Source organism: Aedes albopictus, chromosome 2 (genome assembly GCF_035046485.1).
Source record: "Aedes albopictus strain Foshan chromosome 2, AalbF5, whole genome shotgun sequence".
NCBI classification, from domain to species: domain Eukaryota; kingdom Metazoa; phylum Arthropoda; class Insecta; order Diptera; family Culicidae; genus Aedes; species Aedes albopictus.
In genome coordinates this window covers 114,064,537-114,125,484 of record NC_085137.1, presented here as the reverse complement: position 1 = coordinate 114,125,484, position 60,948 = coordinate 114,064,537, and the positions used below count along the sequence as shown (strand labels likewise).

Genomic DNA, 60,948 nt, shown 5'->3' with positions numbered 1-60,948 from the left:
AGCGTAGAAGCGGATGCTTAATTAATCGAAGATCAATATCACCGAGCAAAAAAATAAAACGATCAAAAACCAATAAATGATAGTTATTTATGTAACGAGTTGCAAAAAGTTGATTTTTTCAGCACTAGCCGGATAAATACAAAGAGTGCTGAAAAAATTCCATACACAATTTTATGCAATGATGTTTTCATAATGCAACTCATTTGTGTTGCATAATGTTCATAATGCAACTCAAATGAGTTGCATTATGAGCATTATACAACTATTTTTCATTATGCAACTCATTTCAGTTGCATAATGAACTAGTTCCGAAAAAATGACCATTATGATACCAAAATCAAATGCAAAAAACATAAATTATGATACTGAATTGCATAAAGGTGTTTTCCAAACTTTTCAAACAGTCTATATTCGAAAGCTCCAATAATGATAACTTACTGTAACATCCCACCACGCACGATAATCAGATTAATCAGCCCTGACATGGTGACCTTACGAGAAAGCCCAGACACTGCCATCGCCGTCAGCTTCTGCCAGCCATGTAAATTATAACAATTGCACTAAACGCCTGCGATTTACCGTGCAATGCATCGATGGGCGGTCCATTTGTATGCTCATCTGCCCGATCGATCGAAGAACCTCGCAGCCGCCATGCCGTCACGCCGCCTGCCTTCGCCAATGATTCAAGGAAAGCTGCCGCTAGCTAGCAGTTACCGATCAAAATATCACCTTTATCGAACAAATATGGCCATTCAGTGTGCGATGTCCACTTGGTTCAAGCCATCCGGTCGGCGCAGCGTCGGGAGGGGCTATAAATTTGTGAATCTGACCTTTAGCCGGCGTAGAAGATGACCAAGCATGTTCGCCAAGTTCTTCACCGAGCTGCTGCGCTTTGAACAGAGTTCTTCTCTGTGTAAAATCCGGACTTGGGCGTGAGTCACATGGCACCTAAAGCGAAACATCGCCTATCAAAACAATCATAATTTGTCGGATATTCGTTCAATCGTTCACTGACTCACTTGTGTTGATCAAAATGTTTTGTTTGCGGTACATGCTGTGGTTAACATTTCGTAATTGACCATTTTTTCTAGTGTCTAGCGAGTGGGGTTACAGGAAACTCGTTGACACTGACCTGCCTTTAGGGCAGCAGTCATCGGTCAGGAAACGTTTAGGATGACAGACAAGTACCCATAGTGTATTATCTTTTCCATCTGATAAACTCTGCTGGTAGTATTCCGTCTAAACTTGGTGTAATTGATGATGGTAGCAGCAAAATTTGACAGCAATGGTGTAACGATTAAGGTATGCATTTGTTAAATCTGCCTCATATTGAGTAACTCTCGCTGAAACCAGCCCACTATTTACAGCTAGATTTATACCTTGTCTTTAGAAATGTTTTGGGTGGCAATTTTCCCTTTTTTTGAAACGGCAGATGATAGGAGAAAAATACATCTCTAATTTTTTGATGTATTGTGTATAAATTTCATAGCTTTCAATTGATGCAAAAATTTGGAAATCGGTGGTTGCCAACATGGTGAAAAAAAGTTTTGGAATATTAATTCAAGATAACGGCCTAAACCAATATGGCCGTCTTAACTTTTTATAACTGAAAAAAAAATTATTTCTATCTTTCCTCTTTTCAACAACATTCCATTTTAAGGTGGTTTCTGCAGAAACATTCGATTCATTATTTGAGTAACCGAATGCATTTTCCTTACTTTTTTAAGAAGGACTTTCAGAAAATTGCCACCTTAAGCATTTTTAGAGACACAAGGATTGGTATTACCGAAAATTTGCACTTTGAGTGAGTCGTAATCATACATTATTTGTACAATTATCTTATTGTATTTAGGTTTCCATATTAATCGCAAAAACTCTACATCTAATGATTTTTTTTTTCATTTTTTGCACTGATTGCAAAAACAGTTATCAATTTGCTATCACTGATGGCAGAAGCTGTTTTCAACTTGCTGTTACGGGAACATTTTTCAGCTCATATTTGATGTTTTAAACGTTAAAACGACATAAACGACAACAACCTGCGTTATCAAAATTTGCAAAATCACAACATCAAAACAAGTTTTCAATTTGCTATCAGACTTTGCTCGGGTATCATCCTTACTTGGTAAAATAAATTTAAGCTATTATCAATACTAATTAATAACCTGTTACATTTCATTTGCTGTAGCAGTTAAGATTTTTTGCAGACTTTAGAGGCAATAAAAGACTGCCACGGTTTTTGACGAAAGTTTGCAATGATTTTAGTTGACATCTGTTACAATGTTTTAATATTAGATATTTGATGCAACTCATTAGTGCTAAGTATACCAGGGAGGCAACTTCAAAATCATTTTCAAATTTTTATTTTGAATCCTCTGAAGTTGCTTCTTTCTTATTTATTTTTGCTACAAAGGTTTGATTTTCTATTAATAAGTGGGTATAAACGCTTGATGATATTACACTTAGTTTGAATACTTTCTATGTGGTTTTTAAAAGTAAAGTTTTTGTCTAGTAAGAGTCCTAGATGTTTAACTTCGTCCGACCAATTTATTCGAGTTCCCCTCATAGTGATAGCATGTCTACTTGAGGGGTTCAAATAAAGGGCTCTTCCCGAGCAGAAGGGCATACCTTGCAAATACCATGCGAAGAGCAACATGTGCTCTAATATCTTAAATTGTTATTGAGAACATCACAATACCAGTTGGATATATTTGAGCAGAGTTTGGTATTGATGTAGTATTTGTTGGTGTAGCAGTTGAAATAACCGAAGAACAAGATTTGCTATTCATTCATGAAGTCATCGAACAAATCAAACATTTAATAACAAGAAATGTTATTAGTTTGTTATTCAGTAACTTTGGGATAACAAATACAGCTCTTGAAATTCTAGGTACTCGAGCAGAGAAAATAGCTAAAGAATAACAAACTCAGGTATGGAAAACAGTATACCTACAACCTGAATGAGGTATTAATAAGCCCTGCATATAAGGGTACGCGGTATGGGATTTTTTCAAGGCGAAACGAAACGATACGATATATAAAATTTCTGATACGATGCGGTACGAGACGAAACGATATTCAAAAATGTTTCGTGAGGTCGATACGAAATCCGAATTCACTCGATATTTTTCGAAACGAAACGAAATTTCCGAAAAAGTTCCGCGGAATTTTGCAGTTACATAAATTTTGTGCGAATTGATATTGCGTGTTTGCAGTGAAATGAATTGCATTTCCATTAAGACTCTCATCCCTTAGCTTCTTTTACAGCAGTGCCATTTATATTTTTTTTTCAATTTTTCGCGACCTATATTGAAAATTTGAATAATTACACCAATAATTTAATAACACAGAGAAACAGACGTAACACTTGGAACAAATCACATTAAAAACATCGTCACGAAAGCGTAACCACCCAATGCTGAACGTATTACGGTTGGCCGGGGCACCACGAGGTGGGAGTAGTGAGCAAACGTCAAACAGGAGTAAAAACGATGCCATCGCCGCGAGTGGTCAATTGACCAACTACCGAAAATTTGGATCAATCGTTAAAAAGGTGATCGATGGGAAGCGGTTTATCTGTGCTAATAAAATTGCTCCAATGACTTTATAAGAGCACACCAATAATACGTTACATTATTGCGGCTATGCCATAAGATACTCTCATGCCGATTGTTTATCAGAAACCTGAAACAATGATATGAATACATCAGCGAAATGTTTACCAATCAAGCTCCGTTGAATAGCGTACCTTCTGGAAAGCCTAAAATCTAAACCTAAAATTGATACATGATTGAATTTATCAGAAAATACCCAGTTAAAATGCGCACATTAAATATAAAGGCATCCGCAAACTTGAAATTCGTACAATATATCACAATCATCTCTAGGTTATGAGGTTAAAAATTCTACCAGATAGATCTGGACTATAGTGGACCTGGTGTGATGGTTCTTTTTCGCCAAGGACCTGGGCTCGAATACCTCTCCCAAAAAATTTGCAAAATGTGAGTTATACCTTCGGGTCTTTCGATTCGAGACTGTGGGTCCCAAAATCAACTAACCTAGGGCTAAACATACTGTTACAACAGTTGAAGAAAAAACAAAATAAAATAAAAAGGATTTTTCAGAACTTATGTATGTATACTTGAAAAAAAAAAATCTCACCTAGTATCACCATAATCTGATGAAATCCAGCTAACAAACATTTTCAATTCACTTTCTAGGTTTAATCACCGCATGACTTTATGATATTTGAATTTTATTGGCTTTTCTCGGTAAACTTAATACTGCTCAAAGAAGGAGGGAGTAGCGAAAGTAATGAAAGAAGCGATGGATTGAATCGCAAGTGTGCGACGAGAGAAATTGAATAGAAGTTGAAAATTAACAAAGGGCCATAATTGAAACACACAATCACAACGATGACCCATTTGCCTATCTTTCTGGTTTTGAACGGCTAGGTACTAGTTAGGTCAAAAGTTTTTCAAAGATCGTTCTCCTCTCTCTCTCTCCTCTTCTTGGCGTAACGTCCTCACTGGGACAAAGCCTGCTTCTCAGCTTAGTGTTCAATGAGCACTTCCACAGTTTTTAACTGAGAGCTTCCTCTGCCAATGACCATTTTGCATGTGTATATCGTGTGGCATGCACGAAGATACTCTATGCCCAAGGAAGTCAAGGAAATTTCCTTTACGAAAAGATCCTGGACCGACCGGGAATCGAACCCGTCACCCTCAGCATGGTCATGCTGAATACCCGTGCGTTTACCGCCTCGGCTATATGGCCCTGCTGATCGTTCTATAAATCATAAATGGCCAAAACTTCATTGAATACGGTTCATTGAATCCAGAGATATAGCAGCTCAAAGTTGGCTATTGGATAATTTTACCATTTTCTAGAATTTTAATAACTTCATGCAGAATAGCCCGATATTTTCCAAATTTTGACAACTGATGCACCACTAGTTGATCAACTCACAGAAAAAAATTGAGAGTATTCTGTGCATTTTTCGAAAAGATACAGCTAATTGAAAAATTTTTGAGAAGTGAAAATTTTGCCTATTCCGGTCATTTTGTCTATCCCCTGTATATCATCCTATCTTAATATTCTCCATAACTCTGCTAAAAATTCCTGCTGGGGATCTAAACTGACGACAAAAACTTAACTCGCGTTTTTTGCATTTGGTTCAATCAGGAAATTTAACCAAAATATTAGGAATGGACCCGCATATCGCAAATGTTGAGTATACCTAGAAGTATATTAAAAATTGTTTCTGTCTTTATTATAGAACCTGGGAGTGGTTTGTCTCTCGCTATTCGAAATGTTTTTTTTTAACACTTTTGAGTAACTTGAGATTGGCAAGATCTTCGCAAGATGATGTGGACATTTACACTATTTTTTTGTTTTCGGAATTTACCAGACATTCCGCGGAATTTCGTTTTATTTCGTCAAAATTTATTTTTTGGAAACGAAATTTTTAGAATTTGGCGAAACGAAACGAAATTTAAAATCATAAATTTCGCCTAGGTGAATTCCGTGGAATTCCGCGAAATTTCGTTTCGAGGTGTATTTGGCGAAATATTTCGGTATACCGCATACCCTTACCTGCATAAGAGGTAAAATACCTAAAATAATAACTGGTGTGTATTCTATGAATACCATGTGAATAATGACATCAGGTATTGTAATACCTAAATAATAATCGATCGTTTTTCCATATAAATAGTGATTTTTTCCATAATTGAATAATATCTCAAGCAGTCCTCAATACCAAACCAATAGCGTTGAAGTATTTTTTGTCGGTGACTCAATACCTACAAAATACCAAAATAAGTTATTTTCAAAACCAGACTAACCGATCAATACCTTGTTCAGGTATGATATCTGACTTAGTTATGCTGCAGTTATGAGTCAATTATTTGTTCCTGCTCGGGTATGCATTCATTATTGAAATAACAAGACCTGTTATTTTCTAGGTGTTATTAATACAAAATCATTGGTATTCATTTTTGTTATTTTGCCTCTTATTACCACCTAATGAAGGGCATATCAAGGTATGGTAGTATTTAAGATAAATACCTTGATATGTTATTCTCTTGTTATTTTCTTCTGCTCGGGTTGGCTTATGTGGAAATATGTTAAGTTGAGTTTTGGTAGTATTTGGAGAAATCTTCCATTTTTGCAAATAAGAAGAAAAAAACTCTAAACTATTTTGCAATCTATTACGAATGATACGTAAACTACGCCCCTTGGCTGAGATACCTGTGTCATCTGCAAATAACGATTTTTGACATCCCTGTGGCAATTCAGGTAAGTCGGAGGCTGCAGGACGATGTTAATGAGCTGAACCTGTGGTGTATAGAAAATGGTATGGAATTAAATGTAAAGAAATGGAAGTCTGCTATGTTCTCACGCTGACATTTTCGTATTGAATTCGACTATTCCGTCAGATCGGAGCTCCTGGAACTAGTAGAGTCAATCCGTGATCTCGGAGCTATTATCAATAATTAACTTCGGTTTGATAAACACATTTACATTACTATTGCGTTATTACTACGAAGGCGTTTACAGCCCTAGGATTTGTTCAACGAAATACCAGCTTCTTCAAGGACATCTATGATCTCAAATCATTATATTGTGCATTAGGTCGCAGCGTCCTTGAATATACAGTGTGTGTCGGGGACCATGCATCATGCAACGCAGATCATTCGGATAGAAGGAGTCCAGCGCTTCGTCTATTGCCTTGGTCGAATCCAGCCAACTTGCCTGAGTTGAGTATGCAGCCTGTCGCAGACTCATCGCTCTGAAAAAAAACTGGCAACCCGGCGCGATAGTTTGCGGAGGCCTTTCATATAAGATTTGATTATCGGAAATTTTGACTGTTTTCGTAGAGGACTGCTGGAGTACAGTGAAAGCAGCCATCAACGACGCAGCCGAGAGCACCATCGGGTACGTGGAACGGAATCGACGAAAAGAATGGTTCGACGAAGAGTGCAGAACGGTTTTGGAGGAGAAGAACGCAGCGAGGGCGGTAATGCTGCAGCAAGGGACTCGACAGAACATGGAACGTTACAAACAGAAGCGGAAACAGCAGACCCGCCTCTTTCGGGAGAAAAAGCGCCGCCTGGAAGAAGCGGAGTGTGAAGAAATGGAACTGCTGTGCCGTTCCCAAGAATCACGGAAGTTCTATCAGAAACTCAACGCATCCCGCAACGGCTTCGTGCCGCGAGCCGAAATATGCAGGGATAAAGACGGAGGCCTCTTGACGGACGGACGTGAGGTGATCGAAAGGTGGAAGCAGCACTTCGATCAGCACCTGAACGGCGTGGAGAGCGTAGGCACGGGAGCCCACGGCAACGGAGGAAATGACGACGACGCCAATGCAGCGGAGGACGGAAATGAACCAACTCCCACGCTGAGGGAAGTTAAGGATGCCATTCACCAGCTCAAAACCAACAAAGCAGCTGGTAAGGATGGTATCGCAGCTGAACTCATCAAGATGGGCCCAGAAAAGTTGGCCACCTGTCTGCATCGGCTGATAGTCAGGATCTGGGAAACCGAACAGCTACCGGAGGAGTGGAAGGAAGGGGTAATCTGCCCCATTCACAAGAAAGGCGACCATTTGGAATGTGAGAACTTCAGGGCGATCACTATTTTGAATGCTGCCTACAAAATTCTATCCCAGATCATCTTCCGTCGTCTGTCACCTAAAACAAATGAGTTCGTGGGAAGTTATCAAGCCGGCTTCATCGACGGCCGGTCGACAACGGACCAGATCTTTACCGTACGGCAAATCCTCCAGAAATGCCGTGAATACCAGGTCCCAACGCACCACCTGTTCATCGACTTCAAAGCGGCATACGATAGTATCGACCGCGCAGAGCTATGGAGAATCATGGACGAAAACGGCTTTCCTGGGAAGCTGACTAGACTGATTAAAGCAACGATGAACGGTGTGCAAAACTGCGTAAGGGTTTCGGGTGAACTATCCAGTTCATTCGTATCTCGCCGGGGACTGCGACAAGGTGACGGACTCTCATGTCTACTTTTCAACATCGCGCTGGAAGGTGTGATGCGACGAGCCGGGCTCAACAGCCGGGGAACGATTTTCACAAAATCCGGTCAATTTGTGTGCTTTGCGGACGACATGGACATTATCGCTAGAACATTTGGAACGGTGGCAGAACTGTACACCCGCCTGAAACGCGAAGCAGCAAAGGTCGGACTGGTGGTGAATGCCTCAAAAACAAAGTACATGCTGGTAGGCGGAACCGAAAACGACCGGATCCGTCTGGGTAGTAATGTTACGATAGACGGGGATACTTTCGAGGTGGTGGAGGAATTCGTCTACCTCGGATCCTTACTGACGGCTGACAACAACGTGAGCCGTGAAATTCGGAGGCGCATCATCAGCGGAAGTCGGGCCTACTACGGGCTCCAGAAGAAACTGCGGTCGAAAAAGATTCACCCACGCACCAAATGCACCATGTACAAAACGCTAATAAGACCGGTGATCCTATACGGGCACGAGACATGGACCATACTCGAGGAGGACCTACAAGCACTCGGAGTTTTCGAGCGACGCGTGCTAAGAACGATCTTCGGCGGTGTGCAGGAGAACGGTGTGTGGTGAAGAAGAATGAACCACGAGCTCGCTGCACTTTACGGCGAACCCAGCATCCAGAAGGTGGCCAAAGCCGGAAGGATACGATGGGCAGGGCATGTTGCAAGAATGCCGGACAACAACCCTGCAAATCTGGTGTCTGCAACGGATCCGGTTGGCACAAGAAGGCGTGGAGCGCAGAGAGCACGATGGGTGGACCAGGTGGAGCGTGACTTGGCGAGCATTGGGCGTGACCGAGGATGGAGAGCGGCAGCCACAAACCGAGTATTGTGGCGTACTATTGTTGATTATGTCTTGTCTTAATGATGTGGAACAAATAAATGTATGTATGTACATGTTTTCGTTTGTTCAATAGTAAGAGTGATCTGTTCGACTTTAATGTTTCAAAATATATGTTCAAAATATAATTAAGATTTTAGCATAAGATGGTATGAGGAATTTACTTTTAATTCAAGGCGGTGAAATATTTAAATAAATAAAAATAAATAAATAAGAGAAACTCCTCATAACGCCCTCTAAAGGCTCGTGAGACTCCTTCCTATTAAAACCTCTTCAAAAGTATCTTATACGCCTTGAAACCCCCTATTTTAAACTCTCTGAGATTTTCCTAGAGACCTTATTGGTCTCATCTCAAATACCCAGGTGCATAACCTGTTCTCGCTAACTAAGTTTATTCATTAACGACCTGACTTAACTTTTGTACAAAATTCCCTCTTTTTATGCACTTTTTTAATTTATGCACCCCCAACCCATGGCCTAAAAGGAGGTTTCAGTATACGTTCCGCTCTGGTCAAACTTCCAGCTTAATTCGTAAACATTTGGGCGATGCTCTACTCATTTGGAATTTGCGTGGGAACTTACATATATCGGAAAATATCGTGTTTTTGCAATTTCATCAAATTAACCGTAGTAAGATGTTGGGGTGAATACGACCCAGACAGGCTCGCTGAACGTTCACAACGTCATCGTAGTGCGGCTAGTGTAATATCCTAGGAGAGTTAAAGTTAGCACCGTATGCAACTTTGTTCAACAATACTGAAATTATGAGCAACAATTATACAATCTAGCTGGCATTCAGCCGTGTGAAGTTCACATCCTCGTTGCTCGATTAGTCATGATTTACTATCGATGGACACGCAGAACCTTATACCCATATCATTCCACTACCGGCAAAGATGGTTGCCTACTGCGCGGATAGGCCACCATAGAATCCCCACCGATCATGTTTATCATTCCCAACCCGCCCCAAAATGTCATCTCCCCGGAGACTCTTGGCTGGGTTGGTTTCAGGTTGGGTGTTGCTGTCGGCATCGGGTCTCTCCTTGGTCTCTTCTTGGTACGGACCGGTTGGTAGTCGCAGTCGGTCCAACCAAAATCGTTGTCGTACGGTGATGCTGTATGAAGGTAATGGTAATTACAAGCGGACACTATCGACTACCCAAGTAACACACTTGTCACCGAAGAGTCACGGCGGCGCAGGTTTATGTTGCGCAGAAGTCACTGTGACTTACTTCTAACAAATAAACCCTTACTTGCTAGAAGTAAGTCACAGTGACTTCTGCACAACAAAAACCTGCGCCGCCGTGACTCTTCGGTAACAAGTGTGTTACTTGGGTATAAACTTAACCTCGTTTGTGAATGAATCCAATCGCACTCGGGTATGCTGCCAAGGAGATCTTCTGCTATTCTCGGTACGCAATGGTACAGAATGTGAGAATTTGCGAGGATGAGTCCATATAGCCGAAGCGCTGAAACAAGAGTTTAGTAAGATTTTGCTTTCTTTTGGCATATAATATCTTCGTGCCTGCCACAGGATATACAAATGCAAATTGGTCCTTGACAGATTAAAGGTACACCAACTTGTGGCATATCTATCGAGAACAACATTGTAAGTTACCATTTTCAGTCATTTATTCTCATCGGAAGTTCCACCATCAAAATTGAACCACTGTGCTCCGATACGGTCTCCTATTATTAACCTACTGGAGCGCGACACAAACGTGCAAGAAAGTTCAAGTGGCTAACGTGCGAGCAGCGGTGATGAGCCTGTGCTAGCAGTTGGTATAGTAATGTAGGTTCAACCCCGTCCGTCGTACATAGTACCGTAGTCCAAAAGGGTGGGATGGACAATTGATGATACTCACTCTTGTCGTCGGCGCTAAGGAAGACCCCACAAACAGTGTTGTTTTCGGTTGCACACCGACCACATCGAGGATTTGCATATAAATATCCACTTGCACGTAATGACACTTCCAGTTGGGGAATAGTTTTAAAGGGTGGATCACTTCCACACTAGCCCGATCGGAGGGACTCTTCAAGCACTAAAGTGATAATTGTACTGTTTGATAATTTTAAGAAGAATTGTTAAGTGCTAGATAAAGATGAAATCTATAGTGAGTGTGAATATTCAATGAACTGGTTAAGGCTAATTGATGAATAAAAATGATGAGTGTAATTTTTCCTGCAGATTATAATAAGTGTATTGTTGGTGGTGTGTGCCTATGGCGCTCCTCAAATACCAGAAACGGAACCGATCCCCATTATTCGACAGGAGCAAGAGGTGAACCCCGACGGCACGTATCGATGGAACTATGAAACCGGGAATGGTATCACGGCAGAAGAGCAAGGTTTTTTGAAGAATGCCGGTTCAGAGCAGGAGGCACAGGTTCGTATGATATGTGAAGATTTTGATCTTGGAAACAGTGATGTTAAATGTCATGAATTCGACGTAACTCTGGCAAATGAATATTGGTTATATCACGGTTGGCAATTCTTTATTTTTTGGATGAGTACACTCAGCGAAAAAACTAGCGAAATCCATCGAAATACCTTATGAAAATTTGCTATAACTAATTCTTATGGATGCCATAAGTATACCTTATGAAAATTGATCGTGCTTGCTATGACAAATCTCATAAGATAGACATAAGAAAAAAACAAAAAAAAATCTTAAAATGATGCAAACTAGATTCGATCCATGAACGTTGGGATCACCGAGCCCGTGTTTTATCCACACGGCTACCGTCGCTTGAGAATATCATGTTGCTAAACATGAATAAAAGCCAAGCTGTGAGATGATTTTACGTCATAGAGTGACCTTATGAAATTCACCCGAATTTTTATGAATTATTTAGAGGCCGTATCATAAGTTGAGCCTTATGGAAATCTGAAGGTTATTTGTCTGAGTGTATTCCAGAACGTCAGCCTTTAGTTGATTCCCAGACAATCAATTTGCACGCTTAATGAAGTTTATGTTCATGTTATACGTTCTTTTTTTTTGCGTGAAAGTTATATCGCATAGGATGCAGCAAAAGTGCCTTATGCGTAAAAAAAGTGGAGGCGCTATACTTGCATTGACGGAACAATAATAACGCTATATGACTTGAAGCGATATCTATGTACCGTGTGTATGTACTATTGCGACGTAATTCAGCATCTTATGCGACTTAATAATAATAATCAAAAACCAATTCTTGTCAGCTCGATATCGAACTAATGACCTCTGGATTGTCGACCCACACATCACATACAACACCAATCGCTACCTATGAAACAAGCTGATTAATTATCATGATATTCTAACTCACCACAGTGTTTGTTGGAATGCACTTGGTTCACTTGCACTGTGCGTGATTGGCAGGCTAAAAACGACGAAGCACCATTTCCCGCACAGTTTTCACTGCCACTCTCTGGATAGCGCTTCCCATTGTTAATTATCAGGCCAACAAAACAAATAATGATGACTTTGTAACCATTTTTATGGCTGTTCGCTTTCTTGCAGCTTTTTGGCACTGCATCCACGGTCCAACAGAAACTCTTTAATTATTATCACATATCAAATCGCATTATGTCAACATAAACGCTTCTCGCTTATGCGAGTTTGTATGCACACTTCAACGAGTTTATTTGTACTTTTATTCGATTTCATCCATACATCAATGCAAAGTAAACTGACACAACAAGAAAAGTACCAAGCGAAGTCGTATAATCATCGCAGTACGCAATTGTGCGAATTCATTTGACACTTTGCGAGTTCGCTCGCACGCTTTTGCGAATAGGTAAATAAGTAAATTGCCAGTCAGCCGTACATATATGCGATAGTGACTTAAAATAGTACTTTAAACGATGTACAGCGTGATTTCTTATGCGACTCCTGGTTGTCTGGGTTGCTTATAAAAATCTAGTCTTTATACCCACCAAGTTTCATTCGATTCTGAGAGAGTGTTGCCAACCGCTGGTCGAGTTGGTGTGATAACGTCAAGTAGGTAGCAATTATTCTTCTTCTTTATGGCTCGACGTCCCCACTGGGACTTTATTCTGCCACGCTTCAACTTACTGTTCTTTGAGCACTTCCACAGTTATTAATTGAAGGGCTTTCTTTGCCTGCCATTGCATGAAATTTGATATTGTGAGGCAAGTACAATGATACACTATGCCCATTGCCCAGGGAGTCGAGAAAACTTTCCCGACCGGAACGGGAATCGAACCCGCCGTCTTCGGATTGGCGATCCATAGGATGCGTCACGTAGTCAGCCGATTTGAGACCATTTTGGTGTCAATCGGAAACCAGTCGCTGATTGGTCGAAAATTATATCCGTTTGCTACGATCAGATCGTTTTGTTATTGGTTTGGCCGTGTTGCTAGTTTGCAGGTTTAGCATGTGATACCAATATTCAACATTATTGTATTTTTCTATTCAAGTTTTATCGACTTAAAAATGTCAGCATTCAACTGTAAATCAACCTAAACTGACTCTTATGTCTAAACATTGGTAACTATCATCGATTTGGTACAAAATCAATTGTTTGTTCGATATATTTCACTATAAATGAAATAACCTTTCGTTTGAAATCAATTTTACTTGCAGTTAATGCTATTCTAATCGCAATTAACGATTTACGGTGCGAAATATGTATCCAAATATCAATCGTTAAATTTAAATCGTTTGAAAGATTTGGAATTACACTCAAACCTCCAATTAGGTAGGATCCATTTAGGTAAAATCTATTTAGGTCCCTCCATTTAGGTAACGTTACCTAAATGGAATTTGATTGTGTTCAGATCAGTTGGAGTACTTAAGATTAGGTATAAGGTTGGTTTATGGGAAAGAAGTAGTGAGTGGTGTTAAGGGGATATGGGGGGAGGGGAGGGGTGCCCCCTGACCCCCCCCCCCCCCCTTCCATACAGTGTTGAAAAGTGTCAGTATCCAGCGTTATTTACAGCTGGTATTGAGATAAGCAACCCTCCTTCCATCATTCAATTGATATCAGCTACAGCATTGATGACGTCAAACCCGACATCAACCTATCATTCACCTGTTTTTATTTTGGCCACCACCCAACATAGACGATAAAAATTGACCCGACATTCAATAATTTTTTAATTTGGCGGAATTTTGCAGTGTATTTCGTGTTTCGTGCCCAGCTAGTCATTTGAATGATAATTCTGATCTAAGACCCTCCAAAACCCCCGAAAACGTCCCTGAAATCCCTCCCCTCCTGAAACCCATCCCTTCCTGAAACTCCTTGAAAGCCATCTGAAACTCCGCATGACCTCCTTCAAATCTCCCTTCTTAAACTTCTTTGCAACCTTGTACTCCATTTAGGTAATAAACTGAATCCATTTAGGTAATGAATCCATTTTGGTTTAATTCTATTTAGGCAGTCCCGACTCATTACCTAAATAGAGGTTTTGGTGTAAAAAAAAGGCAGCGCTGAATTGCCATCGTCGACGAAATCCAACGAAAAAATAGCAAGGCAGGCGAATTTCTGTTGTCACATCCTATCCTAGGTAGCAATAAATAATTATATATCCCACCCCTACAAAGACAAGGCTTACACTTTTTACTGATCACAACTAATTTGCTGAATCGGAACTACATGAAACTGTAAAATCACAGTTAAAGGAAAGTATTATTAAATTTGCTTGAGCCAGAGTATGATTATCACGGAATCCGGTTGATATGTGTGCTTTGCGGACGAAATGGACATACGTCTATCTCAGATCCTTACTGACGGCTGCATGTCGTGAAATTCGAAGGCATAGCATCAGTGAAAGATCATACCTACTACTTGCTGGGGTTACCTGGCGCCCAAAATTCTTAGAGCTCTCCCCAAGAAACAATTATCAGTTTAAGAAATTTTTCTCAAAACAGCGTTGTTAAGCTTTAAGTCGAACTACAGGGGATACTCAAAATAACTGGGACAGGTAAAATTTTCACTTTTCAAAAAATGTTCAACTCGCTGTAACTTTTCGAAAAGGGCATCAAATATGCTCAAATTTTTACTGTAAGTTCATCAACTAGTTGTGTATCAGCCATTCTACACGAAGTTCTAGAAAAAGGTATAATTATCCGATAGCCAACTGTGAGCTGTTATATCTCCGGTTTCAATGAACCGAATGCAATGAAATTTTGATCATTTATGACTCAGATAATGAACTTTGAAAAACAGTTTACTTAATTTGAAATTATTAATAAGAAAAAAAGTTATGACGGTTTCATTTATTCTATGTTTTTTTAGTAAATTTTTCTATTTTTCATATGCATCCCATTACTTTTTCAATTTAATGCCGGTTATTTTGTTACTTCCTTTCAAAACATATTCATATTGAAGTCAATTAGAGGGAATTCAAATGAACTATAATTACTATCTCAAATTTTGAAACGATGATGCAGTTTTGGATAAATTAATGGTATATTAGAAACATAATCCAATCGTAATAATTTTCTTTCGTGTAAAGAATTTTAAGTTTAGTCAAAAGTTTTTGATAGCTCATTATGTAAGTCATAAATGATCAAAATTTCATTGCATTCGGTTCATTGAACCCGGAGATATAACAGCTCAAAGTTGGCTATCGGATAATTAAACCTTTTTCTAGAACCTTTATAACTTCGTGTAGAATGGCTCGACCTTTTCCAAATTTTGACCACTGATACACAACTAGTTGATGAACTTACAGTAAAAATTTGAGAATATTTTATGCCCTTTTCGAAAAGTTACAGCGAGTTGAACATCTTTTGAAAAGTTAAAATTTTACCTATCCCAGTTATTTGAGTATCCCCTGTATATTGGGTTTAGTTGAGATGGAACAGTTGTTCAACTCTTGTTAGCCTAGAAATGGTGAACTTGTTCAACAACAGCCGCTCTATAAGCATTGTGGATATTATGTCTATTCAATGATCGTGCCATCGTTCAACATCTGTTATTCAACGTTCAAACCTTTTACTATTTACAAATATATCAGAAACTTTTCTTCAACGTTAGTTAAACCAAGTTGTATGATGTCTTTTGTATAATCGTCTTATAAAGATTTTAGAAACAATTATAGCAAATTAGCTGCTGGGTTCATAATAACAAGATTTCTACGACGATTATTCCAACACAATGCAATCAAAATATGGCAATCATTTCAATGTTTACATTTGGTTGAACATATGCTGTCAAAAAGTTTCTTGAACGTTTCTTCAAAATAGTTGTATGAATGAAAGCAAACATTTTTTATGCCTTTGACATATTTTTTATATGTGAATAATTTGAAAGAACTAATTATGGATATATTTACCTATATTAACGCATTTCAATCACATTTTTACTCACATCGATGACAAGACTCGAACTTGAGACCTACTGCTTCACTGCCGTCTGCATCTGCTCTTCTCCAATCAGGACTACATGAATTGAAAGATTTGAAACAGTATTTAAACATTGATCCGAATACGCTGCCGTTCATGCGTTGCTTAAACATCGCTTAAGTTTTGTTATTCGACTAATTATTTACATCAACACTGAAGCTGATCAATGTTTGATTAATCATGTCCGCAACGTTTATTCTTATATTAAAGTTTTCAGTCAGCTTTGATCATCAGCAGCGCTACTGGAGCCTAATAGTAGCTGTATGGTCACTTAGCTACGGCGTGGTGTTGTTTTGCAAGTTTGTTGACTTTTCAAACAAATTTTCATTTCTCCCACCCAATAAAGTTATTCGTTCTTTGTGTTTGGAACTTCAATTTCGTGTACGGAGGAAAATATGTTATCTCCTTGTGAATCTTTTGAAAAAAGTGGATCCTGAACCCGGTCGAGATTGATAGGCTTATGCCGTGTCACGATGAAGGATTTAATCCTTCAGAAGGAACCATCAGGGGGAAAACTTCTCGACGCTACTAGTTAGAGGAGCCAGCTGCCGTTTTCAAGCTCGGTAGTTTTGCTGCCGTTGGTCAGTGTAGTGTTAAAGGTGAGTCGTGATATTTTTTGAAAAGTGATTTAATGATTCAAAGGTGTTGCAAGGCTCTTGTTTGCTGTCAAATAATATGTAGCCGCAGATGATCTTATTAGGCTCCTAATCAACAACCATGTTTACAAATGGGAACATGGCGAACAATGGTAATTAAGTGATATTATTACACTGCTATACAGCAGCTGAACAAAACGATTAAGACAGTATTCTTAAACTATGTTTAAGCTACTTGTTCCACTGTGAATAATATGTGGAATAACAGCATCTGATGTGTCGGAAACAGCTTGTCTTCGTACATTATTACAATACTCTTTGACTATTGATGGAAATTCCTTAACAACTTTCTTTAAACTTCTGTTCGATTAGTTGTTCAATTAACAAAAATATAACGAACAAAAGTGCTGTTTTCGCTGTATGAACTATTTATTCGACACTTTTTTCAACATATACTCTTGTTCAACTGTCGGCGGTATGACCCGTAACGTGGGTAGATCACCTTGGAATGGTGCGTTACGGTGTAAGATCTACCATTTCAAGTTTTGATCTTGCTATTTTCCAGCCTGGTTTATTTAAATGCAGGAACATTCCAGGATCAAGATTTGGTGTACTTTTTTACACTATTTATTTATTAATTTATTTATTTATTCTATTTATTTTTTATTCTATTTATTTTTTACTGCTAATACATATACCGTTTGTTTCAGAGGGATGGAGGTAAATTTAACCTATAACAATTTACAAAAATATAACAGTGGAGAACGTATCACTATTTAATACTTTTTTCTATTTCAGATTTACAAGCAGGCAATCAGCGATCAAAACGGCGAAGTATCTCTTTCTTTAGAAAGGTCAAGATTACCGTACGATACAGTGACAAGTAGATCACGTTTTCCGCGTCGATTTATTCGTGCCGAGTTCCATAATTTCGATTTCCTTTTCGAACATTTACGATAATGTATTTTTGTTCATCACACCTTCAACTTATATTACGCGTTGCGAACATTCGCGGATAATAAATATGTACAACGGTTTTATTATCCGCAATCTTATTAACACGGGAACGCGAAAAAAAAAATACAAGGATGATACAAGATGAAACTCAAAAGCAACGATTCTAGTTGTTTAGTTGTCCAGTTTTCTCGTAAAGCTACGGCGCGGGTTTCGGTTTTACAGCATTGGTAGTAACACTAAACGGAATTGCATACAGTTTATTTTCTGACTGAGAAACGATAAGCTTAAAACGTGCGTTATTACGAGTTGATCCGACATAAGCGTGGTTTAAAAATTATTCATACCCGGTATATAATTAAATTTAATACACAAACATACAATAAAATTATTGTATTCTTCCGATAGCCGGCTGGCGGAAGACTAAATCATATCAAGGGTTGCATAGCTCACATCACTTACCAATGTGAAACCAGATCTATGTAACTTTCTATCCCTTCCCTTCCCACTAACAAACTTCCTTCCTGTGACAACGTGGAGATGCGGAGGTACACACGGTCTCTAGTAGCAGCGGATGTCACACCAACATTCCTTCCCTTCCCCGATGACCGTAAGGACGTGGCCGGCGCCGGTACTGACAATTTAAAGTTTTGAACTTTCAAAATTGCACATTGAGGATGGAAAGCTACTCCCAGGCTCCATCCATTTGGTTCCCTGTGCAATGTTGACTGTTCTGGTCAGTAACGGAGTAGCAACTACGAATTGTACGGTCATCTCATGCTCATGCTCATGCTCATGCTCATGCTCATATACTCTTGTTCAACTGTCGGCGCTTTTATAAAACACTTGTAAAAATGGCATGCTTATTAGTGATTCTGAATTGTTACTTGGGTCTAGTATCAGCATCCTGGAGGATGGTTCATTAGCGTGGTTCAAAAAATTGTTTTTGCTCCACACCGCTTATTCGATTCGTAACCAGATTCTATGCCTTCTCCCAAAATTTGAGCTCATTTGGTTGAAAATTGAGACTGCACAAGCCCTTCAAAGTTTGTATGGGAATTACTATGGGAAAACGATGTTTTTTATTCAATCGACCGTAGTATTTTCCCAAGTTTCCTAGAGCGTTAGTTGACCCTTGATACTTCTAGGCTATGGCGTCATATGCAGCAATGTTGCTTGCTGGGAAACTGGAGGATCATTGCTAAAGTTTGTCCAGTTGGATATAACTTACCTTACTTACCGGTCAGGCTAAGGCCGGGGTGGCCTCTGCTGTACATAGTAACCGCCTCCATTCCACTCGGTCCATGGCTGTTTGTCTCCAGTTCCGCACTCTGCGTAGGATCCGCAGATCGTCCTCCACTTGTTCGACCTACCTAGCTCGCTGCGCTCCACGTCTTCTTGTTCCGGTCGGATAGCTCTCGAGAACCATTTTAGTCGGGTTGCTATCCGACATCCTGATGACGTGACCCGCCCACCGTAGCCTCCCGATTTTCGCGGTATGGACGATGGTTGGTTCTCCCAGCAGCTGATGCAGCTCGTGGTTCATTCGCCTTCTCCAAGTCCCGTCTTCCATCTGCACTCCGCCGTAGATGATACGCAACACCTTCCGTTCGAAAACTCCAAGGGCGCGTTGGTCCTCTGCACGTAGGGTCCGTGTTTCGTGCCCATAGAGGACGACCGGTCTATTCAACGTTTTGTAGATGGCTAACTTCGTGTTACGGCGAACTTTATTCGATCGTAGAGTTCTGCGGAGTCCAAAGTAGGCACGATTTCCTGCCACAATGCGCCTCTGAATTTCTCTGCTGGTGTCGTTGTCGTCGGTCACCAGTGAGCCCAAGTACACGAATTCTTCAACCGCCTCGATTTCATCACCGTCGATATGAATTCGGGGTGGCGGGCGCGGTGATTCCTCCCTGGAGCCCTTTGCCATCATGTACTTTGTCTTCGACACATTAATGACTAATCCGATTCGCCTGGCTTCACTCTTTAGTCGGATGTACGTTTCCGCCATCGTCTCAAATTTACGAGCAATAATATCAATATCATCGGCGAAACCAAGCAGCTGAACGGACTTCGTGAAAATCGTCCCACTCGTGTTTATCCCCGCTCTTCTCATTACACCCTCTAACGCAATGTTGAACAGCAAGCACGAAAGACCATCACCTTGCCGTAACCCTCTGCGAGATTCGAAGGTACTCGAGAGTGTCCCTGATACTCGAACTACGCACATCACTCGATCCATCGTCGCCTTGATCAACCGTAACAGTTTATCCGGGAATCCGTATTCGTGCATAATCTGCCATAGCTGTTCTCGATCGATTGTATCATACGCCGATCTGAAATCGATGAACAAGTGATGTGTGGGCACGTTGTATTCGCGGCATTTCTGCAACACCTGGCGGATGGCGAACATCTGGTCCGTTGTAGCGCGTTCACCCATAAATCCAGCCTGATATTGCCCCACGAACTCTCTTGCAATCGGTGATAGACGGCGGCATAAAATTTGAGAGAGTATCTTGTAGGCAGCGCTCAGTAGTGTGATCGCGCGGTAGTTCCCGCAATCCAACTTGTCGCCCTTTTTGTAGATGGGACACACGATACCTTCCATCCATTCCTCCGGTAATACTTCCTCCTCCCAAATCTTGGTAATGACCCAGTGTAGTGCTCTCACCAGTGCTTCTCCACCGTATTTTAGAAGCTCGCTTGGTAGTTGATCTGCTCCAGCGGCTTTGTTGTTTTTCAACCGGCCAACCTCCTCCTCAATCTCTTGAAGGTCAGGGGCCGGAAGTCTTTCGTCCTGTGCACATACTCCTAGATCTGTTACCACGCCACCTTCGGTACTTGCAACGTCGCAATTGAGGTGCTCATCGTAATGCTGCCGCCAGTTGGATATAAATCAATAACTAATTAATGAGGCATCCGATTTGAACGCAGTCTTTGGCAAAGTTGTAGCTGATAGAGTAGCCTAGGAGTACCAAGGGCCAACTAACGTTCTAGGGCATTTGGGGAAATACTACGGTCGATTGAATGAAAAACATGGTTTTCGCATAGTAATTCCTATACAAACTTTGAAGGGCTTGTGCAGTCTCAATTTTCAACCAAATGAGCTCAAATTTCGGGAGAATGTATAGAATCTGTTTACGAATCGAATAAGTGTTGTGGAGCAAAAACGATTTTTTGAACCACGCTAGTATACAAAAACGATCGATCAAATCTGACTATACATGTCAATGGTTGCTCCTCCGTGATTGATCTGAACTGGTACCAGTTGCACTGTGATCCAACTGAATAAGGGGCTGGGACATTCCACTTATTCTCAAAGTGCAATTTTAGCAGCTCATGCATATTTGATCAATAACGGCGCCGGCCAAGTCCTTATAGTCAGCTGGGAAGGGAAAGGAATGTTAGAGTGTGCTGGTTGTTGCTACTAGAGACCGAGAGCACTCTGCGTCCCACAACCCGCACGGACTGGGGTATTTGTTAGACGGAAAGGATGGGAGATTTGGGAGTCACCGTTGGGTCGGTGATGCGATCCATGGATAGGGGTTTATTTATAGTGTTCGTGATAGATTGTGTGGTGAATAAGGTGAATAAGGTCAAGCGGCACAGCACGCTTTGGTTGCATAACTTGTAGGCGTTATATATACACTGTACTGTGAGTGGAAGTTGGAAGGGAGGGAAACGACTTTTTTCAAATTCGTTTCTGGTTCTAGCGATGGCTATGAACATATGAATATACATGGTAGAGACGAACCAGCCAAGGGCTGAAAGTCTCTTTAATAAAGACAAATCAATCAATCATCAATATACATGAGTTGTATATGTAGAGAAGAGAGAGAGCTAGAGGATGTGGATAGAAAGATGCAAAGTAGAATGAAAGGGACGGGCCAGGGATTAAACCCATGACCTTCTGCATACGAATCAGAAGCGGTAGCCACTAGACCACCAAGCCCGTCATTTTTTGAACCACGCTAGTATACAGCTCTGAAACCGTTCCAAGTGTTCTGGCGATAATGTCCATGTCGTCCGCAAGGCACATAGGGGAACAGAGCCCAAAATGCCAAAATGGGGTAAGATGCTCCAACTCATAAAATCATTCCTGAGTGGGACTTGATCGTTACTATAAGTAAATGGTGTCAAGATATGTTTGCATTAAATATTCTTCTAGAAGCTAGGAAAATATTATGATTTTCCAATCAAAATTGGCAACTTCCGGTTTTCGTGCTTGCAATTAATATTTTAGGGTGATTTTATTACCAGCCATGTGTTTCCAAGGAGATCGAAGCACATATGGAGGCGCATGGTTATTGATATCTACGATACCCATGTTAGGGGTCATTCAAATATGACGACCGTCGTTTAGTGGAGAGAAGCGACACTCCATGTATTGATTATACGAAAAAAGCTTGACGGAGAGGTGGAAGTGAGGCGAAAAAGCCCGAAAACTGATGGACGTAATTTTTGAATGTTTTCATGAAGTGGCATCTTACCCCATGGCAGATGGCGTTTTTGCACCACTTCCGTTTTACGAACCAGTTTTTAAAATCGCTAAAAATCGATGAAAATGCAATAGTTCGTGTATATTTTTGCTGAAGCATCGAGCAAATATTGTCTTGTTGCTGTAACCACTTTGAAAGCGATGAAAGTTTGAAAATGGGAATCTTACTCCACTTTCCCCTAAATTGATCAGATTTCGTGGAAATCGTACCTCGGCTCAAGCATATTTTCTTTTACTTTCTTTTTTGTATTCAAAATCACAGTTTCGTTTCATGTAATTTTGCTGGAGCTTATTAGATTGACCGGGAGTCTCCGTGGCATCGCGATTTTTCATCAAATCATTTGTGCAAAGCAAACAAGGCAACATCTTCACTCATTTTGTGTGCATCATTATGACCCGTAAAGAGCCCAATAAATCCAAACGTTTTATTTGTTCATATACCATGTGTGGTACCATACCAATCGCCTTCACAGTTTAGCATTTTGAATTAAAATTTACTCTCCACACCAAATCAATACGTACTGAACCGAAGACATTTCGCAACCACTTGAACTCTATCTTCGTCTACATCTCATTGCGGAGGGTTAAGGTTTCGTACCACATGTCCGTCCACGCGGTCTGCACAGATCTCACCGGCGGGTAAGATGAATTATTAAATTTACCTTCACGAAGGGGCTGCGGCTTCGAGTTCAGCACAGTTTGATCGCAAACGCCATCGCCCCTAGTGGGTACCCTAACCAATCGCGTTGATATGGGTCCACCGAAAAGGCCAACCGGTCGTCGTCGTCGGTATGTGGTAGGTGGTGCATCTTCGCATCGTACCAGAAGGTACCGACGATGACGACGCGACGCCGACCGGATCGATTGCAAAAGAAATGTTTATTTGCTCTTTAGCCTCTGACAGTGCAGTGTGCGGTCTGTTTTCGGTTGGACCTGGTCTCATCTCCGCCCGGCAGCGGCGGCGGCTCCAACGCCAAGTGTCGTTGTTCGCTATGGTTGATCATCGATTCTAGGCTAAAGTGCGTCCGTTGATGCGTGCCGGTTTTGGTGCCGGTGTGACTGCTGCACGATGGCTATAATTAATCGAGTCCTACTGTGGCGATGTGCCGGTCGTAGGGGATGGCAGTAGGGGAAGGTGCGTAAATAAGTTGGCTGACCCATGAACTCCCACCGCTGCGGCAAGCCCAAAAGATGGGAAACAAGTTTTTTGCTTTCATGCCGATTATGGCTTTGGGCGAATCCGAGCGGGACCATTTCATTAAGGTGGAATTCTTTTGAGAAAGGTCAAGATTGTCATCTGTTTTCGCTGTACGATGATAGATGGGCCGAGCAGTGCCAGTGGATTGCATTTTCAAAATAAATACGTATGGATTTCGATGCTATTTTTGGATTTGAAAAATTGTTTATTCTAAACATATCAGCGTTTTATCCTTGAGAGCTGACACTGCATACACTTCTCCTTTTTTTGAGCGTTGTTGCGTTCCAAAAAAGACAGAGCCTGGTTCGTACACTCAACCAAATAAACTTATAGCATGACAAAAAGGCACAATCACAAAAAATAGATTAAACACGAACAATACAACGATAATTTAAATAAGTTTTGTGTGTAACGACTGTTAGCAGTAATTTACTATTTCGGATTTCCCTAAAACCAAAGACTGCCTAAGCCGAAATCCAAAATAGTAAATTTAAATAAGTGTTTTTTTTTTCTCCCCTGTTGGGGAAATTAAGCCAATGCGTCCAATAAGCTGAACTTTTATGGCATAAATAAGTGTAAGAAAGGTTCTGATCACCATAGGTGGATTAAATCTGATTTTATTCATAACACACAGAAAAATAAATTGTAAAAAACAATTAAATTATAGTTCACATCAACCAATTTTTCAGTTTGTTATAGCGACAAACTGATTTCTAGTTTAAACTGAACTGTTCCATTGTTTGATAATACAAATATTTTCATTTGCCGAAATTTTTGACAGTTTGTTAGAACAAACAGATATTTGGTAGTTTCAACATAAAATAACAGATTATTTTAAACTACTGCCTTTTTGCAACTAACAAAGCCGGAATGTGATTGTGTTGATGACGGCAACTCCTGCGGCAGCTCGGAAATCTATTTTTAGACACTCGGCAAGCGGATGGAAGCGAGAACGAATAAAAAAAGGCAAAACATCGAAGCCGAGCAACTTTTTGTGAATGCTGTCTTGAGTACCTGCGCATTATCCATCACGGCCAAAACTGCACTTGGAAGTTGGAGTGATGGATTTGCTACACTTTCTTCGTTGTGGCGATGTTGGGGTAAGAATTTTATAGATGTGTGAGTGCTTCCGGGCCATGTTTATGGTTCAAATTTTGTTGAAGATTTTAACTTTATATGGAATGATGGAAATTGGTTGTTTTGATCGATAAACTATAAGTAAGAACAAAGAAATATAACTTTGGAATAAGTAAATGCTCAGATTGAAAATCAACCATGCGTTTTATTGTTTTAAACAAGCCTCATTTTTCTGCGTGTACCTTTAGTTTACTGCTCTCACTTGCCCCAATGTATTTCACTATCTGGGACAAGTGAGACATATGAGAATAAACAAATACAATTTCATAGATTGATCACTAGTATGGGATACGCTTGTATGAAAAAAATAAATCCTTGCTCCAGTCGACTTTTTGGATTACATGTAGGTCCCATATGAACAGTGCAAAATTTCAGACCGATCGGTGAAACTATAGATTAGAGCAAGCGGTTCAAAGTTTGCTTCGGGTTTACTATGGAAAAAGTTACACTTTCAAACAAAAAATCCCAGGAGGATGCCCTTTATCTCCTTAATTCAAACCGATCAACGCTTCTTGTAGAAAAATCTTTTATAAAACATTCTTTTGAAGACCGCAAAACGATTGGATGCTTGTGGAAAAAGTTAATGGTTTATTACCGATTAGTGATCCAAGGAACGGCTTTTTGATTTATTTTATCAGCAGCACTGCTGATTACGAATCTTTAACTGATGATGAAGAAGATGATTGTGTATATACGGAACATTTATTTACAAACCTCCTACTAAAAGGAAGAGTGTCCAAAAAATAAATATTAATATTGATGAAAATAGTTTAAATCCAAAGGCTGCTTCATTTCAACAAAATTTCCCTTGCTTGAGTTCTTCAAAGCCTCGAATCATTCGTCATTTAAATATTGCAGTTCCTCCATTTCAAAATTCATGTATTGATTTATCTTTATGTTCCAATAGTTTAGAATTAAAATTATCTTGGAAAATAATACGTGATCCAAATGGTAGTGATCATCTTTCTATTTTGATTAAATTAAATAATAATGAAAATAGTAATATAACTTAAAATTCTAAAAATGTTGATTGGGTTAAATTTTCTGATTTAATTTCCATTTCATTAATTCATTGGAATAATTCTCAATCGCCAATTGAAAATTATGATCAATTTATCAAAATTTTGATTGAATGTTTACTTAAACCTCAAAAAACTAAGTCAGCACGCAAAAACCTCGAAAAAACGCCTCACTTTTTGGTGCGATAATGATTGTTCAGTTTAGTTTAGTTTTATTTTTTAACAAAAATTTAGAAAGAGGGAAAAGCCCCTTTGAGTGATTTCCTTTTTGGATAATGATTGTTCATTTACTTTAAAAAATAAATCAGCTGCATTTAAAAAAAATCGTCGTTCAGGCACAAGAGAAAATTATTTGTCCTACCGTAGGGAAGAAGCTTTTTTAAATCGCGTTACTAAATTAAGAAAAAGAAACTATTGGAAACATTTTGTTGAGAATCTTGGTAAAGCAACTTCGTTAAGTACATTATGGTCAGTAGCAAGAAATTTAAGGAAACAGGAAGAGAATAACGAGCCAAGGGCTGAAAGTATCTTAAATACAGTCGGGTTTTTTTTTACGCGGGGGATACGTACCGCGTAAAAATAAAACTCAGTTCAAAATTCAAAAAACCGCGTGAAAAAAGTCTCACCATTTCTCGACGAATCATGCAAAAATAAGACGATGAAATTTTTTTTTGTATGGAGTTTTCATTTACGCGGCCGCGTAAAAAAAGACCTGACTGTAAAGACAAATCAATCAAGGAAACAGGAAAATTTGTCTTCTGTTACATTGGAATATTCAGATAATTGGATTGATCAATTTGCATCGAAAATATGTCCTGATTTTGTTCCCCGTTCTATTAATTTCAAAAATATAGAAGTACACAATTATTTTCCTGAATTATTTTCTCCATTTTCGTTGGATGAGCTAAACTTGGCATTATCTATAACAAATAATACTGCTCCAGGTATTGATAATGTTGAATTCATGGTTCTTAAAAATTTACCGTTTGAAGGTAAAATTCGTTTATTGTCAATTTATAACTCTTTTCTTTTTCGAAATATTTTACCATTAGAATGGCGTTCTATTAAAGTAGTTAGTATTCCGAAACCAATTAGTTTATTATTCTGTCTTCGTAAATTTATGGGAATGATGATTTCAAATCGTCTTGAGCTAAGGGCTGAAAATAATGATTTTTTTTTCAACTTCCAAATTGGCTTCAGAAAGGGTCGTGATTACACAGCCCTTTTGGCTTCTAAAATATTACTTTCTTTCAATCAAAAAACAAGATGTTATTTCCACATTTCTTGATGTATCTGGAGCCTATGATTCTGTACTTATAGATTTACTTTTCCAAAAAATGAATAATTTGCATATTCCCTTAATTATATCCAATTTTATTTATAATTTGTTCTCATATAAAATTATGTACTTTTATCACAATGGGGCTTCTAAATTTTTTCGTTATAGTTATTATGGTCCTCCTCAAAGATCTTGTTTAAGTCCCTTTTTATATAATTTATTCACTAGTGATATTTCAGCAATCATTCCAAATGGCAGTTATTTAATTCAGTTCGCTGATGATAAGGTTATATCAGTTAGTGGCAAAAACAGAAAATTCGTCATTTTGGATTAGTTTGGATAATATTGGTTTATGAGCTTTCAATAATGGTTTTAACTTTTCGGTTCAAAAAACAAAATTAATTATTTTTTCTAGAAAACATTCCACTATTAATGTAGATTTATATCTTAACGGTATTGAAATATAGCAGGTTAGTGATTACAAGTACAGTGGCGTTTCGGTTTTATCACTAGTCGTTTTAATCACTACTCGCCCAAATTCACGGTTTTCTGTTCGATTATATCACGATTTTCATTTCGTTTTTATCACACTTGTTTTAAAACATTCCGAAATCAATATAAAATCGATACAGTATTGTCCAGTCCACCAAAACAGTTCAAAAATATAAGCTACGACTTATATATTTTGCAGCTGAACGATTTTGGATAAAAAATTTACATGTATTTCTCGTTTCGCTAAATTCACGGTTTCGTTTATATCACGGTAAAAAATTGTTTGGCCGTGATAAAACCGAAAAACCACTGTATCTAGGTTTATGGTATGATTCTAAACTGTATTGGAGTTATCATATTAAGTATATTCATAAAATTTGTTCAAAGAGAATAAATTTTCTTCGCATTATCACTGGCACTTGGTGGGGTACTCATCCATCTGATATGATAACTCTTTACAAGACAACAATTCGGTCTGTTATGGAATATGGTTGTTTTACTTTTGGTTGTGCTTCTCAAACACATTTGGCAAAACTCGAAAAAAATCAATTTCGATGTTTAAGAATTTGTCTAAAATTGATGAATTCCACGCACACAAAACCTATTGAAGTTTTAGCTGGCATTGACAAAATTCGTTTCAATTAATTGAATACTAAATTTCTAGTCCAGTACTTTAACAATATCCACTCACATCTTGTAGGATCCTAAATTCAATTATTTTTTGTTCCACTAGAAACATTGTCCCTCTTTATTCAATTAATTTTTATAATCATGATATAAATGTTCACTCTTTTCAACCTTTAATTGACATCTATTTAGTTTTGGAAATAAAACAAATTCCATACAATGGGCATTCTCGATTTGCTAAATTGTTATTTGACCGTAAGTTTGGTGGAATTGAACCTCAGTATTTATTTTATACAGATATACAGTTCATTCATTAGAAATAGTGCTGGATTTGGAGTTAATCATATTGAGGTGGCTCATTTTTTTAAATTGAAATCTCCCTGTTCCATTTTTGTTGCTGAATTGATTGCTTTATATTTCACATGCAGTGCTATTGAAGGGTTTTCTCCAAATTTGTACATCATATGTACTGATAGCTTGAGTTGTTTAAATGCAGTTAAATCAACAAATTTCAATTTTAAAATTCATTATATAATCATAATGCTGAGAAAATTAGTATATGATTTACAACGTCAAGGATTTATTATAAAATTTGTTTGGGTTCCCGCACATTGTCAAATTTTTGGAAATGAACAAGCTGATTATTTAACCAAATTAGGTGCTACTCGTGGTATTATTTATGAACGTAATATTTTTCATTCGAAATACGAAATACTGCTGAAATAAAAAAAAAACGAAATCTTCTTGGCAAATTGATTGGGATTGCAGTGATAAAGGTCGTTGGTGTCATTCCATTTGCCCTGTTGTGGATAACAAACCTTGGTTCAAACATTTACCTACTAGTAGAAATTTTATTTGTCTGTTTTCAAGACTTATGTCTAATCATTATATTTCTAATAGTCATTTATATCGTATCAATACTGTAGATTCAAACTTATGTATTTGTGGTGAATCATATCAAGATGTTGATCATATAATTTTTCGTTGTGTTCATTATACATTTCCCAGAAAAAAAACTTAATTGACAGATTTAAAATTTTAGGCTTTTCTTTACCTGTATCTGTTAGAGATATTCTAGGTTGTAAATATTTAGTCATGATGAAAATTCTTTTCAGATATTTTATTGAAATTGGTTATGCTGTTTGATACTCTTTAAAATTTATTGTTTTTAGTTTTCAAGAACTACGTCCGAGTTCTGTTCTTGATGTTCAAAATTCCTTCGTCGTTGACAGATTACCTTGGTTCATCCCTTGACAAATCCGCATCAAGACCACTGCTCGATTATGGATACTTTTACGGAGGAGCCTTTAGCTTTAAGTTTATTTTATAACGATTTTTCGAAAAGATAAAGAGGTCTTATGCCTTTTTGAGAAAGATTTCGTTGATGAGGAAATCACTCAAAGGGGCTTTTCCCTCTTTCTAAATGTTTAGTTAAAAAGAAATAACATTAACCATAACATGTGTTTTTCATGTTTTCCTCTAAATATCTTTCATGGTAATTATTAAATATTTTGTGTTTAGAAATTTCCGGCATGACTAAATCAAATTAGCACTTGTTTAAGTCCCACTTGCGCCAAGGTACTTTAATTTATTTACCAATTGTTATGTTGCATATTATGTACTGAAATTATCAGTGGCTTAGCATATAGAATGGTATGGTATTTCTGTTAATCATGATTTTTGTATACGCTGAGATATCGAATATTGCGACTATTTTTTTTACTTATGAAGCGAACGTGTAGCCACGGGCCCCGGCAATAATATCGCGCCTTCTCTGAAGGATGGATACTTTGGAAACAATCACGCCAGTGCCATGAAAATCAAAACTTGAATCTTCAAAATCCCAAGGTCAATCGTTAAAAAGACGATGAAAGATAGTAAAACTAAGACGACCTCCTATATCACCCATACATCTTATCCTGTTTATCAATCCCCCTTCCTGTAGGTCGCACAAGGCGAGTACTCCTACACGGCTCCGGACGGCCAGCTGATCAGGGTGCAGTACATAGCCGATGAAAATGGCTTCCAACCGATTGGGGATCATCTGCCAACGCCACCACCGATTCCACCGGCGATCCAGAGGGCACTGGAATACCTGGCCAGTCAACCACCAAGCGATTCGCGAAGGTTCTAGTTTTAAGCGTGATGCCATTTCTCCATTATTTTTATTTGTTCCAAAAACTCATTTTTGATATTATTTGAGCATTTGATTTTGAAGAAAAAAAATATGTGTTCTTAATTTGTGAATAAAATGTGTGAAAATTACTTATTGTTTTGAATTTTTCGTACTTCTTACCAGATGTGGCAGATAAGGTGACCTTTTCTTGAAATGCTAGTTTCATGATGCATGTGTTCCTCGACATTTTGGTACGTAATGTGCAAAGGGCTAAATCAGAAGCAAGGGTAGCCGAAGAATTCAACCAACCCATAAATCAAAAGGGCTAGTTCTGTAAAACGGGAATCAACTTGAAGCAATGTCACGCGTTGTCACCGTTTTCAAGCTTTGCCATGCAGGATCAGATAATATCTGATATATTATGTGGCACTCTATTATGAGACCGTCTTGTGCATACCTTGCAATGGTATCACACGAACTATATAGCTGTGAACATTGTATATGGTTACGTATTTTCAGAAATAAACCTAGGGTATTGGTCCCCTTATTAAGCATGTGGCTCCCATTTTCATCTTATGAAAAACAAAGGATTGAAGCGCTGTTTGTTTTGTTTCTTATTTTTGTATTTTTTGTTAGAAGTGAGCACCCATGAAAACAAAAAGAACGGAATCAATCGGTGCCGTAATCGCTTGTTTTCGAATAGGTTGAATATGGGAGCGTGAGATTACTGATGGCACATATACCCAACATGCTTCCCGACAGACGTACTTGATAGCTTTAAATATTTCATTGTCCTACTGTGGGCTAAATGTATAGAAAATATATTTTTTGTTATTTGTTTGTTATATTGTTATTTGTTAAAGTTATTTGTTTGTTCGAGGTCCACTGACAAACTTATAATGAAATAATCATTGAGTAAATAATATGTAAAAGTTTTTTAAGTAATTGTGGTTGTCCTACATCCTCCAACAGTTTTGCTTGAAATTTATTCTTTAAAATTTAGATACAATCTTACCAAATTCAAAAAAAAAATATACGAAATCAATTGTTTAAGTCCTTTATATGTGTTACTAAATGAGAGGTTCTTCCAAATTCAATATTTTCTGCTTGTCCTTGGAGCCGCAGACATCATACTGAGAGTTCACCAGAATTAAGAATCCAAACTATCGACCAATGATGTCAGTCTTTCAGAAGAGTTATGAATCATAACTTTTGGTCTAATCTTGACCCATGCGACGATAGAACACAACCACCGCCGCAGTCCGCTTAGAACATCATGAAAGAAAATAGTTGCGGCTTACTAGCTCAGCTCAACAACATCTTCCACCCTGCCTAGCTGATTGATTCCGTCAATAAAAGCATAACCATAAATCTGAGCCCAATAAAACTGTCAATACCAAGGTAAGTGACTCCATCAGAAATCATAAGCCTCATCGGGTCGGCGATTTCATTCGTGATCAAGCTCGGAAACGTGCGCGCGCAGCCGACAGTGATGAGACTTTTGACCTGTGGTGACCGGATGTGGCCGGACATGTTAAACCTAGTTCGTTGTGGAATAAGATTTGGGATTTAGGAAACTTGCGCTACAATTTTAGCGCAACAAGTTCTTATGGAACAATAATGCCACCCATAGCTTATCACTAACACCCAAGACGGAAACAAATCTCCATACGAATAATGTGATAGGAATAGACAACGATGCTACGTATCATGGATGAGTTCGATCATTCATAATTGCTAAGACGATCAGCATAACGGTGCGCTGAAGTTTGGAAATCTCGATAGTCGACACACGTCTGTGCTGGTTCCTCTGTTCCTACGGGTGACTGAAGAAACAAGAATGTGAAATTTATGCAAGCCGTGCTAGCCGACTGCTAGATGGGGGCCGTCCATTTATTACGTAAGGAGATTTTTGCGATTTTTCGACACCCCCACCCCCCCTTGTAAGATTTTTTGTATGAGAGCCCAAATATTTTTGTATGGCGCGTAAGATTTCTCGAACCCCCCCCTCCCCCCATAAACCCTTACGTAATTAATGGACAGCCCCATGTGAGGGCGGTCGAAGCCGTTTCTGTTCCTTGATTTTAGTGTACAGTTCTGTGGACAAAATACGTTTTGCTTACGTGATGAAAGATAGTAGAACGGAAAGATATTGGTTTCGCAGAAATCCCTGTAATTACTTAATAACTCACTCACATACTTACTTAATTTATTTAGTAGGTACAATATCTTTACATTGAAAAGATCGTCAGATCACGCTAGGCCCGTACCCAGAAAAGGCGACAAGGGATAAGTTTTTCCCCTTATTTTGGCAAAGGTCGGAGGTTCGTCTGATGTATGGACATCGATGTGTATCGACAGTGGGAGGGGTTTTACACTTCAACCCCCCCTTGTGTACAGACTTGGATCACGCTCCATCTGGTCAACCCATCGTGTTCTTTGTACTCCACGCCTTCTCGTATCACAATCTTTGCAGAGTTGTTGCCCGGCAGTATTGTAACACACCCTGTCCACCGTAGTCTTCCAGACTTGGTCACCTTCTGTGGATGCTGAGTTCACTGTAGAGTGCAGCAAGCTTGTGGCTTGTTCTTCGCAGCCATACGACTCAGTGGAAAGCTAGAATGAACAACAAAAGCGAACATACAAAAAGAGCTGCGCATCGTGGATTCAATTTAGTTGATAGACGATAGTGGATACGAACGGACACACCAAAAGGCAGCAGCAATGGCATTTGCAGTACACAGCAGTCCACCACAGAGAGATTTTAAAGGTCGGTGTTGTGGCTGTAAGAATAGCCGCAGCGGTCACGACATACTCGTCGCTCGAACACTTCAAGTACTTGCAAAGTCCTTATCGAGCATGGTCCAAGTCAAGTCTAATGCCCGTAGAGTAACTGACAGATCTTCGACGCCTGTCAGTTGTTGCAGATACAGAATTTCATTCGTTAAGTGAAACGTAAACATGTTGCAGTTATCGAGCGTCTACTGTAGTTGATAATGGCTGAGAGATGTACAGAAATGTGTCTACGCGGAGGAGGAGGTTGTCCGGATCAAGGTTTGGACCACAGACAAACAGACGTAACACTTTTCAAAACGGCTTGGCTCATGCATTTAACGATCAATTCAAATTTCATTTGATTTGCGCGATCGTTCCACCAGATGCGCTAGTGTTCGATCACTTTGACGTTTGCCAGTGTACACGTTGCTGAATGATGCCAATGAAAAGTACAGGCACTTTGTGTAGTAGTGTGCGTGTCAACATAACGTCAAATCGAAATCCATCATGGCCGACAGTGTCGCGCGCGGTTCTACCCACAGGTGGCAGTGTGCTCATAAAAATGACACCGTGCAAAAGTTTGTGATGACTTTCCTCTAAGAGTTACGTCTGTTTGTCTGTGTTTGGACCCTTCCAGTGGAAAACAATTCTTTCACAAATCTTCTATATCTGAAACGCTGAAAACCAAAATAAATATCTAATAAACTATGTTCAAATGATATTTCTAGTTTTGACTACATTTATTTCGAAAAAAAAACCTGGAGAATAGAGCTCTGAAAAAAGGAGGGATTGAGGTTAGGTTAACGACAGGAGACGCTTGCTGTTAAATAGTCCGCCGAAATCAGCAACGTACAAAAATATAATGACTTGGAGGAAATGTTGAACTGTTGTGGCTTTCTCAGTCGAAGAGCCTTAAAACGGCTAGTTTGGCATAGCCCGAAGTTTTGGTCCCGTGCAGGGATGGCATTACGCACAGAAAATGTGCACAGTGCAGCTCATTTTCATATTAAAACCGCGCACACTTGCACTCACACTGAGGAGCATGCCATCCCTGGTCCCGTGTATGGGATCTTTTCTTTTGAAAAAGGTCCAATACACGGGACCGAAACGTCGGACTTTTCCAAACTAGCCGTCCAATGCTCCTAGACTGAGAAAGCCACAACTGTTCAACTTAATTTTGTATCATTCTGCTCGCTGCTACATGTCGGCGTTAAATGACACAACACCTTCTTGTGCCAACCGGATCAGTAGTGAACACCAACTTTGCAGGGACGCGCTCCGGCATTCTTGTAACATGCACTGCCCACTGTATCCTTTCGCCACACACAATTTTCCTGCACGCTGCCAAAGATTGTCCTTGGCACGCGTCTTTCGAGAACTCCGAGTGCTGGCAGGTCCTCCTCCATGGTCCATGTCTCCTATCCGTTGAGGACCGCCGGTCTTATTAGCGTATTGTACATGGTACATTTGACGCGGATGAATCTTCTGGCGCCAGTAATAGTGAAAAGTGACGAACGTTTACAAGACTGATTTACTCTAGGCGATAGACGTCGGAAGATGATCTGGGTTCCCAATCATCTCGAATATCATATATGGGTTACGTCAGCGCAAGTTTAAGTGTATTGAAGTTAATTTAACTTAATTCTAACTCAATGCTGGAACTTATTATTATATGACATGAGTTGCATGGGTAATGGGTATATTTGAAAGAGTATTGTTTGACATGACTTTGTAGGCGGCATTCAAAATGGTGATCACTCAAATATTCTTACACATTAAGGCGAAACTGGAATCATTTCCTCACTTTTTGGTTTTTGTTTTTTTATTATATAACGAAGCAATATTTTCAAAATCGGGTTTCGTGCACATGTAGAGTATGGATAAAGGTATCTTCTGATTTTTTTTGTAGTGGAAAATGTTTTACGTTTTTGTAGAAACCATTTTTGAACAAAATTTCACAAAAAAATGGTTTCTGCGAAAATGGAAAACATTTTCCACCAAAAAATGAGAAAATGCTTCCAGTTTCGCTTTAAGTTGTCGCCTTTCTTTATGATGGGATGGGACAGATTATCCCTTCCTTCTAATCTTTTGGTATCTTTTCTGTTTACCAAATCTTGACTACTAACTGGTGCAGACAGGTAGCCAGCTTTTCCGGGCCCCATGTCTCCACAAGATAGGTGCTGCTTCCACCTTTCGATTACCTCACGTTTGTCCGTCAGGAGGCTCCCTAATCCCTGCAGATTTCGGTTTTCGTATTGGCATTAGCAGTTCCATTTCCTCGCACTCCGCTTCTTCCAGGGGGCGCTTTTTCTAGTAGCCAGCTCGCAATGGACCGTTGGAAGTGCAATAAAGTGTTATAAACGTGATATGTTTCACTAAGGAACATTACATTACAAGATTAAAATGAAATACCTGCAATTTATTGCCACCAAACCCCGTGTTCTTGACCTGATTGATTGACCCCGTGTTCTGATCTTGAATTTCTGCTGGCACTCCGGAAGAATTTGCGAGGGAATTACTGAAGCAAGATTTTGTGATATTCCTTTAAGAATACCGAGAGGAAACCCTGGGGGATTCCAAGTAGGATCCGTCTTGAAATCCATAGAGGATCTGGAAATTTATAGAGGAATCCTGAAAGGCTTTTTATTGAGATTTTTTTATATCCCAAATGCGAGATTTCTGAAGAAATCTCAAGGAAAAATTCCAAAAAATCCTTTAGGAAGTCCCTAAATGCATTTCTGGGTAAGTCCACGGAATAATTGTAGGAGAAATTATTGGGGAATATCTACAAAAATTTCTATAAATATTCCTTGAGGAGCTCCTGTAGAAGTTACTAGAGAAATGTCCCAGAAAAATACTATCAAACATTTCTGGACGAAACGCAGCAGGAAATGCTGGAGCGATCCCATCTCAACAGGAATCCTCAGAAGAATGTAACGTTTTAACAATTTCCAATTCATGGAAAAATCTTGGATTATTGATTGGAGTCTTTTACGTTTATAATTAGTAGAAAACATTTTTGTTAGTTTGTGTTGTATGCTATACTGTGGTTTGTTCATCTCTCCCTAATCTTTGTCCATTGGACCCCAGAGCAAAAAAGTTTGGATTGACACATCGGCCCTATTTTTAGAGTACCTTTAATCTACACCGCGATGAGTTATTTGTGCAAATATATCAATAGTTTCATGGCGTACTATAGATTATTTTGGATTTCAAAGTTGAACCGGGCGATTTTGTACCCCTGAGATCCATTGGATCCCACGGCACGAATTATTGTATCTTTTGATCGTGACTTCCTAGAATAATGCTGTCTTCGACAAAATTGTTCAATAGACCAAGGGCAATCCTATGATAAATAAATTGAATCGAAGTTGGCTCAGTAGATGGCGCTAGTGTGTATTAGAAATGCGGATGAAAAGTTATATTTAGCTCGAACATTTTTATATTTTGAATATTGTATACATTGTATATGTTCGTGTCTTCGGCAAAAGTGTTTAATACATCAAGAACTATTTGATAATGACAGTTTTTCTGCAAGCTGGCGCTAATGAGTACATATCCGCTCAGCATCATGGACACCCCAAGCGACAAATGTCCTCGAAAAAGGGAAGTTCTTGAGGTGAATGTCTTAATACAATATATCTTGACGCAATATATTTACTAGGGTGCCAATGGAACGTATGGGAAAAATTTGACCATCGAATTTCAAAAACGGGTAGTGCTCAAAAGTTTCGTCTCCTCAAAAAAAGTCCCTATGCAAAATTTCAGCTCAATCGGACTTCGCTAAGGGGTGGCCCAAAGCGGTCAAAGTTTGGCTGTTTTGAAACACGAAAAATATCCCAAGGTAGGGATACATGAAAATTACGAAATCGAAAAATGCCAAATGCCTTAAAAGTGCATGAAACGTCGAGATCTGGTGTTATCTCAAAAATTTTTTTTTGGAAAAAAATTGACTTTTTGGACTTAGAAAATTTTTGAGTTGGGGGAGTGAAATTAATTTGAAATGGAGGAATTGAATTTAGTTGCTGAAATATTCATAGCAATAGTACTGGAACATGTCTTATATCATCGATGGCAACTGCTAGCATATTATATATCATATATCGTTAGGGTGGTTCACTTATTTTGCATTAGAGTGACCCTTTTTGTAGAAAAATTTAAAAAATAAGATAATAGTATTAAAAAATCTCTTATAAAACTGTAAGTCATTTTCAATGTTGAATATTTATAATATTTCATTAGGGTGGCTCATTTATTTTTAATTAGGGTGGTTCTTTGAGATGGAAATTAAGAACAAAAAAATATTTCCCGAAAATTTACCACTCATATTTTTGTATAGTTTAATATCATGATCCTTTATTGGCATGTAACACTTTGTTAAGATATTCCTAGAGCAACATGTTGAAAGGAAGCAACAACCATTGCAAATTTCTGCTTCTCCTGTCCCTCCCGGGCGTATCCCCAATTGTTCATGAAATATTTTATTTTCTTTTTTAAATTTTGAATCTGTTTATTTTTTTGGTGCTTCACTTATTTTGCATAAGGGTGCTCCTTTTTGTAGAAAAATAAATAATAAAAAAACGATAATAGTATTTGTATTTGAATTGTATTTTCCGTTAGGGTTGTTTATTTTTCTTGGAAATTAAGATCAAAAAATACTTCCAGAAAATTCAACCAGGTAATATTTTTCGTATAGCTTCAAGCCATGATTTCCTACAAATCTTTCGGTGACTTATCTATAATGAGATATTCTCTAATTATTATCTCTCCTCTCGTTCTATTTCATTAATCACAAAGTGATTAAAACCTATTTCTATCTACAGAATTAAATATTGTGGTACGGACTACTAAAGAGATTAATTTACTAGAGAGGTTCATCTCATTGTAAGATTTTGAAAAGTTTTGTGAGACTTAATTCAAAAATTCGACTAAACATTTATTCAGCTGTTTCTATGAGGAAAAAGAGTTTGGTTTGAAAAGTAAACTGTTTTTTGTTTTTTCATTAATGCGGTATTTGCAGATATAATTTACTTTTGCAATGGTCATGACCAAGCATGTTCGTACTGAGCGGATGAAATTTATGCTCGCAGTTCCGCAAGGAGCGTTAAAATTCACCCGAGTGAAATTCTCTCCGTGTGCTCAGTGTGGTACTGCGGTGCGGTTTTTTGACAGTTCGAAAAGACATTTAAATTATTTGAACATCCATCTATCAGTTAAGATAGGAATATTTAATAAATACGATGATTTCGGTAGTGCAAATCAATAGAGCATAATTTTCATACGCTCAGTGCGAACAAGCCTGGTCGTAGTAAAAGGGACGTTACGAACGAGTGGGAACGGTTTTGTGATATTTACTAAATTCATGCTGATAGGTTTTTGGTACATTACATCGAATATATGTTCTTAAATTACATCTGATTTTTTTGAACTTTTATTTCCATTTTCTTTTTTGCTATTCCTCTGTGTAATATCAGTTTCCAACAAGCATTCCGGAAGAGAGAGAGCACATAACACAGCGAAACAAAAATTAAATTTTGGTCTGTCTCAAACGCAAACTTAGGTTAAACGAAATATATGGCATAAATCGTTAGTTTAGATGTTATTCGACGAATTTACACTTGCTTTAAAACATAATTTCCATACTTAATGGATTGCAGTAAAAAAAAAGCCCAAAATCACATATTTTGCCGTATAAATTGAGGTATAGCTCAAAATCCTGACGTGCTAGAGCAAATCTGAGCCCGGATTCGGATTCAGCGACCCAAAAACTGTCAGAGACACATGAGTTTGCTTTTGAGACAGACCAAAATTTATTTTTTTTTTTTATAAGTTCGCTTCTAAGAAAAAAAAAATGTTTCGCTGTGCAATAATTCTTTTGTGTGCTGACTGCCTTGTACAAATGAGTGCAGTTCAAGTGTAGAAATGTCGTTTGATTCGATTATGGATTTACCAGACACACTTTTTGATTATATGATATCAAAATATGGCTGAAAAGATGTTGCGATTACTATCCAAAAACTGCAGATGTTTCAAGAACCTTTTATGTACTGCTTTGGCAATTTCTTCGTTAACAGCCTTGTAGATTTTGAGCGATCCTATCAAACATGTTTGTGCCTATGAACTTCAGACATTACGTATGTCGAACATACCATTTCGGTTGGTTATCCGAAAAACATCAAAATTCGAGGAGATGAACCAGCCATAGGCTGAAAATCTCGATAATAAAGATATATAAAAAAAATCAACATTCGAGTTGATTTTATCAAATTGAGGTCATTGTTTACAGAAATTGCAGCACACGAAGACAGAAACCAGTTTTTCAATATATTTTTACAATGAATACGATAAATCGTGCTAACTTTTGTTAAGCTGGCTCAGGTAACGCAAAAGTGTGTCGGTAAAGGAACATTTTTAGTGAATAAATATTTTTTCCCATCTATCTCGTATTATGGAAAGCAGTGATCTTCCTTTCTTTTGTCATCGTGTGTTTAATTCCAACGAATGTTTTTGTATGTTTTTGTATCACGTTAGAGTTTAGGTTCACTCACCACTTCGGTATGCTATATGGTAATCTTGTAGCTAAGGTATATTTTGTTTAGATAGATAGAAAGCAACCTACTGTTGTTCTTTCTCCAGCAACGTAACTGTATTTTCGGAAATGAAGCTGCCCAAGACCAAGAATCTTTTTAGAAAAGATAAACAAGAAACTTTTGTTGCACATCATCATCGCCTATCAAGCTGTCATAATTTGGATACGTTTAAAATCAGTTTATTATTCCTTATTTTAAACCATAATAACAATCTGGACCAACATTTGTGTTGCGGAACAACCATTGCAAACGCTTACTTTTCTCGTCCATCCTGGGCGTATCTCAATATTTTATGCAAACTTTTCCCATTAACATATAGAGGAGAGTCAGCTCTATCTGTTACTGGTAAAATAATCCAGGGACATGAGAAGCAGAAATTGGCAATGGTAGTTACGCCCTTTTCACATGTTGGTCTAGGAATATCTTAACAAAGTGTTACATGCCAATAAAGGATCATGATTTTAAACTATACAAAAATATGAGTGGTATATTTTCTGGAAATATTTTTTTGTTCTTAATTTTCATCTCAACAGAACAACCCTAATTAAAAATAAATGAGCCACTCTAATGAAATATTACATATATTCAACATTGAAAATGACTTTCAGTTTTCTAAGAGATTTTTTAATACTATTATCTTATTTTTTAATTTTTTCTACAAAAAGGGTCACCCTAATGCAAAATAAGTGAACCACCCTAACGATATATGATATATAATATGCTAGCAGTTGCCAACGATGATATAAGACATGTTCCAGTACTATTGCTATGAATATTTCAGCCACTAAATTCAATTCCTCCATTTCAAATTAATTTCACTTCCCCAACTCAAAAATTTCAAAGTCCAAAAAGTCAATTTTTTTCCAAAAAAAATTTTTTGAGATAACACCAGATCTCGACGTTTCATGCACTTTTAAGGCATTTGGCATCAAAAAAAAAAATTTCGATTTCGTAATTTTCATGTATCCCTACCTTGGGATATTTTTCGTGTTTCAAAACAGCCAAACTTTGACCGCTTTGGGCCACCCCTTAGCGAAGTCCGATTGAGCTGAAATTTTGCATGGGAACTTTTTTTGAGGAGACGAAACTTTTGAGCACTACCCGTTTTTGAAATTCGAAAATTCGATTTTCATTGGCACCCTAATATTTACATACGAATAATAATACCAATACTTCCGATTTGGTGGATTAGTTACTTCAGAATTGCCTCATCAGGTGGCGCAAATGTAGCTGCAAATATCACATATGCATTAGACTTTAAAACCATATTTAAAAAACGTAATACGCATCTGTTACGATGATATCTCGATTGATCTCCTGGGATTCCTCTAGGAATTTCTCTTGGGATGCCTCTAGAAATTCCTCCGGAGATTCCTCCAGGAATTTCTCTTGGGATTCCTCTAGGATTTTCTCCTGACATTCCTCCAGGAATTCTTACAGGAACTCCTTCTGGGATTGCTCTAGGAATTCCTCCCGGGATTTCTCTAGAAATTTATCCCGGAATTACTTCAGGAATTTATTCCGGATTCCTCCAGGAATTCCTCCCAGGAGTCTTCCAGGAATTCCTCCCAAGATTCCTCTGAAATATAAACTGTGCATTTTAATTACATTACGGAACTATGTATCCGCAAGTCTGTCGATTCTATAGTGTCCATATTTCTTAGACCCATGTCCAGCCAAAAACTTTGCCGTAGACACCATCTCAATAAATAATAGGTGTCGGCTGTTCGGGTTCGTTTGGAAGTTGACCATCAATGTTAACTTCTTTTCCCGATCAGCCTAGATAGCTGTGTAGTGTCAGTAGCGGTTGTCTCAATTGGCTAAGAATAACACTACGGACCGCCTGATCCAGTGGTAAGAGTCCACTAAACAGGTGACCCCTAATTCATGGTGTTATGCGACTTTATGCTTACCGTGCCAAGGAATGAATGGTTAGGGGGGTCTAATAAAAACCTAACCACAAACGGAGCCTGTGGAGAATTAGGGCGTCCTCCACAGTATTACGCCCTTACTGCACTAACCGGAGCAATAGTGCAGTGGACCTTGCGTTTCTCCGAGATAATCAGTTGCCCTTCTTAAGTCTCGAATTTGAGGCTAAATAAGGGCGGGGTTATTCAAATGTTGTTAATTGGCTTACATTACTGCCTACATGGGTTCGCTTAATGCGTTTTCGCCATTGGCGTTTTTCAATTGACACCGATTTGGTTCGTCGTTGATGTTTCCTTTTTGTGCTGTGATTGTGAAGGGTGTAATCCTGTCTAGTTTGGGTAGTGGCTACGACAAGGAAACCTCAGATCAATTTTCAGCGTAAAAAGCGTATGTAGCCCAAGTGGATCTACTTCAAAAAGTTCAATTTCGTAGGGTAACTTCTGTATAGGTTACCTTGTGAACCCAGCTTTGCTTTTTTCATTATAGATGAACTGTCGTGCCGAGCATGCTATATTTTAGAATAACGTTAACAGTATGTTTCAACCTTTTCTTATGGATGCCTTCAAGCAAGCTCTTGTTTTCAGCAACTTTTCGCTGACATTTGAAGCAGCTCAAATATTGGTTTGAGATGCTTCACTTTGATGGAATACTTAGGTAGTACAGTTCATGGTTAACTTAACATAGAATTGCACCTAACCCAACTCTGCATGAGCAGAATTTGTCATGAGTTGACTGATTGGCATGTGTCAGATGAGGACTCTCCATTTGACCTTTTCGCACTTTGGAGTGTTCCTTCGCAAACTTTGCGTATTCAGGCGTCCCTGCTCAACAAGCTAGGGAACCTGTAATAATTGGTTGCGATCAAATTTTATGGATAACTCGCTTCCATTGCTACTCCAGGAGAGTTTCATTATGGTTTTGTTATTACAACGCCCTTCATTGTGGTATACCATAGCTACTGCTTTGAAAGAAGCTTGTCCTCTGCGGTCTGTGCGGACCGAAAGAGGTATTCCTGAATGGAACTCGGACCTGTTCAAGTTCTAAATATCTTCGGATAAACCAGTCTTTTGTATAGCTACGAATCTTTAGCTTCTACCCCGAGGATTGTAGCTATAGAATCGATTTAGTGGGCACTAAAAAGCTCTGCTTACTTCAAATCTCCTGGAGCAAATGGGGCTTTGTCCTATTTTTCTCCAGAGGGATTTGAGTTTTTCAAACATGTTTTGAACTCTTGTAGTTTTCTATTGGGTATTTTCATGGCGTGAAATTACTCTGTAGTTTTATCCCGAAAGGGGCTGTCCATAAACCACGTGGTCATGGGGGGGGGGGGGTTCGGCCAATGATCATTTTGTATGGACAAATTAAAATTTTTGTATGGAGAAATGACCACGCGGGGGGGGGGGGGGGGTGGGGTTCGAAAAGTCCCCAAAAAATGACCACGTGGTTTATGGACAGCCCCAGGGTGCGTGCGTTGTAAAAAGAAGGAATAAGTTCCAGATTTATCTGGTTACGTCGTTCTTTCTGAAATGCTCGAAACGCATTGTCGATTATCACATCTGTGATGTTCGTCTGGCTAACATGCCTGTTCATGTGAACTCACATGTCTCCCAATTTGGGATGTCCACAGTGACTCTTTTACACAAAGTTGTATACGTTTTCAAGAAAGCATTCGCTCAAACGTAGTTTATGCTTATAGGTGATTTCATGAATATTGAGGATGCTTTTGATGACGTGCCTTTCTATGTCATATTGAAAGTCGCATGACGTCGCAAGCTACCTCCAATGGGCTATATGCTCTTTTTACGCTTATGCGTTTTACAGTGTCCTTTTCAGGGCACTGATTAACCCCGTTGTGGTATGAGCTATGAGCTCTCGTTGCGCTTATGCGTTCATTCCCTCTTCCAGGGCACCCCTTCCTATTTCATCACCTTTCCCTTTCCCAATTACCATCCCTTGTCCCATTCTCCCTCAGGTAAATGATGAAATAGGCTCATATGTATGGCGATGGCACAAATGTCTCAAATGGAGGATAACGTTCCTCTGGAGCCGGCCTTCTGATACCTGATACCTGATATATCCGCAAGTCTGTTGATTCTATAGTGTCCATATTTCTTAGACCCATGTCCAGCCAAAAACTTTGCCGTAGACACCATCTCAATAAATAGACACCCGATGTACAATAGATATAAAATTTAACAAAAAATGCTCATTATCGCTACCTTATGGCAGAGTACTGAATCAAATAGACCTACCGAACCCCTATCTTCACTTAATAACTTAATCATTATCCTGAAATATATGAGATAAATGTTGTTTGCTCACTAGCGTTACTTAGTGGTGGAATATCAAATCAATCGATCCATCATCTTTAAGTCCTCCATCAATCAAACAGTTTGCCGAAGACACCAACTTTATAGGTAAACAGGATCTTGCGATATACGAGATGTTGATTTCATATATATTATGTCTATTTGTCTGTGATGTCTTTTTGGGTTTATTTAAATAATACAAAACGCAAAATTAGACTATTTTAGAACCCCTCTCTATTCCACGTGACAAGTTTTATATGGTAAGTTTTAAATTTTCGTTTAAAGCGTAACACATCGCTGGACTCACACGCTACCCCTAGATTTACGTGATATTTGAACGAACCCTAGCTGTCGCAGACATATATGTTACTCTGAAAGGACAATGCAGTGTTCGATCAAAAGGTAAAGACCTCGTTCTCAAAGAAGAAAGACCGATGTTTAGGGAAGCATATGAGGTGCCTTACAAGTTAAAGGAAAAAGTCATTGAACACTTGGACTCTTCGGAAAAGCAGAATATCATAACTCCAATTCAGATACAACCTCAAAGCACATCGGAATCAACTGCGTATCATCCCTCCACGACCAACAGCAACGACAATTCGTATACCTGTTTAACGAGATAAACGGCAAAGGGAGTCCGTCGACCTTGAAGAAGAGTTCTATGGGTTTCCGGATGTTCCAGCTGTGCCAGAAGAGACAGAGCGTCTCAAATGCGCACGACGCAATCCAATCGCGACGAGGAGTTTCACCAAAGCAAATCAGAGCAATGTTCAACCATCGACGAGTCAAAAGAATCTTGAGCAGCAATGAAGCATACTGTGTGCCATCATTGGGTCCTGAGATTCGAGTAATATGAAGAAAGCCAATTACGTGAAATGTGAAATTATAGAGAAAATCAAATCAAGTTAATGGATGTTCTGAAATTAATAAGAAAAAAACAATTCTGAATGTTCTTGTAATTTATAATAGTTAAGGAAATCTCATCATAAATGAACTCGAAAAACTTAAGCGTTAAGGTGAAGAATTAAAACGATTAAATGTGTGTTAAGGCATACTCGAGTTATTATAAAATTAAGATCTGCTCTTTAAAAACTAATAGTATTGTAAAGATCATAATATTCAATAGTAATGCAAATTTAGGCGGAAGAAGTGTAGTGTTCGAACAAAAGGTAAACACCTCATCTAATACGGTCTAAATTATAACAGTGTTCGAACAACGAAGATCAGTGATGTACTGTTATACAACGGCAAAAGAAATTAATAAAACGAATGCTTGCTTGGAAATACATCACAAATTGTCAAAATGTTCACTGTGACATCGTAAACATTTGAAGAGAATCGGAACAAAGAGAGTCTCTCTTTTGCAAATTGAACCTTTAGATATGTTTGTCGCCAATTGTTCATCGCTAGATAGGCCTTGACTTATTTAACATCTTTGCGAAAATATCAACCTTTTGAAAAGTAAGGATCACGAGATACGCGAGAATATATGTTGGGGTCCAATGGACCCCAGGGTCCCGAAACGGATCTTTTTTTAAGGTATCCTCTTGAAGGTTAAACATTTGTAGTGCTCAGGCCATTTGGGTCAAAATCAGGCAACGATCAAGTACAAGACAAGCAAACCTTCCTCTAAGGCGGATATCAAAATGTAGACGATCTTGTTTTGAAGTCCGAATTTACCCAAGTAACACAACTTGTTACATAATAGTTTAAAATTCACTTTTAGTACTTATTCAGAAGTATTTTTCTTGTTATAATGACTTAATAACGAACACTTATAACATCAAAACAGCGCAAAAAATGGCGACTTATAAAACTTCTTTCAAGTTATATAAGATGCATTCTAATACACTAATATGACATGTGCAGTACATCCAATCCAATAGTTGTTCTTCATCAAGCTATTTGTCAACAATAAAAACTTGCAAAATTTTTTTATAAATCAATATTTTTCGTTAGTTGGAATTATGCTGCTTTCATGTGAGATAGCTCACAGAATACATTTATACGACATTTCATACGCGTATGTTGAGATTGCGCTAATTCTATGTGATATAACTTACTTTTAAACCAAGTTTTAAACAAACAAATGAAATGAAGCAATGCGTAGCGTAGAAACTGACAGAAAAGAAAACAAAAAAAAACAATTGTATTTTAAATTAATTAATTTTATTTAACCAGAAAAATGTGTATGATATGTATGCAAATAGCATAGACTTTTATTAACTATTCAGATATCATATTCGCAAATGGGCTTTACTCAGTGGTGGTAGTGAAATTTTACGTACGGTTCAAGATTTATTGTGAAACCTCTGTTTTTACTCTCCAATAAATCAAGCGCTACTGAGTTGAGCTTAAAACACAATATGAACCAAGCAAATAATATTGCTTTGAGATATTGATTTTAAATCCACGTCAAAAAGCAATATGGCAGGATTCCGAAAGACTTACAGTGCCGTTCAAAACGTTATGAACAATTTCAATGGTAATTTAAGTAAAATCCACTATTCGAATCACAATAATTATTACTGGTTATACCTTAAATTAGATTCATGGATCAGAATGATGACATGGAAGTTGTTTTTGAAAGGAATCGAAAAATAAAGAAAATTCCGAATATCCATATTTTTATTTATTTACATATAGTACACATATACTGTGTGACCGGTACTGTGTTATGAAAAAAATCAAACATTTTAACAGATTTTGATATGAAATATAGTTTAAATAACGTTCAAATTGCGTTATGACAGCAATTCAATAATAAAATATCAATATGTGTTTAATGAACGCTTATAATATGTCTCAACAGCATTTCTTCAACATGCGCACATCAAAAAAAATTATTAGGTTTTGCAACAAGCATTACAACACTAAAATAATCAATATAAAACTTAATCTCTTATGAGATTGGATCTGTCAAATGTCAAAATATTGTTTTGATCTACCGCGATGTTCACTTTGTTGACAGTCAAAATCCGCCGTCGACTTTTCTTAGTTTCCGCGCCCCGCGGCTAATAGAATGAAAATCGTCGAGACTATTTGCTCGGTAAACGCCTTGGAAAAATCCGCGAGTGTAAATCAATACTTTGTGTTGATGCAGCCAGCAGCACAGAGGTGCTTTGAATGGCGGCTGAGCATTTCGGATGTCTGAGTCAGGGTTCCGAAGCAGTTCACGTCCACTGACTGCGGAAATCTATTCGGTACAACTATGGCTACAGCGGCTGTTAACAGTTCCCAAATATGCCGAATTGGGAAAAAGAGCCACATCAAGATGCAAACGAAGTAGTGCGTAGATTTCAGGTTGATTCGGTCTGATCGTCCTTACCGATTGGGTTCAAACTGCTGCAGCTCTAGTCTTGTGGGTAGAGCAGAAACATGAGCGAATGTGATGTAGTGAAAGATGAGCGAATGTGATGTAGAAGAACGCAACAATGATTGCAAACGAGGTTATGTTGTGCCTTGATGCTCTATTAATGTTATTCAATTGTTTGATAAATACATTTCATACATGATAAATCCGAAAGACGAAAACAAAATATTTGTTTTTGTTTGTAATTTGTCAACATTATTAGAGCTTGAAAATAACACTAGATGTTTTGAAAAACACATATACGACATTTATAATACATCTTTAAACAAATTTATTTGGAAAGATGTTTTCTGTGTTACTTAAGTAGGTGCCCCCTTAGAATTTGATATTCCTAGACTAAACTCGAGCTATGTAGGCCGCTGACTCTGCGAACAAACGGCAACCCGCCAAAAAGTATATGATCACAGGATTTGCTGATGGACCCAGAATAATAATGAAACCTCGTCATCCTGGGATTGGACTTCATCATCGATTTGGGTAACAGGACACATTTTATGTTAGGAGTTGCACGTTGGTGTTTTTATGCAATTGTAGGGATCTGTTTATTTCTGTAACTTGTTCATCCATCATGAAGCATGTATCATGTTTATTCAACATAAAGCACCTCATGCTTTTGTAGTGTTCAGCATAATTCTATTCGTTATACGAATCCTGAGAGAAATTTCTTATAAATAATCTATAGGAAAAACCCAGATAAATTCCAGAATGAATGCACGCAGTAATTCAAGAATGAGTTAGGCCGGAACAAATCTCATTTTCTTCTTTTGTCACTTTACTTGTTTACTCGTCAAGGCCGGGATGATAAATAATAGATGTTTTTAATCAGAGATGTTTTTAATGATAAATTACCCAAACCCAAATTTTCTCGACAACTCTAATTTTACTTTAGATTTTTAAATTTTTTGAATAATTTATTTTTGCACCCACCTCAAAAAGTGGAATTTTTACCAAATTTTCTGAGGGAGGGGGGGGGGGGGGGTTAACATAATAGAAAATCGAAATTTGTGTCAGCCTTATTGGAGAAAGAAATGTAAAGATACATCCCGAGAAAAGTTCCTCTGAAATTGTCGGATAAAGTTCTGAAAAAATACCAACAAAAATTTCTGGAGAAATCCCAGCAGAAATTCCTGAAGTAATTCCAAGAGAAATTTCTTGAGGTTTCACAAAAGGACTGCCAGGAAAAATTCTTAGAGTAATATCTTAAGGAGTTCTTAGAGAATTCCAAGAGATGAATCAGCCTAGAGCTGAAAATCTTTATAACAAAATAATAATAATAGTAATAGGAAATTCCTCGGACAAACTTCCAGGAAATCCTGGAAGAGATCATCAGAAATTCGGGGTTTCTAACAGGATTTTTTTTTATCTGTATTGACGAGATTTTTAGACCTAGGCTAGTTCATCTTGGGACTTACGCTTTACTTCCCTTCCGAAGAAAGAACCCACATTGTTGTGAGTTTGTCGGGAGTGGGATTCGATCCCAGGTCCTTGGCGTAATAGTCAAGTGTTCTAACCATCAGGTCCGCTCCACACTCTAACAGGAATTCTTTGAGAATCCCACCAGGATCCAAAGTGGAACCTCTGAAAAAAAAAACCTTGTGAAGATATTTCTGGAGGAAATTTTAGCGAAATTCAGAGATAGGAACACTTAGAGTAAATGCACATACTTTAAAGAATTTGCACAAACAATCGTATATTTATCGTGAAAACTGATACAATGACAAAAGTAGTGTAAACTCTATGTTTCCAACATATTGTTTACAAATCAATTGTATCATAAATATGGTTAGGCAAGTGAAACTGAGAGTGTAACTATAGAATGTGGTCGCAGTGCACGCTAGGTGGATTGATGATGATGATGATTGTGTACCCACCATTAGCGCAAGGATTACCTATGGCTGCAGAGTCATACCGGAAGGGAATGATCTACCTGATGGTTTGTTGTAGCAGGGTAAGCTAAATTCACTGGAAACCTTCGGAAGACAACACGATGGTTGTTATCTCGTGACAAAGTCTGGCCACCCCACAAACATTTGCCTAGAAATCAGTTCATTTAGCTTCCTTAGGCTACCCCTCCCAAAACCCCAAGTATCATGTAATTTAAATATAATTAATTATATAGTTGATCAATTACCTGATTTTACCTGAAATGTTATTGTTATGATACATTATGATACATAGAATTTTAATTGACCTACATAACAATTACAACTTTATTTACCTGAACAGCGCTGAAACAAATAGTTATTATAGCTATTAGTTATAGTTAAAATCAAGCAAATAACACTGCAACAAATGGACTATTAGTAGTGAAAAACAAAATACAAAAATAAAACAAAACACAAAAAGTAAACCAAAATTTGATCTAATAATTTTTCTGCTTTTAAATTAACCAAGCTGGAGAATTACAAAATCAAAATTTGTAATGGTAGATCTTACCCCGTAACGCACCATTATGAGGTGATCGACACACGTTACGGGTTCAGTGCACGCTAGGTGGATTGATCTCCACAAACATCAGAGTACACACCTTAAAATAATAAAGCAACAGAAGTTCTTCGGCAAAGCTGTCTTCTAATTTGTTAATTTTTTATTTCTAATACAGTCTCGCGTCCGGTTTTGCCGCCAAAACAAAGCTGTTTTATCATCTCCACGCTCGCGCTAGTGTCAAGCGGGTGGTTCTTCTACCTACCTACCTACCTGTATCTCTTGCTAGAAGATGACATTGTTGTGGTTTCAAGTTCGTCTAGGTATCCGGTTTACCGCGTGAACCCATCCTAGGAAAAACTTAAGAGTTCAATATAAATAGTGTGTTCTTGGGAAATTATCGGTTAGATAGGCTAGAATCAACGACCCGAAAAGTTCACCCTTGTGCGCATATCCGCTGGAAAGTGTTGGAAACGAAGATGAAACTAGTGCGTGGTGGCAGAGAATTGGAAAGTGATGGATGAAATTTACCAAATTGGGTTATTTTTATCATTGTAGATTGTTTGTGTGTTGGCCGTGAGTTTGGTCTGTGCTGTGTGGGCTGACTCGGACCAGGAAGCTACGGTATTGAGACATGATGCCGAAGTGAACGTTGATGGATCCTATCAGTTTGCGTACGAGACTTCAAACGGAATCCTGCACGAAGAACAGGGTCAACTGAAGACCGTTGGAGAAGATCAGGCTGTGGTAGTGCTCCCGTGAAAGTAGTTGTTAAAGGTTGCATATTTTGAAATTGTTCTAATGCTTGCAGGTTGCCGAAGGTCGATTCGCGTACACGGACGCAGAGGGCAATAAGTTTTCCGTACAGTACGTAGCCGATGAAAACGGATTCCAACCGCAGGGTGACCATCTGCCTACGCCACCTCCAATTCCGGAGCTGATTGAGAGGGCACTTCGGGTGCTGGCCGCCAAATCTCAAAAGAAGTAAACTGTGCATCAAGTAGCATTTCAACTAGTCTAGCCAAATGTGTGTTCAGAACACCTAGTCTATAGTAACGAGTATTCTGTAATCAGAAATGTAAACATAAATAGATCATGTAATCAACGCCGAGTTTTTGATTTTATCAAGCTTTTTAAATAGTTTCGAAATCTTACCTTGTCCGTTACACCTTTTTGCATCTCTTTTATTTTCTTCTCAACTAAACCAATCGAGAGTGAAAGCTTCTCTGAAGCGCCAAAGTGGGTCGCCTTCCGGTAGCATGTGCCAGTTTCCGGCTCAGTCGTGAGCTTTCGCTTTCATTTGCCCATCATTATTATCGAATCACGCGTGCAGCTTCAACTCTTTCGTTGGCTGAGGCTGTGAACTTGACTTTGAACCAGACGCAAGCTGGACCGGTTTTCTTTAGACTTGGTGGGCTGCCAGCCGAGCTTTGCATCATTTTGCTTTGTAGGAATCTTCTCCTATGACGACGATGCTGCTCGCAGACGATGTTGGATGGCAGAGATTGCGTAACTGTATTTACGGTGAACCGTGGTAGGTTTTCGTGTCGGGCCCAAGCGTTCAAGGGTTAACGGTTGTAATGTCGTAGGGGTATTGGAAGAGCTCTGCCCATTTATGGTGCAAAATGTGAAGGCGCGTGAACCATGCTACTAAGTGCTTAACCCAGTGCGGGTTAGGTCAGTTTTCTCATAGCAGTATCTTCTGCCAGGCTAATATACTTTGTAGCTCGGGTGAACTCAAGGAAGGTGAAAAAAAAATAAATTATGCTGTGGGACCCATAATGCTCAACCGGTATACGTACAAATATTAGGTAAAAATGATCTGGCGGTTGGGCCCGTCTAGCCGATGCGGTAAGCGCACGGGTATTCAGCACGACCATTCAGAGGGTGTCGGGATCGGTTCCCGGTTGTTTCGGGAACTATTTGCAAAGGAAATTTCCTTTAATAGCGTATCTTCGTAACCGCCACAAGTTATTCCACCGTTCAACACTAAATTTTGTTATGGGGTGAAAAAAAAAAATAACAGGGGTTAGGGACCCTAGAAATGTCATAGTGAAAGAATTTTTGAAAAATATTGTACCGGGCCTTCACAGTTCAAAACCGAAGTTTGTATGGAGAACTTGGGGTGTTCAATTGATATGTGTATTAGAACGCACTGTGCATATATTCAGGCGTTAGACAATACCGAAACTAGCCCAAATACCGAAAACGCCTAAAAATATGAACGGCACGTTCCAATGCACATATCAATTGAACACCTCAAGTTATCCATACAAACTTTAAACTGTGAAGGCCCGGTACAATATTTTTTTACAATTCTTTTACTATAACACTTTCAGGGTCCCAAACCCCTGTTATTTTTTTCTCATCCCATAACAACAAATTTTGTAAAATTTTGTCGAGCAGTGTTCATAATTTGAATGCGTAATGTAGAATTAGCGATTGATAAAATTTTGTAAAAAACATAACTTGGAAATGTACTTTATTTTTTATGATCGTGTTGAGTTACATATTTTGATGCAAGTGCAAGTGAAAAGCATGCCCGAAAATTAATAAAAAACGCATGAAACGCTAAAATGCAAAATCTGCACCAGATGTAACAGCTTTAAAACGCATTTATTTATCCATATTTTTCACACTGGGCTCGAGTCGAGTCAAGTACAAGACACTGAAGACGATCTTACAGTTGAAGTCGAAATACATATCTGTAAAAGTATGCAAATTCTTAGTGGAATTAAAAGGAACAGTACCTACTTAACACGATTTTCTTTTTATTTACAGATATTCCACTAACAAGCCCAGGTTCATCATCATTAATTTTTAATCTTGTGTAAAAATTTTCTTCCAAATTGAATTTATGACAGACTAGCTGTCCCGGCAAACGTCGTCCTGCCTGCCTACTGTGTTTTTTGACAGAACAGTGAGTAGAAAAATGCCCCGAAAAATGAAGTTTCAATTTTTCCCGTTTTCATTGCTTTCCCGGTCGTTTTTCATTATTATTTTTTCGCACGAACACGTCGGAGCCCTGCACGAATGCAACAGTGAAAGAATGAAGTATATCCGTTGACCCGTTTCCGAGCCTATTCGTGACATACAAACACCATTCCATTTTTATTTATATAGATTTATGAATTACTAGCTGACCCGGCAAACTTTGTCTTGCCCTGTCTTGCCAAGCTGTGATACTAAAGATGCAGTGAGAATGTGCTAATATTCACTTCGAAGCGCATTAATTTTATGTTTCTGCAACCCCAATATTCACGGTAAAATTGAATGCGTACCAACACAATAACTACTAAAATATTACTTTTTAATGATCACTTCCTACTTACGAATAATGTATCCTCCTGAACGTGCCATCGAAGGAGCTTCTCTGCATCAACCGACGACCAAACCATCATGGACCTGACGGCGACTCCGTGCGCCATCTGTGGCCCGTCTACGCGCGACGAAGTGATGGTCGGCTGTGACGGATGCGCGGAATGGTTCCACATCCGTTGCGTGGGCATCGAGGAGGGCAAACTGCCGAAGAAGTGGTACTGCCAAAGCAAGGCCTGTCAGGAGAAGGCCCAGGAGTACCAGCAGAAGCAGAAGGACGCCAAGAAGCAGGCTCGCACCCGGAAAAACGGCAACGAGTCTGACAAATCCAGCGTCAGCTCTCGCCTAGCTTCGTCTAGCGTGGATGCGAAGGTGCAAGCGCTAGAGGAGAAACAGAAGCGACAGTACGCGGAGATGGAGGCGGAGCGGCTGCTGCAGAAAAAGGAAAGGGAGATGCAGCGTGCGTTCGAGCAGCGAAAGATGGAGTTGGAGCTGCAGATGCGCGCTGAGGAACAAGAAGAACAAAGGGCATGGCAAGCGGAGATGCTCCAAAAGAAGAAGGAGCAGATTCAGCGGCTGAAGGCGAACCGAGAGTCGTCGTTCGAGATGCAAATGGCGGCGATGGATGAGGAGTTAGCGGAACTTTCGGGTCAAAAGTCGAAGCCGGCGCCGAAAGTAGTCAAGGACGTTTCGCGAGCGGGTCCTTCCGGCAAAATCAACAAAAACGTGTTGAAGCTGAGAAAGGCGAACGTGAAGAAGCTAACGCGAGACTACGAGAGCACCGACGGAGGAGACGAGGACGACGAAAACTCCGACGATTCCGATCTGTCAACCCAGAGTTCGGATTCTTCCATGGAAGCCAGGGCGAGAAAAAGCGTTCCAAGGAAGACGTGCAAGAAAGTGGGAAGTGTCAGCCAAAACGGGCTGGGGAAGCAGCAGACCGGACCGACGAAGGCCCAGCTGGCCGCGAGAATGGGGTTAACTTACAAACTCCCAAAATTCTCCGGCAAACCAGCGCTATGGCCATTGTTCTATGCGGCCTACAAAGTGTCCAACGATGTCTGCGGCTACATGAACCACGAGTACTTGATGCGACTACAGGAAGCCCTGGAAGGCGACGCTCTCGAGCTAGTGTCCGGGCAGTTGCTACTTCCCGAAACCATTCCGCAGGTCATCGAGAAGCTGCGCCGGCACTTCGGCCGCCCGGAACAACTGCTTCAATGCCTGCTGGACAAGGTGAACCGGCTGGAACCCCCGAGGCCGGACAATCTGAAGAGTTTTGTTCCATTCGGAAACACAGTGGAGCAACTCTGCGGCCATCTGGAGGCAGCGGATCTACGGCAACACCTCGTCAACCCGCTGCTGATAAAGTCGTTGGTTGCCAAGCTGCCGGATCGGGAAAAGCGTGAGTGGGTCCACTACCGGCGAGGTCGAGGGGAAACAACGTTGCGAACGCTGACGGATTTCCTGATGGACATCTTGGCAGACGCCTGCGATGCTAACGTTGACGTGGAGTTCAATCCAACGCCGTCGCCCGAATCAGATTCCCAATCCGAAGAGGAGAGTTCGAACGAGGCTGGACTATACTGTCACTGCGGAGCCAGCAGTTCGACCAACAATTCAAGTGAAGAGAGTAAGCTGAAACCGTGTAAGATGTGCCTATCCAAAGATCATCGTCTGCAGCACTGCGCGGATTTCAATAAGTTGCGGTACGATGAGCGTTTGAAGCTGGTGACGCACGAGAAGTTGTGCCATGTCTGCCTCAACGAGCATGGCGGGCAGTGCAAATTCGGAATCCGTTGCAACATCAGCGATTGCAGAGAGTCCCATCACCCGCTCATGCATCCGGTCGGAAACACGGTCGGGCTGAGTGCACAAATCCGGGCAAACTGCACGGTCTTGTTTCGGATCGTTCCGGTACAGCTTCACTGCGGAGATAAAACAGTTTCGGTGTTGGCATTCATGGACGAAGGAGCTTCCGTCACGCTGGTGGAGAAAAAGCTCGCCGACCGTCTGGGCGCGGTCGGAGTACAAGAGCGATTGACCATCCAGTGGACGGGAAACATGTCGAGAGTGGAGGATTCCCGAAGAATAAGCCTTTGGGCGTCGGGAACAGAAGCTGCAGCCGGCGGCAAGATGCTGTTGCACACTGTGCACACGGTGAATAACTTGATGCTGCCGCATCAAAAGCTGGATTCGAAGGAGCTTGCAGCACAGTACAATTATATGCGAGGGCTGCCCATCGAGTCGTACGATGGACAGCCGCAGTTGCTGATTGGGGCGAACAATATCCACGCGTTTGCGCCGATAGAGGCAAAGGTGGGTACGCCCAGGGAACCGATTGCAGTGCGTACCAAACTGGGATGGACTGTGTATGGGCCGCGGCAGACAACCTCGGCGGCGGCCGGTAACTATTTCGGCTACCATCGACAGATAACAAACGACGATCTGCCGCCCGAGCTATTCAAGAGCCAATTTTCTTTGGAAGAATCGCGGGTGGCAATTCCACGGGGAAAGAAGAAATGTGTCCTAAAAATACGAGAGCGAACTACCCCACTTGCCGGCGATCGCTGTGATACCGAATTGCTGTCGAAAGCCCGCCCAGCACCGAGGATGTTAGGCGTTCGACACTGCAGACCTGGAAGAACCACAACGAACATAGCGATTCTCGTTCCGAACGCAAGAAGACAGATTGAACAACACAATAGGCGGGATCGAAATCCGAAATCCGATGGAAGCTCTACGGGGCCTACAAGAGGCGAAGCCAGCGACACCGGCGCATTTGAAACGTGGCATCCTGCAGATGGTGAAGGAAAGATTCCTGGGAGCGATCTGAGAACCAAGTGGGGACCAGCGTTCTCGACGAGGCACCGCGGCGAGTTCTTGCCGTATCTGTACAAGGGAAAGCGGTCGACGAGAAGGCTCGTGGGAAGTGGCGCAAAACCGGAGGAAGTCAAAATCGATCAGCGTAAAAAGTGTGGGGTGATGCGCGCGCTCGATGAGGGGCGCAAGTTGCCGAGTGGAATCCTGCCAACGACACTACCGGAGGCGGCTGGCAATGGTTCGACGAACAGCAGCAGATCGAAGAGTGTGATTATTCGTGGTCGACGGGAAATCCCGGATTTCTTGGAGATAGAGCTTTATCGTTGCGGTCATCAAGGTCTCAGACGGACGAGCTCGATAGACCAACGGGAGGACGTAGATGGTAAGGTGCAGAGACCGAGACGTAGTAAAGTTTGCGGCGTTAGAAAGTAAGGTAAATCCGGAAATGCTGGATGTTACGGGCTGGGGTGTTGCGACGCCGCTACTAAATAAGATTTTTTGAACCGGCCTAATAATGGATCAGTCTAGCCGTAGCATAACTGCAGCATGACAGTTCGCATGCGTGATAGTAGTGGTAGGTGGAATGAGAAATACGTAGATGAGATGTGTGATGCAGTAGAAGGCAAAAGAACCAAAACAGTTTCGCCATCGTAAAAACACCCAAGTTGATGCAGTTTGAATTTATTTGGAATTAAATTACATTGAAGTGCGTTTAATTTAGTTAAAACATAGGAGTGCGGTGAAATGCAATATCGGGAAATTATCCGTACCTCGATCACAACCTGCATACCGATAAGTATAGAATCCTGAAACAAGGAAAAGTAGCCCAAAAAGCTACCGCGCGACTAAATCACATTCATCCGTGCGACGAACACCGATTAGGGTAACGGTCCCAATTATCATCCAACGCGGTCGAATCATTCGGACAAAAAATCGTAGTAGAGGAAACCACTTAATTTTTAAGAATGTTCCCGAGAGGGAAACCGGTTTTTAAAGCAGCCGTTTTATTTACAGCGATGGGTGGAACAAGTACAAATTGTGCGCTGTTGTTGGGTGACTTGTCCGTGAGCTGATACTACAATGTATTAGTGTTTATACTGTAATTATATAGAAATTAATTATTCTTTAATAAATTTGCAGTTATTGAAGCTGCTTGAAATATAAGCTGCTCTCAATATGGTATCTTAGTTCCGAACGCATCACACGCCCCAACAAACTTCAATAAATTGTAATTCCACAAAAAGCACTCCGCCATGGAAAGTGTAGAAGAAGAGCTTTCCCTTCTAGAAAAGAAGAATGAGTTGTGGCGGAAGCAATACGATAAAAGGGTGAAAATTATGGAGCTTCGCTACGAGCAAGATCTAGCAAAAATCGACGAGGAGTTCAGGAAAGCTGTACGAAAAATGGAATCGGATTTCAGCGCTAGAAAAGAAGCAGTGATACGGCAATATAGTGGGAAGTCGGTCCGCAAAGTAAAGGTGATAAAACCAAATCCGCCATGCGACGACACCCAGCCGCAAAAAGACTGCACTAGAGTATCGAATCCAGAAACAGCACAGTCTCCCGAACAATACTCGCAATCAATGCTCTTGATGAAGATATCTGCTGTTTCACAAAACATCGGTATCGGTAATCGGTCTCCCCAAAAGAGAGGAGCAAACACCAAAACAATACCAGCTGATTCGTCATCAGCACACAAGCAGGGGAAACAAAACGCAATGCCCATTGCAGCACGAAAGATACGGGTAGCCTGTCGAAAGCCACAACCAACGATGAAAGAGCAACACCGCCACCGCCGCCGCCGTCGTCGTCGTCGTCACGGCAGCAAGCAATGCAATCGTCATCTGTTGAAAATGCTGCTATTCGATCCCGGTGGATATCATCCCAGTCAAGCTTATCAATGGGTAGGTACCCAAGTAACCATGACGCTGGATATAGAGCATTGATTTCGCTTTATAGTGTATTATATGACATGCGATATAAAGTTGTTTTGTCATATAGGCACCATTAAAGTATGTTTGAAGTCGAAAGTGGCGCTAGTATTGTTCATTTAAAGCAAGCTTTACTGTGGTAATTGCTAAAGCATATAAAATGCTTGTATCATAAAGCTAATGCAATCAAATCGTATGGAATGCATACTTAATGCATCATGTCAAAAAAGAAAAAAGTATGTTTTTCATTTTTCCATCTATTATTATCTTCTCATACCTGGTCTGATACTCGCACTTTGATGTTTTTTTATTGTCCTCTCCTCTTCTTGGCGTAACGTCCTCACTGGGACAAAGCCTGCTTCTCAGCTTAGTGTTCTATGAGCACTTCCACAGTTATTAACTGAGAGCTTCCTCTGCCAATGACCATTTTGCATGTGTATATCGTGTGGCAGGCACGAAGATACTCTATGCCCAAGGAAGTCAAGGAAATTTCCTTTACGAAAAGATCCTGGACCGACCGGGAATCGAACCCGTCACCCTCAGCATGGTCATGCTGAATACCCGTGCGTTTACCGCCTCGGCTATATGGGCTTTTTTTTAGGGTATTTCGGGAATTGAACCTAGACTGCTGAAACTGGACCACGATGAAACTCGGACGCGCTAACGCTGTGTGCTACGATACCATGTATTTTGCACCTGGAAAAATGTGCAACATAAGGTAATGTATGCTTAGCTCGTGCCTTATTGAGTTGTGTTTTCAGCAACTCTAAAAAAATGTGCTGGGGTCTGAATGCCATCAGTTATCTTACTGTCGAATATAGATTCGTCTGTGTTGATTCTGTTTTTTTTTTGTTTTCATACGTGCTCACTTCTACAAAAAAAAAAAACATAAAAAAACAAATACAATAAAAGAAACAATTCAAACAGCGCTTCAATACTTCCTTTTATGAAATCGGGGAGTTATGGTAAATAAGGAAACCAATACCCCACATAATTTTTGTTCCCTCAGCATCTGATTGTTTTCATGTCCCAACCAGAAACCCAAAAAAACATACATAATATAAACTTTCAAACAGCAGCATCTGAGCATGGCAATCTAAATGCTACGCTGCTACCAAAGTGTAGAATTAGCTTTAGTTAAAATACACAGAAATAAAAAAAAAAAATAAAAAAAAAATACGCTGCTACCATGAAATTTTGATTTGTTTTTCTTTTGTTTTGAATGGTTTTGTCTCTAAAAATGTTTTACAGTTTTTTTTTCGAACTGAGGGGTATTTTTCTGTTTACAACGATGGAAGCTTTTAAAAGGCATATATAAAGTAATAAATGCTTGCATTATTGATTGCTATAAAGCTTTTAACATGGTAATGCAATGTAGCATTAAACAACGGCTCTATAGAACTATACAGAACTGTCAAAATCTCGTAATGCTTCAATACTTTCATAATGTAGATTAAATGCTTCATTACTTGTCAGATGTGAGATAAAAGTTATCTTGCATTAGCTAAACTATAATACGATTGAATTAATGTTATGATATAATGCTTGTGGTTACTTGGGTAGGATTCTAAGCGTTGGAACAGTGGACGACCGATTGGTTCGTGTGTACCTACCACACTTCGCATCCACGACGGCATGGTGCTGCCATCTGAAGAAGGTTCGCTACGTGCGCGCAATATTATCAAATTCTTTGGAGTTTCGGATCAAAACTGTGCAGCAGATGAATTTCAATTGTCACCAGTTCCACGGAGGGGAATGTTGCGAATAGTTCCTATACGTTAGGCTCTTTGTGGAACTGGCAACCCTGAAGCAAGAACAACGTGTACCGCCGTAGCTGCCTATTGGATTGAGAACGAAGAGCAGTGCATTTTAGTTCGCGATAGGTGGAACAAGTACAAATTGTGCGCTGTTGTTGGGTGACTTGTCCGTGAGCTGATACTACAATGTATTAGTGTTTATACTGTAATTATAAAGAAATTAATTATTCTTTAATAAATTTGCAGTTATTGAAGCTGCTTGAAATATAAGCTGCTCTCAATATGGTATCTTAGCTCCGAACGCATCACACGCCCCAACAACGGTTTTATTGGTACACGGTTTGCAAAACCTCTCCAAGAGTGGCCCACTTAGCCGGAGATGCTCTTAAAAAGGTTATCAAGGGGTTTTGATGTATACATCAGTTTTATTGCAAGTTTTATAAAATTGGTCACGCAGATCTCTTATAGAGCCGAACAAAACTTAAAATGTTATTTTGGAATGCATGTCAATATATGCGCTTTATATATGCGATACATATACAGGGGATGGCCAAAATGTTTGGGATAGGCAACTTTTTTTTCTCTCACAAAAAAGTTAAACATGCTATAACGTTTCATAGAGTGCATCAAAAAATCTCAAATTTTGACTGTTTGTCAACCTATTATATGTGCATCATTGGTACAAATTTGAGCTCGATTGATTAATCTTTCGCAAAGTTAGAACCGATCGGGTAAAACACTATTTTTTAGACAACTCATTTTTGAGCTGCCATATCTCGGAAACCAGTGAACCGAATTAAATGAAATTTTGAACGTACATTAACAATATACAAATGCTTCAAAAACTATTAAAACGTAGATACTTTTTGAACGCTGAAAAAAGTTATGATGGATTGACACTTTTTGGATTTTTCTCGAAAAAAATATTTTTTTTACGTCATTGTCAATAAATTTTAGTGTTGATGTCCAAAGATTTTCCACTTCTCAAGTTATCTTTAATCAGATATATTAGAGCATATTTAGATTAAAGGAAGAACACATTTAGTAATTTTTGTGTGGTATTGTAAATTTGGCTTATTTCCCTCTATATGGGTAAAAATTTCAACCCGGTATAACTTAATTCGCCGTGAGAAAATATTACATTTTATAACATTGTATTAAGTATCAATCATGGTATCAATATATTGTTGATAGACGTTAAAAAAATCATTCAATTCGGTTCACTGGTTTCCGAGATATGGCAGCTCAAATATGAGTTGTCTAAAAAATAGTGTTTTACCTAAACGGTTCTAACTTCGCGAAAAACTATTCAATCGAGCCCAAATATGTACCAATGATGCACATATAACAGGTTGATAAACAGTCAAAATTTGAGATATTTTGATGCCCTGTATGAAAAGTTACAGCATGTTGAATTTTTTTGTTGGAGAAAAAAAGTTGCCTATCCCAAACATTTTGGCCACCCCCTGTAGCTTCAACAGCATGATTACTTGGGAAGTAACTTCAGTAGTTTTTATGGTGTGTTGAGCAGCAATTCTCCCACAGAGAGTTTGGTG

General features: G+C 39.3%; 2 protein-coding genes and 1 long non-coding RNA gene across 3 annotated transcripts; all 3 read left to right on the top strand.

The window, feature by feature from the left end:
• Nucleotides 1–10,765: 10,765 nt before the first annotated feature.
• LOC109419859 (endocuticle structural glycoprotein SgAbd-8-like) lies at nucleotides 10,766–30,306 on the top strand. Its single transcript, XM_019694144.3, has 3 exons — nucleotides 10,766–11,007; nucleotides 11,082–11,279; nucleotides 29,993–30,306. The coding sequence occupies exons 1-3, from the start codon at nucleotides 10,996–10,998 to the stop codon at nucleotides 30,179–30,181; spliced, it is 399 nt and encodes a 132-aa protein (XP_019549689.2). The 5' UTR covers nucleotides 10,766–10,995; the 3' UTR covers nucleotides 30,182–30,306.
• Nucleotides 30,307–49,359: 19,053 nt separating this feature from the next.
• Nucleotides 49,360–50,668, top strand: LOC109420609 (endocuticle structural glycoprotein SgAbd-2). The gene is made up of 3 exons (XM_019694971.3): nucleotides 49,360–50,051; nucleotides 50,122–50,310; nucleotides 50,375–50,668. The coding sequence occupies exons 1-3, from the start codon at nucleotides 50,043–50,045 to the stop codon at nucleotides 50,549–50,551; spliced, it is 375 nt and encodes a 124-aa protein (XP_019550516.3). The 5' UTR covers nucleotides 49,360–50,042; the 3' UTR covers nucleotides 50,552–50,668.
• A 6,059-nt stretch (nucleotides 50,669–56,727) lies between these two features.
• LOC134287706 (uncharacterized) lies at nucleotides 56,728–57,095 on the top strand. The gene is made up of 2 exons (XR_009997467.1): nucleotides 56,728–56,786; nucleotides 56,845–57,095. It is a non-coding gene; the product is annotated as an uncharacterized LOC134287706 (long non-coding RNA).
• Nucleotides 57,096–60,948: the final 3,853 nt, after the last annotated feature.

Excerpts from the sequence above, each read along its gene's own strand:
- LOC109420609 (XM_019694971.3), top strand. Across the intron at positions 50,311-50,374 it reads TTGGAGAAGATCAGGCTGTG|GTTGCCGAAGGTCGATTCGC; the intron begins GTAGTGCTCCCG and ends TAATGCTTGCAG.
- LOC109419859 (XM_019694144.3), top strand. Across the intron at positions 11,280-29,992 it reads GTTCAGAGCAGGAGGCACAG|GTCGCACAAGGCGAGTACTC; the intron begins GTTCGTATGATA and ends CCCTTCCTGTAG.